The sequence below is a fragment of the Vicia villosa genome, unplaced genomic scaffold (assembly GCF_029867415.1).
Source record: "Vicia villosa cultivar HV-30 ecotype Madison, WI unplaced genomic scaffold, Vvil1.0 ctg.000327F_1_1, whole genome shotgun sequence".
NCBI classification, from domain to species: domain Eukaryota; kingdom Viridiplantae; phylum Streptophyta; class Magnoliopsida; order Fabales; family Fabaceae; genus Vicia; species Vicia villosa.
In genome coordinates, this window is record NW_026705147.1 from 511,787 (window position 1) to 583,875 (window position 72,089).

The 72,089-nt window shown below is 34.0% G+C and overlaps 7 protein-coding genes across 8 annotated transcripts; 4 read left to right on the plus strand and 3 right to left on the minus strand.

The window, feature by feature from the left end:
• The first annotated feature begins 10,913 nt into the window (after positions 1–10,913).
• LOC131626889 (heat shock 70 kDa protein 4-like) lies at positions 10,914–13,568 on the plus strand. The gene is made up of 2 exons (XM_058897725.1): positions 10,914–11,345; positions 11,614–13,568. Exons 1-2 carry the CDS (start codon positions 11,132–11,134, stop codon positions 13,341–13,343), a joined length of 1,944 nt encoding a protein of 647 aa, XP_058753708.1. The 5' UTR covers positions 10,914–11,131; the 3' UTR covers positions 13,344–13,568.
• Positions 13,569–16,588: 3,020 nt separating this feature from the next.
• LOC131626890 (pyruvate dehydrogenase (acetyl-transferring) kinase, mitochondrial-like) lies at positions 16,589–20,438 on the minus strand. Of its 2 annotated transcripts, none has more exons than XM_058897728.1 (7): positions 20,305–20,438; positions 19,935–20,216; positions 18,328–18,580; positions 17,858–18,038; positions 17,538–17,685; positions 17,196–17,412; positions 16,589–16,880 (listed from the first exon to the last, which is right to left on the minus strand). In XM_058897728.1, exons 2-7 carry the CDS (start codon positions 20,172–20,174, stop codon positions 16,822–16,824), a joined length of 1,098 nt encoding a protein of 365 aa, XP_058753711.1. In that variant the 5' UTR covers positions 20,175–20,216; positions 20,305–20,438; the 3' UTR covers positions 16,589–16,821. The 2 variants fall into 2 exon arrangements, with proteins under 2 accessions (XP_058753711.1, XP_058753709.1); XM_058897726.1 differs by having other exon boundaries at positions 19,935–20,219.
• A 7,991-nt stretch (positions 20,439–28,429) lies between these two features.
• LOC131626876 (protein FAR1-RELATED SEQUENCE 5-like) lies at positions 28,430–32,859 on the plus strand. The gene is made up of 5 exons (XM_058897712.1): positions 28,430–28,730; positions 31,279–31,298; positions 31,412–31,739; positions 31,851–32,711; positions 32,852–32,859. The coding sequence occupies exons 1-5, from the start codon at positions 28,430–28,432 to the stop codon at positions 32,857–32,859; spliced, it is 1,518 nt and encodes a 505-aa protein (XP_058753695.1).
• Positions 32,860–32,895: 36 nt separating this feature from the next.
• LOC131626864 (protein FAR1-RELATED SEQUENCE 5-like) lies at positions 32,896–34,141 on the plus strand. Its single transcript, XM_058897702.1, has 3 exons — positions 32,896–33,670; positions 33,814–33,876; positions 33,965–34,141. Exons 1-2 carry the CDS (start codon positions 32,960–32,962, stop codon positions 33,832–33,834), a joined length of 732 nt encoding a protein of 243 aa, XP_058753685.1. The 5' UTR covers positions 32,896–32,959; the 3' UTR covers positions 33,835–33,876; positions 33,965–34,141.
• Positions 34,142–43,999: 9,858 nt separating this feature from the next.
• LOC131626892 (uncharacterized) lies at positions 44,000–45,731 on the minus strand. Its single transcript, XM_058897730.1, has 2 exons — positions 44,894–45,731; positions 44,000–44,718 (listed from the first exon to the last, which is right to left on the minus strand). Exons 1-2 carry the CDS (start codon positions 45,111–45,113, stop codon positions 44,534–44,536), a joined length of 405 nt encoding a protein of 134 aa, XP_058753713.1. The 5' UTR covers positions 45,114–45,731; the 3' UTR covers positions 44,000–44,533.
• Positions 45,732–47,328: 1,597 nt separating this feature from the next.
• LOC131626891 (heat shock cognate 70 kDa protein 2-like) lies at positions 47,329–49,827 on the minus strand. Its single transcript, XM_058897729.1, has 2 exons — positions 49,401–49,827; positions 47,329–49,257 (listed from the first exon to the last, which is right to left on the minus strand). The coding sequence occupies exons 1-2, from the start codon at positions 49,612–49,614 to the stop codon at positions 47,528–47,530; spliced, it is 1,944 nt and encodes a 647-aa protein (XP_058753712.1). The 5' UTR covers positions 49,615–49,827; the 3' UTR covers positions 47,329–47,527.
• Positions 49,828–68,491: 18,664 nt separating this feature from the next.
• On the plus strand, positions 68,492–70,998 carry LOC131626865 (uncharacterized). Its single transcript, XM_058897703.1, has 2 exons — positions 68,492–69,217; positions 69,312–70,998. The coding sequence occupies exon 2, from the start codon at positions 69,507–69,509 to the stop codon at positions 70,389–70,391; it is 885 nt and encodes a 294-aa protein (XP_058753686.1). The 5' UTR covers positions 68,492–69,217; positions 69,312–69,506; the 3' UTR covers positions 70,392–70,998.
• Positions 70,999–72,089: the final 1,091 nt, after the last annotated feature.

Here is a 72,089-nt window from a genome sequence, read left to right on the forward strand (position 1 = left end):
TTAATTGGTCGATTAAATTAATAGTTGAATTAATTTTTAATAAGCCTATTTAATTATAATAAATTGAACTTAGATTAACTATTCGATTTAGCGGTAAATTACGGCATCTTGCGAATTCGACCATGAATGTGATTGTTGTGAATATCTTTGTGATTCTTTTGCTAATAGTATCGTCCGTTGATTTGATGAATTGTCAGGAATTGTTCCATTGTTGTATGAAGTTGTTGTATTATGTGTGAAGTGTATTACCTTTAATAATCGGTAATAATTGTGATATGGGCGTGTGCCTTGTAACGAATATTTTTGTGAAGTAAATGTTGATGATGGTGTTGTGTGATGTTCGGTCCATCGAGTCGCATACATTTGCCTATATATTGTGACGGCCTGGTTTGGCAAATTAGTGACGAAGGCTTATGCCTTGTGCCTCTGAATTGGGCAATTGGTGACGGGGGCTGAAGCTCCGATTGGTACCACATGCATATACATGAGTCATGTCCCTTATATTTCTATGTGATTCATAGCGTAACGTTTATGACTTTGTTGTGATTTGTACCTTTGTGACTTATTAAATGATGGGATTATGTGAAGATGTGAATTTGTGACTTAATGATAGAATGACGATATTAATATTTGTGGATGTGATTAACCGAATATGTCTAGTTTCTAATATATAATTTATCATGCGCTCGATTATATGAAGTGATATCTCACCCTTTCGTTGTTTCGTCGTTGCCTTTATATTGGTAACGTGCAGGTGATTCGCATTGAGAGGAGGTTAGCCGAGTTGGTCTTGAGTCGTTGTCGCTCTGATACGTAGCACTCGGGGGGACGAACGCGTTAATTACTTGCTTTTGATTTATTATGTTTTGGCAAATACTTGAGTTTTCTTTTGGAGATTTCCACTTTAATGGTTTACTTGTTGAATTATGATGTTATGAATCTTTGAACTAATTGATGAGTTTCCGTTGCACTTCTATGGAAGTTGTTTTATGTTAAAGACTACCATTCGATGTTGTCGGTTCTCCCATACTTTATGAATGCTATGTATCTGCTTTATGCGACGAGGTGATTCGTCTTTGAGAATTAATATGTGATACCTCAATTGCATACTTTATGAATTTTTATACTCTGATTTTATTTAAATTTTGTGGGTAGAATTGGGTTGTTACATTAGTGGGCAAAAATTGAAATTTGGGAATAATAATGATACTGTACACGGTCGGCACTATATCCATTGACGGACGATGAAGATAAGTCATTTGAAGGCTGTTTCATTTTTGTAGTGGTTGATATACATATGCAGTATATAATATATATATATATATAATGGCATGAATGACACCATTTAAGCAATGTTAAATCTTTTTTTTCTTCTATGCTATTCCAATATGGGATATGTCTTATTATTTTGTTTTCAAATCTATGTACACTGCTCTCTCTGTTTTTATTACTGTTACTAAGACATGCCATTTTGTTGCCTTGTTGTTCATATGTATGTGTTGTTCGGTTTTCTTATTTCATAATGTACTAAAGAAACATATAAAATGGTGTATCACAATATAATGGAACCATAATTATTAAATGAAAATATAATTAGAAATAGTAGTATAGGACTAGTAAATATAAAACAGACTCATTTGATCGAAATAGACGAATTAAGCGGTATATTTAGTTGTCCGGAATTTGATGAAAATTTATGTGGTAGCTAAGTTTAATTAGTACATTAACATGGTGGTGTTCTTTTGTCGAAATTGTGATATTAATTGGTCGATTAAATTAATAGTTGATTTAATTTTTAATAAGCCTATTTAATTAGAATATATTGAACTTAGATTAACTATTCGGTTTAGCGGTAAATTACGGCATCTTGCGAATTTGACCGTGAATGTGATTATTGTGAATATCTTTGTGATTCTTTTGCTAATGGCAGTGTTTTAAAAACCGGACCGGTCATCGAACTGGTGAGTGTACTGGGTCACTGGTTTATCGGTCGAACCACTGGGTCACTGGTCGAACCGCACGACCAAACCGGATTAAACCGGATAACTCGGTTGAATAGACCTGTCATTATATAGGTATAAAACCGGTCGAACCAGATGATTCAGTCTCTAAAAAAATATAACTAGCTTTTAAATTTTTTAAAAATATCATATCATAAATTCACAATTTCATAACTTAAATTCAAATTTTAAACAAAGGTATCACACATAACATAATAGTAAAAAATTACAAAGTCTAATTGCAAACAAAGTCTAATTACAACATAATCTAAACAAAGTCTAATTACAACATAATCTGATTGAATAGTTTATAACAAAATAACTACAATATGTACCAAATTTAATTCAAAATAGGATCCTCCTAAAAAGAAAATCAAATAAAATTCAATATGTTTATTCTATTTAAGAAAATTTACTAGCAAAGATAACAAAAAAGTTTAAAAAAAAATTAAAAAAAAAAGTTTAAAAAAAATTTTTAAAAAAAAGTTTTAAAAAAAAAACAAAAAAAAGCAATTAAACCGACGGTTTTCCGGTTTTCCCGGTTTTCACCGGTTCCCACCGGTTTGATGGCATACCCGATCTGACTATTGAACCAGACCGGTTACCTGGCCGGTTCCCGGTTCGACCGGTCCGACCGGCCGGTCCGGTCCGGTTTTTAAAACACTGGCTAATGGTATCGTCCGTTGAATTGATGAATTTTCGGAATTGTTCCGTTGTTGTATGAAGTTGTTGTATTATGTGTGAAGTGTATTACCTTTAATAATAGGTAATAATTGTGATATGGGCGTGTGCCTTGTGACGAATATTTTTGTGAAGTTAATGATGATGATGGTGTTGTGTGGTGTTCGGTCCATCGAGTCGCATACATTTGCATATATATTGTGACGGCCTGGATTGGCAAATTAGTGACGAAGGCTTATGCCTTGTGCCTCTGAATTGGGCAATTGGTGACGGGGGCTGAAGCTCCGATTGGTACCACATGCATATACATGAGTCATGTCCCATATATTTTTATGTGATTCATTGCGTGATGTTTGTGACTTTGTTGTGATTTGTATTTTTGTGACTTATTAGATGATGGGATTATGTGAAGATGTGAATTTGTGACTTAATGATAGAATGATGATATTAATATTTGTGGATGCAATTAACCGAATATGTCTAGTTTTTGATATATAATTTATCATGCGCTCGATTATATGAAGTGATATCTCACCCTTTCTTTGTTTCGTCGTTGCCTTTACATTGGTAACGTGCAGGTGATTCGCATTGAGAGGAGGTTAGCCGAGTTGGTCTTGAGTCGTTGTCGCTCTGATACGTAGCACTCGGGGGGGGGGGACGAACGCGTTAATTACTTGCTTTGGATTTATTATGTTTTGGCAAATACTTGAGTTGTCTTTTGGAGATTTCCACTTTAATGGTGTTAATTGTTGAATTATGATGTTATGAATCTTTGAACTAATTGTTGAGTTTCCGTTGCATTTCTATGGAAGTTGTTTTATGTTAAAGACTACCATTCGATGTTGTCGGTTCTCCCATACTTTATGAATGCTATGTATCCGCTTTATGCGACGAGGTGATTCGTCTTTGAGAATGAATATGTGATACTTCAATTGCGTATTTTGTGAATTTTTATACTCTGATTTTATTTAAATTTTGTGGGTAGAATTGGGGTGTTACATTAGTGGGCAAAAATTGAAATTTGGGAATAATAATGATGTTGTACACGGTCGGCACTATATCCATTGACGGACGGCGAAGAGAAGTCATTTGAAGGCTGTTTCATTTTTGTACTGGTTGATATACATATGCAGTATATATATATATATATATATATAATATATATATATATATATATATATATATATATATATATATATATATATATATATATATATATATATATATAATGGTATGAATGACGCCATTTAAGCAATGCTAAATCTTTTTTTTCTTCTATGCTATTTCAATATGGGATATGTCTTATTATTTTGTTTTCAAATCTATGTACACTGCTCTGTTTTTATTACTGTTACTAAGACATGCCATTTTGTTGCCTTGTAGTTCATATGTATGTGCTGTTCGATTTTCTTATTTCATAATGTACTAAAGAAACATATAAAATGGTGTATCACAATATAATGGAACCATAATTAATAAATGAAAATATAATTAGAAATAGTAGTATAGGACTAGTAAATATAAAATAGACCCATTTGATCGAAATAGCCGAATTAAGCGGTATATTTAGTTGTCCAGAATTTGATGAAAATTTACGTGGTAGCTAAGTTTAATTAGTACATTAACATGGTGGTGTTCTTTTGTCGAAATTGTTATATTAATTGGTCGATTAAATTAATAGTTGAATTAATTTTTAATAAGCCTATTTATTTAGAATAAATTGAACTTAGATTAACTATTCGGTTTAGCGGTAAATTACGGCATCTTGCGAATTTGACCGTGAATTTGATTATTGTGAATATCTTTGTGATTCTTTTGCTAATGGTATCGTCCGTTGATTTGATGAATTGTCGGAATTGTTCCGTTGTTGTATGAAGTTGTTGTATTATGTGTGAAGTGTATTACCTTTAATAATCGGTAATAATTGTGATATGGGTGTGTGTCTTGTGACGAATATTTTTGTGAAGTAAATGATGATGATGGTGTTGTGTGATGTTCGGTCTATCGAGTCGCATACATTTGCATATATATTGTGACGGCCTGGATTGGCAAATTAGTGACAAAGGCTTATGCCTTGTGCCTCTGAATTGGGCAATTGGTGACGGGGGCTGAAGCTCCGATTGGTACCACATGCATATACATGAGTCATGTCCCATATATTTCTATGTGATTCATAGCGTGACGTTTGTGACTTTGTTGTGATTTGTATCTTTGTGACTTATTAAATGATGAGATTATGTGAAGATGTGAATTTGTGACTTAATGATAGAATGACGATATTAATATTTGTGGATGCGATTAACAGAATATGTCTAGTTTCTAATATATAATTTATCATGCGCTCGATTATATGAAGTGATATCTCACCCTTTCCTTGTTTCTTCGTTGCCTTTATATTGGTAACGTGCAGGTGATTCGCATTGAGAGGAGGATAGCCGAGTTGGTCTTGAGTCGTTGTCGCTCTGATACGTAGCACTCGGGGGGACGAACGCGTTAATTACTTGCTTTTGTTTTATTATGTTTTGGCAAATACTTGAGTTGTGTTTTGGAGATTTCCACTTTAATGGTGTTAATTGTTGAATTATGATGTTATGAATCTTTGAACTAATTGTTGAGTTTCCGTTGCACTTCTATGGAAGTTGTTTTATGTTAAAGACTACCATTCGATGTTGTCGGTTCTCCCATACTTTATGAATGCTATGTATCCGCTTTATGCGACGAGGTGATTCGTCTTTGAGAATGAATATGTGATACTTCAATTGCGTATTTTGTGAATTTTTATACTCTGACTTTATTTAAATTTCGTGGGTAGAATTGGGGTGTTACATTAGTGGACAAAAATTGAAATTTGGGAATAATAATAATGCTGTGCACGGTCGGCACTATATCCATTGACGGACGGCGAAGAGAAGTCATTTGAAGGTTGTTTCATTTTTGTACTGGTTGATATACATATGCAGTATATATATATATATATATATATATATATATATATATATATATATATATATATATATATATATATATATATATATATATATATATATATATATATATATATATATATATATATATATATATATATATATATATATATATATATATATATATAATGGTATGAATGACACCATTTAAGCAATGTTAAATATATTTTTTTCTTCTATGCTATTCCAATATGGGATATATCTTATTATTTTGTTTTCAAATCTATGTCCACTGCTCTGTTTTTATTACTGTTACTAAGACATGCCATTTTGTTGCCTTGTTGTTCATATGTTTGTGCTGTTCGGTTTTCTTATTTCATAATGTACTAAAGAAACATATAAAATGGTGTATCACAATATAATGGAACCATAATTATTAAATGAAAATATAATTAGAAATAGTAGTATAGGACTAGTAAATATAAAACAGACCCATTTGATCGAAATAGCCGAATTAAGCGGTATATTTAGTTGTTCGGAATTTGATGAAAATTTACGTGGTAGCTAAGTTTAATTAGTACATTAACATGGTGGTGTTCTTTTGTCGAAATTGTGATATTAATTGATCGATTAAATTAATAGTTGAATTAATTTTTAATAAGCCTATTTAATTAGAATAAATTGAACTTAGATTAACTATTCGGTTTAGAGGTAAATTACGGCATCTTGCGAATTTGACCGTGAATGTGATTGTTGTGAATATCTTTGTGATTCTTTTACTAATGGTATCATCCGTTGATTTGATGAATTGTCGGAATTGTTCCGTTGTTGTATGAAGTTGTTGTATTATGTGTGAAGTGTATTACCTTTAATAATCAGTAATAATTGTGATATGGGCGTATGCCTTGTGACGAATATTTTTGTGAAGTAAATAATGATAATGGTGTCGTGTGATGTTCAGTCCATCGAGTCGCATACATTTGCATATATATATATATATATATATATATATATATATATATATATATATATATTGTGACGGCCTGGATTGGTAAATTAGTGACGAAGGCTTATGCCTTGTGCCTCTGAATTGGGCAATTGGTGACGGGGGCTGAAGCTCCGATTGGTACCACATGCATATACATGAGTCATGTCCCATATATTTCTATGTGATTCATAGCGTGACGTTTGTGACTTTGTTGTGATTTGTATCTTTGTGACTTATTAAATGATGGGATTATGTGAAGATGTGAATTTGTGACTTAATGATAGAATGACGATATTAATATTTGTGGATGCGATTAACCGAATATGTCTAGTTTCTAATATATAATTTATCATGCGCTCGATTATATGAAGTGATATCTCACCCTTTCTTTGTTTTCTCATTGCCTTTATATTGGTAACGTGTAGGTGATTCGCATTGAGAGGAGGTTAGCCGAGTTGGTCTTGAGTCGTTGTCGCTCTGATACGTAGCACTCGGGGGGACGAACGCGTTAATTACTTGCTTTTGATTTATTATGTTTTGGCAAATACTTGAGTTGTCTTTTGGAGATTTCCACTTTAATGGTGTTAATTGTTGAATTATGATGTTATGAATCTTTGAACTAATTGTTGAGTTTCCGTTGCACTTCTATGGAAGTTGTTTTATGTTAAAGACTACCATTCGATGTTGAGGGTTCTCCCATACTTTATGAATGCTATGTATCCGCTTTATGCGACGAGGTGATTCGTCTTTGAGAATGAATATGTGATACCTCAATTGCGTATTTTGTGAATTTTTATACTCTGATTTTATTTACAGTTGATTTCTTTTGTCTTTGATTTATATTGTTAAGAGTTTTATTGTATTCTTCTTCATTTTATGCGTGGTTGTGTGTTTTACTGTTTTTAGGCTTAGATGAATAAATTGGGACAAATCAGCGAAAAACTCGGAGTTTCGGAGGAAGGTTGAAAATCATGCTTCAGGAGGCCTGACACGGGTGGCCGTGTCACCTGACATGGGCCGTGTAAGGAGGAAGACCGGGACGAGTGCAAAAATATGGGAAGTCAGTGACACAACACGGGTGGCCGTTTCACCTAACACAGGCCGTGTTGCACACCCTGAAGCTTGCAAACATATTTAATATGGACAGAGACCCAACACGGGTACCCGTGTTGCCTGACACGACCCGTGTTTGGCTGCGACGCTGATTTCTGTAACTTTTGTAATTTTGCTCCTAATTGGTCTGCGAGGGTGTTTTTGGTAATTCCATCCGACTTAAGTGAGTTTGTACTATTTAGATGAGTTTTCACGATGGATTAAAGAACTTCTTGGCAAGAGAAGAATAGACGATTGAAGATTGGAGAAAATAAGGGTTTTGGGAGATAAGAAGATTTTCATGAACGGAAGCAATTGAAGATCAACTTTTATCCAAATTCTTGTAATGTCTCTATTCTCTATTTTGTTTTCTTTGAATACTATGAGTAGCTAAACCCCCCAATGCTAGGGGAGTGTCCCTGATTAACATTTGTAATGACTTTGATTTCCCAATTTCAGTGATATATTTGTCTTTCATGTTCAATTTAATTGTACAATATGTTTAAAGCTTTCCTCGTCGGACCAGCATGATTGATGTATGACTAGCAATTAGGTTGGACCGCCATTGTTATGGGGTTTTGTATAATTAAACTATAGTAGATATTGCATAAGAATAGGGATACCCTATAGTAACCGAAATATTCTTGATAATTCAAAGACTTGATTTCATCATACTTCGCTAAGAAATTAAGATTTAGGATGAATGTTCAAAGGTTTGTCCACTAAGGAATTAGGAGTGGACCTCATTAAGAACCGGTAATTGATAAGTTATAATTTGTTATTGATTTAAGGATTCAGAGTTGTTACATGTTAATGCACACACCTACCCTTACATGTTACTCATATTTGGCCAAATCATTCTTTTAAGTTTAATTGCAATTTAATTCATAATTCTCCAAACTAAAACCCCCAAGGCTTTTGTTTAATTGAATTGAAACATAACTCTATATCATCATGCAGTCCTTGAGATTGATACTTTTGGATTTCCCATTATTACTATATTGGCAGATTAGTACACTTGCTAATTTATCGAGCACACTTATACAAAGGAACCAAACAACCTTCAAAAGAGCCAAATATCCTCTCATCTGGACCTACTAGAAGAAACAACCAATCAGATGGATTGGCAACCATGATGTCAGCTTCGGTCACGACCTCTATAATGTTCAAAACAAAAGGAGTCCCAACTACTTCAGCGGCCACCCAGTGGTACCGATTTGCATTAGCTGGCTCAACTACCCGAAGTCCATTACGAGGTAGAATGTCAGTTATATAGTGATCACCAGGACTGGTCCAAGACACAACACTTGGCTGTCCCTGACACCCTAAATGACGTGCAATGTCAACACGCTAGGCTCCTGACCATTCTTTTGCCTATATAGTAGGACAAAGCTATTAGCACAATCCCTCATTTGACGGGAAACTTATATTCCTGTCTCGGTCAAGACAAGGGGATACATCATTTCATTAGCGAGATTTTCGCCTACCACATATTCATCTGAGAAGAAGGCCTCCGAAGAGTCCCAAGAAGGAGCTTCGTCTGGAAGAGGCCTCCAGACGACCCCTCCATTTCCAAATCATCACTTAAAAGAATGATTTCTGGTTTAGAATCCCCACTAACAGAAGGGGAGGAATGCGATTCAGACTCCATTCCCCTTTTCGATGATGAAAAAGCACAACCCTTTGAATCATTAATGGGTAACATTGCCTCCTAAATCCACTTTTCCCTTACATGCCTTGCGTGTGGGGACTGTTATAACAATTTTGGTTAAGTATACAAAAGTCACATGAGACGAGTGAGAGGTCCTAAATCAGAGTCAACAAAGTGATCACGAGCTCAACACGTAGACAAAGTGAACATGTCATGAGACTTCCTTAAAAAGACACCACTTGCCACGATCCTAATGGAACAAGGTCAAGCACACCGAATCCTTAGCACACCGAATCTAAGGAAAAATTCTGAAAGCACAAATCACCGACTAAAAACCTCTATATTAGTCGGTTGAAGACAAAAGCACGACTATTATACTTGGACAAGTTCTCGATGCACCCCATGGATCTCTTAGCCACCGCGCGAATTTTCAATTTTGCCCCTGCTTCCGTAGATGCACATCCAGAAGCACCCTTATTTTGCAAAAATTATCTCCTTCAGTAGATGCATCTACGGAAGCGTTAAAAACATAGTGAAACTTGGAATTTTCTCAATTAATTGAGAAATTAATTTGGGATTTTCCTAATTAATAGGGAAAATCCCAAGTTTCACTATGTTTTAACGCTTCCGTTGTATCTAGTTAATTAATTTGAGATTTTCCCAATTAATTTGAGATTTTTTCAATTAAATGGGGAAATCCCATGTTTTAACGCTTCCGTAGATGCATCTACGGAACAAAACAACCTTAAACAAAAAAATGGGTGCTTCTGAAGATGCATCTACGGAAGCACAAGGGCATTTTTGTCAATCCGGTGGTGCGTGAGAGACGGTCTAGTGAGAAATCTTCTTATACTTGTATTCAATGTTTTGAAAATCGGACCAGTCATTAAACCGGTGAGAGTACTAGGTCACTAGTTCATTGGTTTAACCACTGGGTCACTGGTCGAACCGCATGACTAAATCGGATTAAACCGGATAACTCGGTTGAATAAATCAGTCTCTATTGCAATACTATATATTTATTAAATCGGTCGAACCGGATGACTTAGTCTCTAAAAAATATCACAACACCCACAAAATTTTAAAATTTTAAAATTTCATAATTTTACTTGTTTATTCTTTATATTCAAATTTTAAATATAATCATCACTCACAACAAAATAATACAAAATATAAATTTTAAATCAAGCCTAATTGCAAACAGTGAAAAAGTTGTTACAAATAAGGTTTGAATAAAGTCAAATTAAATTTTAATTATATATATTTTTTAAAATCATGAAAACGATCAGACCAGATTGGGCCAATTCTCACCGGTTCAATAGCATACCTGGTTCAACAATCAAACCAGATTTGATAACTTTCTGATTCCCGGTCTAACCGGTCCGACCGACCGGTTCGGTCTGGTTTTTAAAACACTATATTAAATTAATACACAGTTAATTTAATGGGATTAATCGTAAGTAATTTTTTAATTTTTTAATTCATGCTTTCAATTAAATCTTTACTTATTTGATTTTAAAAAGCGCTTCTATAAGAAAGAAGCATCCGGAAGCAACCAGAAGCAGAAAACGTGCAAACGCACTATTCAGCTATTCGCATCCGTCCTACTATTCTATTCCAACGGAAAAATTAGAACATTCTAGAACCCCTTAATTCCTGTATAAAAATCAAAACAAACACTCCCTTATTACAAACTCATTCACAGATCGCAACTTCGAAACCCTAACAAACTCTTTTCTCTCTCGCCTCTTCTTCTACACAAAACCAAACCCTAGTGTTCAAAATTTCTTCGACAATGGCCGGAAAAGGAGAAGGTCCAGCGATCGGAATCGATCTCGGCACAACATACTCCTGCGTAGGAGTATGGCAGCACGATAGGGTCGAGATCATTGCCAATGATCAAGGAAACCGTACGACGCCGTCTTATGTTGCTTTTACCGATAGCGAAAGGTTGATCGGTGATGCCGCCAAGAATCAGGTCGCCATGAACCCAATCAACACCGTCTTCGGTAAGATCTCTAACTTCTCATTCAACACCATATCATAGATATTCTTATTTTAATTTTTGTTAGTGAAAAAACCTATAATTTTGTGGGATCTATATGATTTATGAATCTTTCAGTTTCATATAAAATAATAGTATAATGTCAAAATTTGGTTTTAGATTTCTGGATCTACTTTGTATATGTTATATGCTTGGTTTGTTAGTATTTTTTTTTTAATGATTTTTATTCGGTTTAGTGTGTTGATTGGTGATTTGAATGTGTACTTTGTCAGATGCAAAACGTTTGATTGGAAGGAGAATTTCTGATGCTTCTGTCCAGGGTGATATGAAGCATTGGCCATTCAAGGTTATTGCCGGTCCTGGTGAAAAGCCTATGATTGTGGTTAATTACAAGGGTGAGGACAAGCAGTTTGCTGCTGAGGAGATTTCTTCTATGGTGCTTATTAAGATGCGTGAGATTGCTGAGGCTTATCTTGGTTCTACCGTGAAGAATGCTGTTGTTACCGTTCCTGCTTACTTTAATGATTCTCAGCGTCAAGCTACAAAGGATGCTGGTGCCATTGCTGGTTTGAATGTGTTGAGGATTATCAATGAGCCAACTGCTGCAGCTATTGCTTATGGGCTTGACAAGAAGGCTACAAGTGTTGGTGAGAAGAATGTGTTGATCTTTGATTTGGGTGGTGGTACTTTTGATGTTTCTCTTCTTACTATTGAAGAAGGTATTTTTGAAGTTAAGGCCACTGCTGGTGATACCCATCTTGGTGGTGAAGATTTTGATAACAGGATGGTTAACCATTTTGTTCAAGAGTTTAAGAGGAAGAATAAGAAGGATATAAGTGGTAACCCTAGGGCGCTTAGGAGGTTGAGGACTGCTTGTGAGAGAGCAAAGAGAACTCTTTCATCAACTGCTCAGACAACCATTGAGATTGATTCTTTGTATGAGGGTGTTGATTTTTACACAACAATCACTCGTGCTAGGTTTGAGGAACTTAACATGGATTTATTCAGGAAGTGTATGGAGCCTGTGGAGAAGTGTTTGAGGGATGCAAAGATGGACAAGAGCTCTGTTCATGATGTTGTTCTTGTTGGTGGTTCCACTAGGATTCCTAAAGTTCAGCAGTTGTTGCAGGACTTCTTCAATGGAAAAGAGCTTTGCAAGAGTATCAACCCGGATGAGGCTGTTGCTTATGGAGCTGCTGTCCAAGCTGCTATCTTGAGTGGTGAAGGCAATGAGAAAGTACAAGATTTGTTGCTTTTGGATGTCACTCCATTGTCTCTAGGTCTAGAAACTGCTGGTGGTGTTATGACTGTTCTTATTCAAAGGAACACTACAATTCCAACCAAAAAGGAACAAGTATTCTCTACTTACTCGGATAACCAACCCGGTGTCTTGATCCAAGTATTCGAGGGTGAAAGAGCAAGAACAAAAGACAACAACTTGTTGGGTAAATTTGAGCTTTCCGGAATTCCTCCAGCTCCCCGTGGTGTTCCTCAAATCACTGTTTGCTTTGACATTGATGCTAATGGTATCTTAAACGTCTCCGCTGAGGACAAAACAACCGGGCAGAAGAACAAGATCACAATTACTAATGACAAAGGTAGACTCTCAAAGGAAGAGATCGAGAAGATGGTTGAGGAAGCAGAGAAATACAAGGCAGAAGATGAGGAGCACAAGAAGAAGGTTGATGCAAAGAATGCATTGGAAAACTATGCTTACAACATGAGGAACACAATTAAAGATGAGAAGATTGCTTCGAAGCTTTCAGCTGATGACAAGAAAAAGATTGAAGATGCAATTGATGCTTCAATTACTTGGTTGGATAATAACCAGTTGGCTGAAGCAGATGAGTTTGAAGATAAGATGAAGGAACTTGAGGGTCTTTGCAATCCAATCATTGCTAAGATGTACCAAGGTGGAGCTGCTCCTGACATGGGTGGTGATGATGATGAAGTTCCTCCAGCTGCAGGTGGTGCTGGCCCCAAGATTGAAGAGGTTGATTAAGTTTGTTCTTTTGATTGAATAGCTATTGGTATTTTGTTTAGATGTTGATTGGGTATTTTGTCCAAGACCCAATTGTTTTTATAATCTTGTTGAATATTTATTGGTCAGGGTTTTTCGGCTTTCCTTTTTAATATGCTACATTGTCATGGTTACTGGTTATTTTGTATTTGATTTTGGATGTTATGAATTATTTTTGATAATGGAAGGAAGCAATTTTAATGGCCATATCTGTTTTTAGACAGACCCTTCATTCTAATTCTCAAAGCCTCTTATCAGTCATTTGTTACTCTTTTTTTTTTTTGCATACTGTCATAGATGGTGAACTCATAAAAATGGTAGGTTGCTTCTTGGATTTTTGGAGATATTAAGGAATTATCTAGAAAAATGCAGAAACCTAATACTCATTTTATAATATCAGGACAGGTATAGTACAATCCAGTCATAGAAGGCTGGGAGATTAATATAAGATGTGGATAGAAGTAAAATGCTGATTGAATTTGCAATCTTGAGGTATCTGAGAAAGCGGATGACTTTTTTATGATGAGTGTTAGTAAGAAAACTCATGTTGGCTGATCTGCTGAAGTGTGTAATTTATATCTAACTTAATGTTGATCAAGTATATCAGTCTGGCTTTCAGTTTCCTATAAGTAGAGTCAAGGAAAAACCAAATATTTTACTGAGTTTTGGTTACTTTGATCACTGGAGTGTTGGATGATTTTTGCTTCGAGGAGTTCAGTTTTAGATAGTAGATCCAATGCATACTTTCGTTGACAGACACGGATTTCAAGTTTTGATATAGAAACTTCAAGGTGTAGGAAATATTTATTTAAATCCAAGATTTTGAAAATTGACATGAGGAAAACTTTGATGGGAATGATGGGTGTGTATTTAAATCCTTATGAAAGTGTCTACAACAAAATTCTTGAAAGATTATTCTTTGCGAGTGTTTATCCAAATTTTTGGTGAACAACCTCTAGTTTTTTATTAAAGGTTAGTTGCAGATCAATTAGGGAATATGTGATACAATGCTAAAAATGTGGGACTACCGGAAATATAGGCGTATGGCTAGGAATTCTGGGATGTTGTCCGAAATTAGCCGTTTGTCGGGCAGAGACGTACTTCTGGACGACAGAGGTGCCCAGCGAGCAAGTGGTCATTTGTCTCGAACTGAGGGGCAGGACATATGTCTTGCTGCTGGCCCAGGTAGAGGTTTAGCCGGGGACAGTGATGGTCTGCTGTCTTAAGACCAGATAAAGAAGCGTCCTCGACAGAAGGGCATGAGGAAAGCTTTCCTTTGCCCTACTGGATTTAACCATGTCTAGCTATTGGACCAGTCCAAAACACTTATTTTTCATCAGCTCGAAACCAGGGGCCGGACAAGGAAGCGTCACCTTCCCGAACTTTGTAGAAGATAGAGTGGGGCTCTGAGGTCAAAGGGGTCACACAGAAATAAGGATCCTTAAAGTTTTTCCAACTTTTAAGTTAAAAATAAAACACTTGGACCATGTGACGAAGAGAAAGAAATCCATTCCCCCCAAACCTCTGTCGTAGAGGTACGCGTCATGGTGAAAATATTAATAAATAGATTCTGATATGATTTTTTTTTTTACGATACTCGCACCAAATCAGGAACATCTTGACTTGAGATGGATACATTCTTAGATAATTCAACATCCCTTCCATAAACCCATTGAAATGCAACCTAAGCTTTAACCTAGAAAACATGCATTCATAGAATGGGATCAAACACCTGTCGAAGGAGCTGCAATTCTCTTGGAAGAAATAATATAAGAGACCCACCAATCAGAGGTCCCACGTCTGTGTAGGCACCCTTACAAAGGGAAATGCTGTTGAAAAAGGAGATTGTTTCCACTGATCCATGTTCCACCCAAAGGTACTAGGCAACATCAACAGGCAGCACCAGATCCTGGCGCTTTCACCTTCTCATTTTTATGCAAATGTTTCATATTTCAGTTTTGTTTTTATCGCACATCTTCCTCTAATCTCTCAACTCTTTTGTTTTTTCTTTTTCATCTTCACTAATCTCCCGTCTTTTCTATTTTTTTCCATTATAATAATTTTAATATTTTTTATGCTATTATTTTATGTTTATTATTCTATTTTTGTCTAATTTATTTTTAAATATTAAATAGAAAGTTGTTGTCAAAATATGACGAGTTTTGTTGTTATTTGATAATATATGAATGTCTAAATTCAAAATTTTGTTGTCATCTATATGTGTATGTATGACTCAATAAAATATTTGTAAAAAACCAAACCGCATTGATTTGGTTTGGTTTGGTTTGATTCGTTTTTTTTCTAAAAGCCAACCGAACAAAATCAAACCGCACGATTTTTTCTCTTGCAGTTTTGATGATTTTTTCATCAAAACTGCACAAACCGCACCGCGAACACCCCTACCAAAAAGGGTGTGTGTTCTTCTGAGTTGTACTACCTTACTTTTGAGCTTTTTTCGTCATTAGGAGATTCAGTGTGCATTACAAGAGGTCATTTATTGATTTAACAATTCGATTGTTTAGATTATTTGAAATTCCAAGAACGATGATATTTTTTCCAATATCCCACCAATCAATGGAGAGGGATTGAAATATAAAAAAGCATATTCATTGTTTAAAAATTGGTGGCTGGGTAGGTCACCGATATAAGAGCATATTCATTGCTTGTAAATTGGTAGTTTCGTAAATCACCGATTTACTGATGTTCTTTATCTACCTAGCTTGAGAACTCTATAGCAGTTCGAGTGCCTACCTGGCTTGAGAACTCTATAGCAGTTTGAGTGTTTGTGACATTCATTGTCTGAAAAAAAAAAAAATAGTATTTAGGTAGGTCACTTATTCACTGATGTTCTTTTTCTTGATGTTCTTTCTCTACTGGCTTGACAATTCTATAGCGGTTCGAGTGTTTGTGACCTAGATCTTTAGACCTTGTACTATGGTGTTGTGACCTAGATCTTTAGGGGTTGTACTCTTCTATGGTGTTTTTGGAGGATAGTGCTATGTTGGTGGTCATTCTCGTTTTCAAGCTCTAGTCTAGTTTAGTACTAATCATCAATGGAGTGGTTGTTTGTTTGGAGTTCTTTTTGTCCCATGTTTCCCTTCTAAGCAAATCTGATTTATTTATCTAAAACCCAACTCAACCTATTTCCTAGCTAGTAACTCAAGGAATGGAATATTCTCATCTATAACCTGGCTTCATACATTAATAAGGATAAAGGAACACATTCATTCCAAATCATAAAAATAACAAATTCCCAAAATTGGATGCAAAGTCAAAGGAGCATCAATAATCCATCATACACAATGTTATGTAGGTATGAAATATTTACAAGAAATCAGTCACGTCAATAGAATATGAAGACAAAATTAACAGCAGTCATTTTTCACTTGTTTTTCCTAATACAACATTACTTCAAATTATTCTCCACAACTCTTGTGAATGAAAACAAAACAACACAGTTTCAGGGCAAAGGTTCTTGTGAATCACCCAACCGCGACAAATGAAGATATGCATCAGTCCCTGGAAAGAAACAACGGATGATCCCATCAGAAAACTGCAGTCAAGATTTTAAGCGTTCACGCTTTTGGAGCATTGGTGACTGTTTGATCATGATCAGACGGTTTAAAGAAAACGTGTTTTGCTTTTTATTTAATACCAAATTTAAATATGAACCGTTTGATCTTGATTGACTGGTTCAAAGTATACCAAATGTGTGAATGTGTTGAACTATAAGCACGTAGAATCATCATCCGAACATAAAAGTAAGCCAAAGTAAAAAGTAATACTTATTATTCTTTGTCGAAGTTCTAAGGGTGAAATGAAAAGTAGACTCACCATATCCTTCCATAGAGATGATTTGAAGATCGCCTCCGAAATACCGAGCATATAGACGACTAATAGGTATTCCATAACCATATCCAGCCATTGTTGTCACACTATCAGCTACTCCAAGATCTGCATGCTCATCCAATGGGTTTCTGGCAGTACTGTACAGATATGTAAAGATTTTCGGCAGTCCACTTCTCGGTATTCCACCTCCCTCGTCCGATAACTATATAGACCAAATGCTTTAGCAGCGCGTCTCGATGATAGTATTTAAAAACGAGTTTAATTTATATGCACAGTCAATGTAAAGCTTTTCTTTTGTTAAACAATCATAATATTCAGATTAGTTACCTTTATGGTAACATCCTCTAATCCATCAGCAACTATTATTCTTATGGGAGGTGAAACTTTGTCAGAATCCATATAACGCTCTTGGACAGCACGCAGCGAGTTCTTAACCAACTCAAATACCATAAGATGCAAGTGAGCTGGAACATACCTGTTGTAAAAACATACATTAATTGAATATATTTTGGAAAGTTAACAGAAATAACTTGACAGTGATATTAAATCTTATGATAACCATTCTTAGCATAATAATATAGATGCTCTTGTAAAGAATAGAGGAAAATGAATTCATGGAAGTAAGATCTAAGAAGTATGTAACTTACGGAAAAGTGAATTCAGGATCGCCGTAAATATTGATATCAGGGGCGCTTCCATATTCACGCAAACATATAGAGCGTGCATCCTCGCTAGCATTCCTTGCCACCGCCACAGGAGACATTTTTGTATGTATATAACCAACGACATGAGGAGGAGGCTTGGGATTGTGCAGTTCAACATGCTGCCCTAAATCCAACAGAAATGAAAAACACGTAAAATATGGAAAAGGTGTATTGTATATTGTTCCAGCCTCAAGTCTATTTACAATGCATTTCTGAGATATTATCCGCTTTGGGTAGTGTGTTAACCCTCGTGGTTTTGTCCTTAGTTAAAAGGTGCCTCAGTGGGTTGAGAAGGGTGTGTGATTATAAATTACAATTAGTCTCGATTTCGAAACAATGCGAGACTTTTTGGTGTACTAGAACATATACCTTCACAAAAATTTGAAGAGAAGAAATAGCAGAAAACAACTAACCTATAAGCATGCGAATTCCAATTCTTGACAAGTAAAAGCGATCAAGGAACTGATGAATCTCCATCAGATTTTCACTATCCATCTTTGACTCTTTTTTCAATTGCTGAACACCCAAGGCCATTGTAGGTACCACATTGTTGTGTCTCACCTTAATGGCCTTAATAACGTCTGTGAACTCTTTTTCATCCTTCATATTCTTGATCTCAGGGCAGGATCTAATGTCACGGAATGAATCCACATACCAATCCCTAACCTAAAAGCATAAAAGTTCAACAAAAAGTTACAAAATACTAATTTTACAAAGTGTCATTCTCCCTAATGTTTGTCATAAAGCAAACATGAAAATCAACATCAACCCAAGACCACAAAACTACTACTCAATCATTTTAGTGCTGACTACCAAAATCCATTATCTTAGATACCGAAGAGAGTAATCTACATGAAATTCTTAATGCAAAGCACAAACTACATTTTTTTTTTAATTTAACAATACTAGCTTTTGAAAGTTAGCCAACTTCATAATTAAAAGACACATCCAAGACCCCCTTCCCCAAAACACCGATAAGATGAAATAATCAAAATTATACTAAGAAGCAAAGGGGATTGAATATCAAGAACACCATAGCCGGGAACAGAAAGAAAACACAGCAAAAAAAATCTTGAATTTAGAACACGTCTAGGTTAAGGTGGCACGTTTGACACGCACTAAGCACCCATGTTTATACAACATGAGTCGGACATCTCAAAGAATTGTATCAAAAAAACTTTTTTCTTCACTTCAACACATCATTGGCACTTAAACATTTACTTTGACACAACTACAGTAAAATAGACACATCTAACTTCATTTTAAAAGAAAAACTTTCATAAACGGTTGGTGGCCATTTCAATACTCAATTTAAATATTTTATAAACAATTCTCATATATAATTCTTGTTCCGAGCCAGTCAAATGCCCAATAAGAGAAAGCTAACATCTAATCCAACTCTTGAACACCTCAACCAACTCTCATAAATAAGGAATCTCAAAGAAAAAGGTATGGTTCAAATCTACTCTCACTCTCACATTACTCCTTATTCTCTCACAGACTTTGGCGTTAGAGTGCTAAACTTGCATGTCAACCCCCTCTCCACCGCACCAGACTTTGGCGTTAGAGTGCTAAACTTGCATGTCAACCCCCTCTCAACCACACCAGAGAAGCACAAATCGACCACAACAGAGTATTACCTCATCATTTCACCGATCATTTCTAGTTCTTAACTAAACTATTCTATATAATCATAACACACACAAACATATATCCATCTTAGTATCCTATGATTTTGACACTATCCATATCCACAAATCTAAATCTGTGCAATGTCAGCATCCATATCGGACTCCATGCAACAACAAATATTTACTAAATATCTATATCTCTTACTGCATTTGAATTTTGATGAATGTTTACTGAATAAATATATTAATGTAGGCATAATTTGAAAAAGTAAATAAATTAAACGTAATCACTAGTGTTGATGTCAGTGTCTGACACAGACACAGACACGTCTTTTTTCAGAGGCCTGGCGTTCGTGCTAATGTTCACTTAGAAAAATTGGAAAAGGTACCTTCAAGACAGCAGGTCTTTGGGACAAACCATAAGGAAGACTCTCAAGTTCAATAGCTCTCCTAGCAATCCTAATAGCAAGTTCCTTCTGAAGAAACTGTGCAGAAATCAGCAAATTCTTATCAGTAGGTTTCGAACCAAACTCCATCATATACCTCAAACTCACACCCGTTTGCTTCAAACAACCCCATTTATGCACTTCCTCAATCAAACTCTTCGAAAACGCCTCAATTGCAGCCATGGCTGAAACTTCCAAACAATTTTTCACAACCAAATCATCTAACTGCTGCAAATTTCACCGCGAAATCAAAAATTTGTATGAAATTATGAAGAACACAAACTAGATCTGAGAATTGGGAAAGTGTGAATACCTGAATCGTGAATCGGAATCATTGCATAAGGAACATGCAAAACGGAGAGGGATTGTGGTTTTTGGTTGTGATGGTTATGAAGAACAACTGTTGCGAAAATACGGAAATTACGGATAAGATGTGACACATGTGAAGATAAGCTTTTATTTCGAGAAAAAATTACCATGCTATAGTTCTTTTTTGTAAATTTTTTTTAAAAAAGAAAATTATGTTAAAAATTGTATTTTTAATGATTTTTATTTGACTTTAAAAATTATTATAATTATAGTCAAATGTTTTTATTGTATAAATATTATTCCCTTTATTTTTTTTATTATATAGTGTTTTGGGAAACTTTTAAATTAAATAATAAATTATTATGTAACATCAAAAAGTCATTAATATGATTTCTTTATTATATTATTAATTTTTTTTTCTTTTTTCATACAATTAATAATAAAAGACAATTTTATAAAATCTTTCATAATTTATCTTTTCTATATAATAATGATTATATTTTTTAATACGTGTGAAAAGATTAAAATGACTTATAATAAAAAATAGAAAGAGAATGATTGATTGACTGCATAAAAATATTTATATCGATAAAATATATAATTAATTTTTTAACTATATTAAAATATATTTTTGTATTTTGTAATTAGTGTATAATGTTTTTTTTTATAAGTCAAAATGTATTAATAAAGAAAAGAGGCGGGAGAAAGACCAAAACCTTCTTGAGTAAAATAAAACAAAAGTATGGAAGACCTAGACTATTATGAATCAAAGTCGTCAAAAACAGACGCAGGAGTTTTATTCCACCAAACAAAGTCTTGATTGGATAGGCCTAATGAAGCTAGTTTGTCTGCGCAATGGTTCCCTTCCCTATAAATATGAGATATAATAAAAGACATGTTATTGATTTTACATATACAATTCAGTTGAAATTCTAGCACTTACAATATATGTCACTGCTGATGTTCCAACATCAAAACATGATGTCAAGACAGGTGTTACAACATCTTTTGACAGACAAAACAAAACAAAATAAACCAAACCAGAATGTAAGTATATATAAATTACATAATGATAAACAACATAGATACATGTTAAGACAGATGTCTCAACATAAATCACAATGTCAGGACAAATGACATGACATCATCTGCTGACATAACACACTTTTACGAAACAAAAATCAAGCAGGATTAAATTGCAGAATGGTGAAAAACACAAATAATTGTTAACCCAGTTCAATGCAACTCACCTAATTTGGGGGTACCAAGCTAGGAGGGAAATACACTATAATAATATTAGTTCAAAGCATAAACAGTCTCAGTTTACAATTTTCTCCTAATCACTATCTCGTGCAACTTCTACCTAGAAATGACCATCTAGATATGAGAAATCTCATCTCACTTTCAATCATCGCAGTGATAAAAACATCCACAAACCTTGTGACCAAAAGAACCAAATAGAAAGATTACACTTTCAAATAAACAATATTTGATCTTGCTTAAAAGTTCCAAACAAGAACAATTCTCAACTCTTTTGCTAAAAAGCTTCAAGAGTGAGAACAATAACTTGGTAAACAATCAAGTAACAATTAGTTTACCACACATTAAAAGATACATGGGTGACTTAAAATACAAGAGACTCTCAAAACCTAAGACTTATAACCTTCCCCTAATTTTACAATTGTCAAAGACGTTCTTTACATTAGGTATAGGTTCCTCTATAAATACTACTGAATAGTCCATGGGCTTCAAAATCTTCACTCAAATATTACTTGATCCACAAGCTGAGACCTTCAACAAATATGTAGAAAAATTTCTTTGAATCTTGGAACAAATCTTCAAGTTTCCTAAATTGTATCAACATCCAATTTTAGAAACTTCAATTCTGTTGAAGATTTGATTCATTTGTTCCAAATTACATCTTCTTGACCTGCGAAAATTATTTAGATATATCTGAAAGAGATATCACAAAATCAAATCAAATCTATCAAGAGGTAAAACAACCTGTAATGATGATTTGGTTCAGCATGTCACAACATCTGTCAAAATATCTCTCTTCAATGCAATCTTGACATTCTGCTGTATCAACTTGATCAAGATATTATGACATCTTGCTCAACATCTTGTCATGAACCATATTGTAACAAAATTGTTGTCAATCCTAAAACCATGATATTAACAATTTTTCTCTTTGGCAATTTTGGCTAAAACAACCAAAGCACAATTAATTCTGGAGATAGGAATAATACCACAAACAAAAAAAATACAAGATTCGTGAAAACATGTAAACTCTGTAAACTCTGTAATCATATATTATATATGTGATTACATCAACATTTTCAATACATTAACACAGCTTAAAAGCTTGTACAATCCGACAGATTCTTTAACACGGTTTAATAGCTTGTATAGTCAGACAGAAACATATATAAAAGATAACATGTTGTTTCAGATCTATCTAGGAATACCCCCTGTCACACAGAAACAATTCTTGTCACAAGGAATCAATCCTCCCCCTCAAGAGGAAGAAGAAACTTTTCCTGAGGCACAAGAAAACCAACATGAACACCAACTTGAACTATCCAAGTTCAACACATTGAGCTAGGTGGCCCAGTGGTAAAGATGATGTGCAACACCCAAGGTCTCCTTGGTTCGAATATTAGGTCTAGGCAAAATTTTGGAATTTTTTTAGAACCCTTTGATTATGAATAGATGCCACGCTTACAAATAGGTGCCATGTCAGATGTCACTAGTGCAAAAGTTAACACCGTTTCAAAAAAATTGGACGGAAAGGACTAAAGTGGACCTTTTTGAACAATTAAAGGACCACTTTGAAACTTTTTAAAAGTAAGAGACCAGAATGAACTCCGAGGTTATCTATTTATAAACTTGTACTTCAGTTATCTATTTATACGATGCAAATTTGTGATTGTTTTTGGAGGTTGTATAGGATGATCGTGGTCCTCTACAAATTAATTAATGACACAAATTTTTTGATAACATCCAAAAAAAATTCTTATGTTGCAATTCATTGTAGTCTCGACATTCCTAACGTTAACAAAGATATCTATTTTGTTTATTTTTCGTATCCTTTCCTTAAAACAAACAAACCAACAAAATAATATAATTCTATTATTATTTTTATTTTTATAGTATTTCTAACCCCGAAGCTAACATATGCACTGTAAACAAATCAAAATTGTTAAACTTCACCTACAAAATTTTTTTAAATGCCATTTATGATCAAACTATCCAAGTAAAATGAGTTCTCAATTTTCATTATATATATATATATATATATATATATATATATATATATATATTCACAAATTTTATCACTAACTTGTTCTACTTGATGACCACCGGATGCCTTTATTAATTCTCATTCTTTTTCTTTCCATAATGGATTTTGTTTTTGTGAGATATTGGATCGAACTCTAGTATGGTCGAAGGGTAGCTTCTTGGTTCGACAGTTCGACAGGGTTAAGCATGACGTCGAAGGATTGTTCACATGCTGGTGTCGAAGTGTGCATGCTGTAGTCGAAGATGGGTCTAGCATGCAGATGTCGAAGATGCTAGGGTTGTTAGCATGTTAAATTAGGTTTTAGTGTTTAAACCCTAATTTGTTAAGTTAGCTTGTTTATTAAGTTGGCTTGTGTAATGGGCCTTGTTGAAAAAGCCCATTAGTTAGTATGTTAGGTTTTATTATAAATAGCATACTAGTCTCTCATCATTGCTAAGCTGCAAATCCTAATTTAGGGTGAGAGAGGTTATTTGTTATTCTTGTAAACTTGTAATCTTGTTTTAAGAGAAAGTAAAAGAATAGCAGTTATAACCAATTCTTGTGTTCTTATTCTCTTCCCTAATTCCCTATTATACTTTGTTATTGGTATCGTTTTTCACAACAGTTTTTATATTACTTTTTTGGTTATTTTACCAAATACATTTTTTTTATTTTTGTATCATTTAATACATGTGATTTAATATTAATATTTTAATATTTGGTTTTTTCCAACACAAGACCATTTAATGCAATCTGACAACTTTTTATTTCAAATTTAAAATTTAAAATTTAAAATTTAAACTTCCACTACACACTTTCTTATAGGACTATTTTTTTTTATAAAATTTTAAACTTCTCCTACACACTTCAAAATATTTTTTCTCTTGATTTATTCCAATCATTTTATTATGAATAATTTTTCTTTCTTTCTCATTTTCATATTTCATTTTACTTTCTTTAATAATTATATTTATTTGCAATAAAAAAAGTTAAAAATTATTCTTCTTTGCTTGCTGCAATATTTAGTTTCCCCTTTATATTTTGAAAGTAATTATAGATGTGTGTTGTTGTTTTGATGGTATCAATAAAAAAAGAAAAAAAAATGGAAATGATTACACCAATTTTTACTAGAAAGAGTTAATTTAAAGAGGTTAAAATGGATATAATAATAACTCAATGTGTTAAAAACAAAAGTATTGTGATTCTTTTTCATGAACTTTATTAAATATTATGCTACAGCCTTTACTTATTTGTTTTTCATATAAATATGTAGCAAAGTTACTTCAATATATTATTTAATTGATTTATATATGATAAATTCATTTCATCAACTATGAATCTGACTATGATAAATTTATTCCATCAACTATGGAACTTAATGATAGTTTAAATTGTTTGGTGTGAACCACTTTTTATTTATTTAAGTTAAAATAATGATTTTCTATGAAGACGGATGAAAAAAAGTGAATTTATATGATGTCTCTTGTCTAATATATTTTTGATCAATTTAATTTTCTTCTAATATGAAAATTATATAAAATGGAAAAATGAAATTATTAATTCAAATATTTAAATATGAAAATTAATCAACTATTAAAATATTGAATATTAATAGGAACATGAAATTACTGATCAAAATACTAAATATTAACGAGGACATAAACTTACTGATCACAATATTGAATATTAACGGAAACCCGAAGTTACTGATTAAAATATTGACTATTAACGGGAACATGGAATTACTGAACAAAATATTGAATATTAACGGGAACATGAAGTTACTGATCACAATATTGAATATTAACGAGAACCTCGAGTTACTGATTAAAATAGTGAATATTAACGGGAAAGTGAAGTTACTGATCACTATATTGAATATTAACGGGAACCTGAAGTTACTGATTAAAATATTGAATATTAACGGGAACATGAAGTTACTAATCACAATATTGAATATTAACGGGAACTTGGAGTTACTGAATAAAATATTAAATATTAACGGGAACATGAAGTTATTGATCAAAATAGTCAATATTAACGGGACATGAAGTTACTGATCACAATATTGAATATTAACGGGAACCTGAAGTTACTAATTAAAATATTGAATATTAACGGGAACATTAAGTTATTGATCACAATATTGAATATTAACGGAAACATAAAGTTACTGATCACAATATTGAATATTAACGGGAACCTGAAGTTACTGATTAAAATATTTAATATTAACATGAACATGAAGTTATTGATCAAAATATTGAATATTAACGAAAATATGAAGTTACTGATCAAAATATTTTGAAATTAAAGGGAACGAAGTTACTGAGCAAAATATTAAATATTAACGGGAATATGAAGTGACTGATCAAAATATTGATTATTAACGGGAAAATGAAGTTACAAAAGATTGTTTAGACACAATTTAATTATGGGTTCCTAATTTTTTTAGATACAATTCAATTTTAATTATTCTTATTTTTTTCCACAAAATATTAATTACTTTTAATTTTCATTTTTTTCTATAAAAAAATATGTATGAAACAAATATGCGTCCCGTACCAGAACCTGTGTGAACGCACGGGTTTTTTACTAGTTTAAAATAAATAGGCTTAAATGCACCTTTGATCCCTGTAAGTTAGCGTGTTTTTGATTTTCGTCCCTGTAATTTTTTTTTGTTGGTCTGAGTCCCTATATCTTACTTTTTGCTTGCGGTTTAGTCCCTAAAGCCAAAATCCGCAGAAAAACTGCAGGTTTTCCTGCGAATTTTGATTTTAAGGACTAAAACAAACCCGAAAGTGAAATATAAGGACTCAGAAATTTTAAAGAGACGAAAACTAAAAACTCGCTAACTTACAGGGATCAAAGGTGCATTTAAGGCAAATAAATATTTTATAAAAAACTAGTAACAAATCTGTGCATACGCACGGGTTCTGTTCGGTTACGCGCATTTGAATACATCATTTATTTTAAATAAAATATTAAAAAAGAAAGAAAAAATTTAGATAAATAATTGATTATTTCGTATGTAAAAATATTTACATCAATAATAGATTTTTTCCCGTATACCATTTTTGGATCAAAATTATTTGATCATAAATATCATTTCTCGTATATAAAAATATTTTGATCGATAATAGTTTTTTTTTTCATATACAGACTCCATTTTTGTTTAGGTATCGTTTACAAAAATATTTATATCAATAGTAAATTTCGTATATAAAAATATTTAAATCAATAATAGATTTTTTCCCGTATACCATTTTTGAATAAAAAATATTTGGATCATAAATATCATTTTTCGTAAATAATAGATTTTTTTTCATATACAAATATTATTTTTATTTAGGTATCATTTACAAAAATATATGGAACAATATTAAATTTTCGTATATAAAAATATTTAGATCAATAATAGATTTTTTTACCGTATACCATTTTTGAATCAAAAATATTTGATCATATATACCATTTCTCGTATATAAAAATATTTAGATCAATAATAGATTTTTTCTCGTATACAGACTTCATTTTTGTTTAGGTATCATTTACAAAAATATATGGATCAGTAGTAAATTTCATATATAAAAATATTTAGATCAGTAGTAGATTTTGTTCCTGTATACCATTTTTGAATAAAAGTATTTGAATCATAAATACCATTTTCTCGTAAATAATAGATTTTTTCCCGTATATAAATATTATTTTTGTTTAGCTATCATTTACAAAAATATTTGGATCTGTATTAAATTTTCGTATATAAAAAAATTAAGATCAATAATAGATTTTTTTGGCCTATGCCATTTTTGAATAAAAATATTTGGATCATAAATAACATTTTTCGTATATAAAAATATTTAGATCAATAATAGATTTTTTTCCCGTATAGAGGCTTCATTTAAAAAAAGGAAAGACACCACCGATGTGGGTGCTCTAACCTAATCTTTACATTGTCCAATGGATAGGATTTGTCTTTAAGTACTTCTCTTTTGGGTAGAATTTTCTAAAAGATTTAAAATACACTAAAGTAAAGTCACCTTAACTTTCCTATATCTAAACATTTAAAATACATATTTAAAATACACTAAACTAAAGTCACCTTAACATGTAAACAAAACAAAAAAAGTCGCCTTAACTTTCCTATATCTCTAAACATTTAAAATAAATAAACTAAACATTTAAAATAAATATTTTATAAAAAATAGTAATATTTATTTTTGAATTTTTTTAGAAAATTTCTCATCCAACCCCATGGATCTCTTACACACCACAGAAATTCCTAACTTCCATAGATGGATATCCAGAAGCACCCCATATTTTGAAAAAACTTGATTCCTTCCGTAGATGCATCTATGAAAGCGTAATAAACTAGTGTATAAGGGGAGAAAATACACATAAAATCAGTTCAAGAATTTTTTCGTAGATGCATCTACGGAAAGAGTCTTAGCGCCACATTCTTCCGCAGATGCATCTACGGAAGTGTCTTATATAGTTTGAACCAGCATGATCACTCCTTCCATTGTTTCATTTCTTCAAACACCACATACTCCACACCCTAAAAACCCTACTTCATCAATACTTTATATCACTCCAAGACTCAAACTTTTTGATGCAACAAATTAAAGGGAGCTAGAAGAGTCTGAATTTCAGGTAAATACTCACTTTCACCAACTACATTGTTCACATTATCAATCATTTTTTGTACAATAATGTAACGTAGCTTCCGTAGATGGATATACAAAACGTGTTGAGGAAGAACACTTCCGTAGATGGATCTACGGAATAGTCCCTGCAAGTTTTTTCCAGCATTTTGTAATTCTGTGTTATGTTTGGCAAAATAGGTATGGTGCACACAGATAATATTTCAAGTAAATTATCTTCTTTAGTCGATGTTAGTGCGAGTATCGATGAGGTGGTCGCAAAGGTGGTAGATGTCAGAGGTGACTTTATTAGCAAGCACGACCTTGATGATCGTGAAAGCATGCTAACATGGATTCGTCGGAAAGCAATTGACCTTGGATTTGGCGTGGTAATCGGAAGATCAAATAATGATACCGCAAGAAGAAATCCGTTTGTTACAATGTTGTGCGAGAGAAGCGGGAAATATAATCCTCCTCTAAAGAAGTTTAGAAAAGACGACACAGGTACTAGAAAATGCGAGTGTCCATTTAAAATCTGTTGTTATATGTTGGCTAGCATGAAGTGGAGAAGCTCTGTTATTTGTGGTTTGCATAACCATGAATTGTGCACAAAATTACAAAGCCACCCTATGGCATGTTGGCTCAATCCGGTTGAGATGGCATCTATTTAAGACATGTCCTTGAATTTTGTCCAACCGAAAAATATACTTGCCACATTGAAAAGGAAGGAACCCGACAACATATCAAACATAAGGCAAGTGTATAATCAACGGTACCGCAATAATAAGGCGGTTAGGGGTGATAGGAACGAGATGCAACAATTGTTGAAAATGCTGGATGATAACAAATATGTATGCGGTACACAAATTGCGATGATGAGGTTACGGTCCGAGATATTTTTTGGACTCATCCGGATTCGATAAAGTTGTTCAACACTTTCTCGACGGTACTCCTTCTTAATTCTTGACGCGTTACGGTTTTTCAGAAACCTTTTTCCCGCTCAGCACGACATCTCCTACAAATCCAATTGATCGTATTATATGTGTTGGATGACTCGCCAAATCGCGTCATTTTGTACAAGTTTACTTGAAACCGGGATGTCCCATACCACCTACTTCACCGGAATGGGCACTTTATCACACCGACGTTGCCGATACGTGGCCGGACCATTTTGTGGATAGGATGCACGATTTTAAAAGTTGAACAACACGAAGAAGGAATCAAATGCCGAAAAGTCAAGATTAGAACCTCCAATAGATTTAGCCGCAATAGCTCTTTTAATGTATTTGTGTAGTTTCAAAGTGTAATATATACACTATAACATTGCAATATAATCTTTTTTTGTCAAATCTTACTTTATGTCTTTATGTGTTTATACATTTTTTCATTTTCAATCTACTACTAGCTACTGCACTACTTCTGATGTAAAAACAAACAGGAAAGCTTCCCTAGATGCATCTACAGAAGGTGTTAATTTGAAAAATTATGAGTGTTTACCGTAGATACATCTACGAAAGGTGTTAATTTAAAAAATTATGGGTGTTTACCGTAGGTGCATCTACGGAACAAAATAAACGTAAACAAAAAAAGGTATTTCCAAAGATCCATCTACAAAAACACGAGGGCAAAACTGTCATTTCGATAATGCGCCTAAATGTTATGGGTGCACTGAGAATGTTTTTTTTAACCACACTTAGGCATAAATAATAGTAGAGAATGTGCTACTTTTTTACTATTGAGAATGTGTTTTTTATTATTTTTTTACTAATAAGTAATTAGATAAAAAAATTATTAAATAGTTAAATTAATTAAACAAATAATAAATAAATAGGTAAAATTAATTTATGGAGAACATGTGCAAATATCTTATGAAAAATGTGGTTAAGTTTAGGGTGAGGGCTCAATTAAGTCCCTCACCGGTGAAACCCCTAAAAATAACCATAAGATTAAATAAATGCTTGAGATTTAATAAAATAAATTTAAGAACATGTTAAATTAATTGTAGGGGATTTTTTTTACACACCGTAAAAAAATATTTTTACTTTTCCTACTATTCACTAGTATGTTTCGTACATTCTATGTCATTATATAGTTTAAGTCTCTCCATGTTTCTCACTTTCCAGTTTGAATTTTTCCGCCGTCGCCGTTTGGAAAGAGAAACACCACAACTCTTCTTCCACACCGCAACCATTCCTCTTCTTCCACACCACAACTAATTTTCACTTCAACACAACATATTTAACATTGCGAGAACGACCGCTGCAACACAGTTTTATCACCGCCACGAGATCCACCACCGCAACCTAACTTATTTACCGCCCGAGAGTCACCACTGCGACACAGCCTATCTACCGTTGTGAGAACCACCGTTGCAACACAACCTATTTATTACTGCGAGAGCCACGTCACTCTTAGTCAAATTCTCAATAATCCAATTTTAATCGGTGAGTTTTCACTTCTTCATATTTTCTTTGATTGATTATATGCTTGCAGCATCGATCAAGCTAATATTGTTACCGAACTCAATTTTAGGTCATTTTCTTGCTGAATTGTTTACGACAGTCGTTTGATGTCGAATTCGAGTTTGTTCTTTTGCGTGAAGCTTGTAGTCTTATGTCTGATGTTTGTGTTCTTTTTTCTGTGAATAACCAATTATATGTGATTATTTATTGAGAGTATTTAAATTTCTTTCCTAGACCAACGATATGTGTGTTTATTTGCTGAGAGTATTTAAATTTCTTTCCTAGACCGTATCCTGCTAAATAATTCTAGTAACTTTGTATTGCTTTATAGATGTTAAACATTGCTCCTCAATATAGTCTATGTTGTTTTGATTTGTCTGCTCGGATTTGCCAATAATGACCTGTTGTAAATAGGTGACTTTGGCTCCTCACTTGTTAATTTTTGATCCAAGTTTGATTGTAGAATATTTGTTGAGGTGCTTATAAAGTTTTGTTCTTCTAAAGTTATTATTTAGTTAGCCAAGACTGCTTGAGTATACTTATTAGTAATTTTTGTTATGAAAATAACATGGATGACATATTTGGTGCAGGAAATAGAGAAAGAACAACAGTACCATTTATCGAATAGTTATAGGTGGTATGGAGGTAAAAGGAGAAAATTTTAAATCTTCTTATTAGTGTACTTTAGTACTTATGTTAAAACTATGTTGTTTATTGTGATAGGGACTAAAAGATGTGTCAACGGAAGTGGTTGATGAAACAGGTGAGACTACTATTGATGATATTAGTGCTGAGGATGGAGAATCCATTGAAAATATTATAAATATTGATAGTATGGAGGATATTCTTAGTATGGACTTGAAAAGACTAAGTCCCCATGAGACAAGAAAAATTCAATTTTCAAGTCTGGACATGGCTTATGCGTTCTACAACCAGTATGCTAAAATGAACGGGTTTGCAGTTTGCAAGAGCAATATCCTTCGAAGCAAGAAAGGAGAAACATTAGAGCGGATATTTGTTTGTCACAGACAAGGGTTTAGGGAGGATAGAGGTTTAATAATAGAAAATCGCAAGCGTGAGCGTAAACCTGATACTCGGTGTGGATGTGAAGCAAAATTTTGAGTGCATATAGATATGTTCTCACAATGTTGGTGGATAACAGTTTTTAACGATTGGCACAACCATGATCTTTTACATGAAGAGTACCATGGAATGCTAGCTTCACATCGAAAAATGGAAGATTCAGATATAATGCAGATGAACGACATGTTGAAGGTTGGTATAAGACCGTCTCAATTCTATGGTTCGTGTGCCAACCAATCAGGAGGGTATGAAAAAATAGGGTTTCGTAGGAAAGATATATATAATCAGATAGGAAAGCAACGCCTTTTGCAACGATGTGATGGTAAAAATGCTTTGCACTATCTTCATGGACTGGCATCTGATGACCCGATGATGTTTTATCGCCACACTGTTGATGGAGAAGGTAGGCTTGAACACCTTTTTTGGTGCGATGGTATAAGCCAAATGAATTTCAAAGTTTTTGGCAATGTGTTGGCATTTGATGCAACATATGGGACGAACAAATACCATTGCCCTTTAGTGGTGTTTTCCGGAGTTAATAACCATAATCATAATATTATATTTGGTGGTGCCATTGTTGCAAATGAAAAAGAAGAAACATATGTGTGGGTTCTTGAACAAATTTTGGAAGCAATGTCAGGTAAGTCGCCTATATCTGTCATTACTGATGGCGATCTTGCAATGAAGAAAGCTATAAAAAGGGTGTTTCCGAATGCTTATCATAGGTTGTGTGCTTGGCATCTAATTCGCAATGCAATGTCTAACATTGGAGTTCCTGAATTTGTTGGTCAGTTTAGGAAATGCATGTTGGGTGACTATGACTTGGGTGAGTTTCGGCGCAAGTGGACTGACATGATTGACACATTTGGGTTGCATGACAACAAGTGGGTTACTGAACTGTATGCAAAGAGAAATATGTGGGCTACAGCGCATATACATGGCAAATTTTTTGCCGGGTTCAGAACTACCTCCCGGTGTGAGGGGTTACATTCAGAAATGGGAAAGTTTCTTCACTCACGATATAATTTGATTGATTTTTTATTACATTTTCATCGGTGCCTTAATTACATGCGTTATAAGGAGGTTAAAGATGACCTTGCATCAAATTACGGAGACCGTGTGCTACAAACGAGATTCCAAAGCTTGGAGCGTTGCGCTGGCAAGTTATTTACTAAGGAAATATTCTTTATGTTTCGTGATATTCTTGCAAAGTCTGCAGAGATGGTTGTGGCAACATGCAATCAAACTTATACATGCTTTATATACACAGTTCGCAAGTACCAAGCGTCAAAAAGGGAGTGGAACGTATCATTCTATCCTGATGATGACGTGTTTAAATGTTCTTGCAAGAAGATGGAATCATTTGGCCTCCCGTGTGAACATATTATTGCACTATTGATATTTTTAGATGTCGCAGAATTGCCAAAGTCTCTGGTGGCAGATCGGTGGACAAAGAACGGGAAGGAAGAGATATGTAGAACAAATAAGCATCTTCCAAAATATTGGGATTCACACAAGTCGTCGAGATATTCTACTCTTATGTTTCGATATATGCGTTTGAGCAAATTAGTAAGTGAGAATGGTGAAGATTTCGATGATCATATGAAACAGGCTGCTGCTGATATCCGAAAAATGGAAGCAAAAAGGGGCTTACATGATGATGGACCCACAAATTCAAGTGAACTTGTCCAGGAGACACTGAAGGATCCTGCTCTAGCTAGAACTAAAGGATGCGCTGGCGATTCTTCATCACGTCAGAAAAAAAGGAAGCGGACTCAGTGTTCTATTTGCGGAAAATTTGGCCATAACAAGCAAACATGTTCATTTCCTCGACATAATGCTAACATGAAAAATTCGTCACTCGGAGATTTTCACAACATTGAATTCAGTGATGACTCTGTAAGAAATTTCTTTAATGTTGCTATTTAATGGTATCGTATATATATATATATATATATATATATATATATATATATATATATATATATATATATATATATATATATATAACCCACTGTTATAAACATCTGTGGTACTTGCAGTTGCATAACGATCTTGATTGAATTGTAAAAGCGCATCTATAAGTGTGAAAACGGATGCACCTCGTAAGTTAACTTAAATATAGTAATTATTTGGATACATATGCAATTGCGATGTGAACTATTGATATTATCTTCTTTTAATTCTTGACAGGAATGTTAAAATTGGTCATGCAAGATGATTCAAGAAATTCGTAGAATTCTTTCACTGGCTATTGGATCTCAATTCATTTCTTTTCTGTTTGTTTTTATTAAAATATTTTGTTGCATGGATGATGTATTTGTTCCCCACTTGATGATAGTTACGTATTTCAGTTGTGCCTTTTCTATCTGATAGCATTTGATCTGTTAGCTTGGTTATACCTGCATTTGTAGTGTGGACTACTCATGTACTTAATAAGTTAAATTTTATTCTATTAAATTGATTGTTGATCTGATTTGGATTAACGTAAGATTGGATAAGATATATCTTGGTCCCATTACAGTTATGTATTACCGCTGTATGTCGCATAAACGAGTTCCCGAGTAAGTTCCAGGCATAGCTTTCTTAACAGGCCCTGGTTTTTGTGTCGGATTCTGGTTTTTAGCTCCATTGCAGTTCCAATTGGTCTCGCTGTGGAGTTGATCGGTGGGTGTGTCGAGGTTGATATAATTAAGCAAAATTGCAGGGGAAAGCTCCAGCATCTGTATTTTATGGTACGATCAAGGCCGGTCCTGACTTTCTAGAGGCCCGGGGCAAATATAAAAAATGGACCCTTAAAAAAATAAACAATTAATTAAAAGATTTAATTATAAATAATACTAATATTACTTCTTTTTTTAATATATTATTATAAAATAAATTTAATAATATATCTTTTTATTAAAAAAAACGCCGTTTGAATTAAGTTTGTTTACGACTTTCTTCTTTTTTCGATATTAGAAAAGTGGAAGTTGTAAGTAATAATAGAAATATTTTTTTTAGTTGTTTTGTAACACTTTGGTAAACCGTCAAAACTTATTACAATTGATGTAATATGAATAGAGTTGAATTAATTAAAAATTTATAATACTTTATAAATAAAGCGATAGGTGAGACTAACTTAAATCAAATCAAGATGTTTTAAACTTATTAATTTAATTTATATATATAAGAATTAATTAAAAATAACACTACTATCCAATTTTTTAAATATATTATTATAAATAAAATTTAACAAATGTATATTTTTATAAACAAAATCAAACCACTAATAATTATATCATAGTATTTCTTATAATTTAATTATATAATAAACTTTTGAATATTTAATTATAAAAAATATTTATTATCTAAAATTTAAATAAAAAAGTTTAATATTATATATATAATAAATAATAGCAGTTAGCCATCACGGTTAATTTGCGTTTCTCAACTCACATGGCGTAGGTTCAATACTTCAATTTGTTTCAAATTTGGCATTTTATAAAAGTAAACAATTAAAATCACAAAACGCAGAGCATTAAGGATCGAACCTGAAACTTCAACTTAGCTTCAGAGTCTCATTACCACTGCGCCGTAAACAACACACAATTCAAGGTTTCAAAATAAAATACATAACATGATTTTACAGTATAATTCCTAAAGTCCATACTAAAAAAATTTGAGGCCCTCTTTTTTTTGAGGCCCTGGGCTGTGGGCCTGCTTGCCCAGGCCCAGGGCCGGCCCTGTGGTTTAATATTGAATTAGGATGTTAATATATACCATAAAACAACATGGTAATGGCCATTTATTGCAGAAAATTAAGGGTGTTGTGGATTATGGGGGAACAGGGTGGAGGAGAAAAAGAAGAGTCGTGGAAAAGAAGGAGTCAAAACAAATGAATTAAGGGTGTTAGGTGGAGGAGAAAAAGAAGGAGTTGTGGAAAAAGAGTAGTGGTATGGGTCGAACAGTTACTAACAATAATAAAAATAAAATGAATTAAAAAACTAACCCTGGTATGGTTCGAACACATAAAATATTTATAGTTTATAGATTCATGAACATAATTGGCCAATTGCCAACTGAACCAACATTTTCTACCGTTAATATACTGGATAGAATGTTTTATATATTGTTAACAAAAATATAATATCATAATGTAGGCCATATATTACTTTCATATTATGTTTTTCATGCTAACAATAATGTCAAGTATAAATTTTGAAAAAATATTTATTTTCTAATTTCAAGTTAATAATTAAAGGTACCAGATACATTTGTTATATTTTTTATGAATTCAGTGAAAAATTGTTCATGTTTGAAACCCTTACATGCAAGCGGAAATTTTTGTAATTTTTAAGTCCTGGAAGAATAATATGGAGGTGCGTTAAATGATTGTAGACTTACTAAGCCAATACTTTTAAAATAATTATTTGCAAATTTGGTTAATTGATTACCGAGAATTCACATAAGATTATAGACCAACTTCGTAACCACCTCAAACCACCCTCTAAATAGGTAATATTGGATATAAGGTTTTGTTCGAGTAAGAGTTTATATAATATGTATTGTTTTAATTAGGGTTATTACGTCATGTGTAGTCTCATATTAGGTAAGACTGGTCATATGAAACATTAAAATCACGACTCTTTAGTCATATTTAGTCTAATTAAGTAGAATTAGGATCTGAAACGTCGATATTGTAAGTATTAAGTTGTACTTAGCCTAATTAAATAAGAATGAGCATCTTAATCATCGAAATTGAAATTGTTAAGTTGTACTTATCTTAATTAGTTAATAAATGAAAATGGATCATCTTTCGTAAATATCTTTTAAAAATAATAAAATTTATTTCAGACGTTTTATATAAAAATCATATTCATGATTCAAAAAACCTATTTAGTCTAATTAGGTAAAGAAACCTTTATTCATAAAACCTATTAATTTTACAAAAACAAAAAAAAGAAAAAACATTATAGCAGAAGGGATTGAACTTAGTCCCTCTTAATGCTCACATGACATTCTAACCATTAGGCTAATGCAATTCATTCAAATATGATGCATACCATTTATATTTCATGACAAATTTATTTTGATCTAAGCGATTCATTTAAGCTGTCCGCTGTGTGTTTACGGTGATTTCTGGTAAACAACCGCTAGTCCTCCAAATTATAAATATACTTTGGTTACTCGCAGGATCGACTAGATTGATCCTAGGACATGTGTCAAAGAGTTGTCTTTCAAGATGATTTGGTTCATATTCTCTTGGTCTTTTGATTTGCTTCAAAACTTAGTTATAGTGTGAATGTGTAAATAACTTGCGAAATAAACTAAAGAAACATGCAGCAAAAAGTAAATTTGCTATAAAATAAACATAAGTAATACTTCAACAGGAATATGAAATAAATGTAAACTGCGGGAATGGAAAAACTAGACGAAAAAGTAAAGAAAACTTAAATTAAAGAAAAGACTGGGCGAAAAGTAAAGGAAATTGAAAGGTACTTTGATTTTGTAATGAAAATACAAACATGATACTTGAGTGATTTGTTAGTGATTTGTACAAAATGAATACCCTGGATCCTGATACTAAGACCCTTATTTATACTAATTCGACCCTAACGGTCCTACGCTAACGAAAAGCCACGTTGCCCACATGCATGTGTTTTGAATCCCTGGGGTGCCATCTGTCCTCGTTGGTTTACACAGAATATTTCAAAATTCAAAACCTCCCGCCTGAATCGCATTCGATACGTGGCAACGTGTTCTTTGTGAGAATGCATCGAAATACTTCAAGTTTCAGCACTCTTGTATTTCAGAAAACCATTTAAGTCCCGAAGACAACCTATCTCGATCCAGCTTCAATTTTAGGAATCTTCATCATAAATAACATTCTCGAAAATGGCCATCGAAAGCCATTCTCTTTTCGAACCTTAATTCTTCAAAAAGCATATTCAACAATCGAAATCTCCAGCTAACATTGTGCAAACTTAAAATACTTCGACGATAATTCCATAAGTAACTTATTCCCTCGTCACTTGTTGAGTCAAAGAGTGTTGGGCGTTTTCATAGGATTAGAGCCATATTTGAGTCAAAGAGTGTTGGACAAAGGCATTGTAGTGTAGCATTACATCCCAAAAGCATAGTTCTTTTTGATCATTCAAAAATTGCGAGAATAACTAGGCGAGCTTCAACCTATTGACATAGAAGGTTTGATGACAAAAAGTAGCAATTAAGAGTTCATATAATGTTTAAAAAATCCATCAACAAAAGTTGCAGCTTTGAATCATGCTTGAGTAAAGTGCAACAATGTGGCCAACTTTCCGTTTAGCTATTCAAAATCTTTGTTGGAGGCTAAAAAAAAAGATATCCACATAGAGGAAACTTAGTATATAATAAATTGAAGCTTCAACTCTCGTCCAAGTAAATATAATTCACTAGCATTTCCAGGACAAGGATATCCACGGAGAAACTTGCTCTACTGATTTCCCAACCCCATACCAATTTGAAAACCAAAAAGATGAGTTTCCATCCCCCAAATTTAAATTCATCCATTTTTAAAAGCAGAGGGAGCTTCATAATTGCATTCCAAGTAATCTATTTAGATAAGATTGGACATATGGTTCGTCGTAATTAGGACTATTAAGTCACATGTTGTCTTGCTAGGAAAGAGTGGAAATTCGAATCATCAAAGTTAAATTTTTTTAGTCGTGCGTAATCTAATTAGATAAGATTAAACACGAGGATCATCAAAATAATTTTTTTTACCTTCATTCATCTATATTACAGGCAATTCACTTTTTAGGTTCATTAAATAATCAATGTATTTGGTCGGTTTATAGACTAGATACGTTAATTACTCAATGAACCTAAAAAGTGATTTGTCTTATATAAATGCACGAAGATAATATTAAGCTGCACTTAGTCTAATTTGGCAGACTGGACATATGTATCATCCAAATATTTAGGATATCTGAATCGTCGATATTATAAGTATAAAGTTGTACTTAGCCTAATTAAATAAGAATGAGCATCTTAATCATCAAAATTAAATAGGTAAATTGATGTATGTGTATGTCGTGAAGCGAGATTCAATCAACTTACGATAACTATCATTTAGTAACGACTTAAAATTTCATGTTAAGCAATGGAGTTACTTACAAAAATTTAGAAGCACAAGAAAAATCTTTAGTCGTGCGTAATCTAATTAGATAAGATTAAATAGACTCGTCATATGTACTATCTTAATTAGGGTTATTACGTCATATGTAGTCTCATATTAGGTAAGACTCGTCATATGAAACATTAAAATCATGATTCTTTAGTCATATTTAGTCTAATTAAGTAGGATTAGAATATCTTAATGATCGATATTGTAAGTATTAAGTTGTATGTAGTCTCATTAGGCAAGACCGACCATAATAATAGAGGGACTAAAAATGTAAATTAACCTAAAATTTATTTCACTTATTTTATATAAAAATCAAAATCATGATATATAAAACCTTTTTAGTCTAATTAGGTAAAAAAAAACGTTACACATAAAACCTATTAATTTTGAAGAAACAAAAAAGAAAAACAAAACAAAAAAGAAAACAATGATAGCAGGGATAGAACTCAGTCCCTGTCTTTCCTAACTTCTCCTATTTTTATGGGAACCATATAACTTGTTATTATCACTTCTTACCGTTTTCAAACCCTATGGACTGCTTAACTGAATTCCTCACACAACACGTACCACTTCCCTTATTTTTCTGCAAAAATAGTTGAACTTGAATACTTTCGTTTTCTTATAAAACCCTTACCTTTCAAAAACCATATGTCTCGGCTCCTTACTCTGTATTGACATACACATTATAACAAAAGTTAGAGACATGACTATTAATGGTGCTACTAAGGGAACTTTACCTCTCACAAATCAAAAACCTGCGACAGATGATGTAATCCTCATCTCTTGTTGCGTTCTCCTCATTTATTTCTGATTTTACTTTTTCAATTTTCATTTTATGACATGTTATCACTTATATGATGCAGGAGATTCAGAGTCACTCTCGTGAAATACTGAAAATTCTGCATGGTTTAAGAACCTTTGTCGATGATGCCATGAACCGCCTTGAGGTATACATCTGATGTATTTTGTTTCTTCAACCAAATTTATTTAACTCCACATTGTTCTTAATAAAAGAAAATCATGCAGGTTCAGGAGGCTAAAATTAATGAGATGCATACCATGATTAACATCATATTGTCCAAAATTGTCATCGTGGACACCAAGTTGGATAAGCCAAAGAATTTGAGCCAAAGTCCTGCACCACTGTCTAAAAGAAGCGGAACTCCAACTTTAAAACAAAAACGTGTTGCTAAGTCGCCTAAGTCGCCGTTTAAACGTTCAAAATATTCATGGGAAGATGATGTTAACAATATTATTATGTTAACATCAGATGATGACACAAACAACAAACTTGACAATAACATTAAGCATTCATCTATGCCTAAGGTAGAAAATCAACCTATAATGAGTTTCTGTTTAATTGATTGTTTTTATTCTAACATTATTAAACCTGTCATAGATGAAAAACAAGCTGTCTCCAATAAGGAATCAAGCATCGGCGTCAAAGAAATTGTCGTCCTTTGCAACTTCATCGAAAGCAACAACGTCAAGGAGATTACCTTTCACAGCTTTGCCCAATGAGAGACAATTAAAAGTTCCAAAATTAGAGATTAAAGGGAAAAAGATGATGTCTAAGGTGAGCATCAATCAACCCTTTTTTACTTTGGATGTGTAACCAATTAGTTGTTAACAGCTTGTTGAGACCAACTTCGTAACCACCCAAGAAATGAAACTTAAACCTATAGAAGAACAAGTTTCATATTATGTTTTTCATGCTAAGAATGATAACATTTAATGACACCAACTTATATATTTAATATGTTCATGGATCCAGTGAAGAATTGTTCAAGATTGAAACCATAACATGCTTAAGAAAGAACTTTCAGACTCTGTGTCCTGGAAGGATAATTGACACTGAGGTACTTTCTGATTGCAGAATTATCAAACTTTTAAAATAATCCCGACTTCATTGAAATAATTTTGTTTACTGATTGCAGATCATTCACATAATGTCTCTTAAGACAACTTGGATTGAGAGGAACGTTGCATTCCCATCTATATGGTCACTTCCCCCATCGTTTGTGGTATGTATTCGTTAATGACAATAATTTAACAATATGCTTGATTATGGTGAGCAAACTAGTTTTTAAAATAATTCTTTTCATATGTTTGGTAGAGAGACGTATATGATGGTAAAAAAATTGAAGAACTGGTTACTGAGTATGCAAAGAATTGGATGCCCCATTTTGAGACTCTAAAGCATGTATGAGTTTGGTATCATAATGCATTACTTCTATCTTAAATATACTGTGAAGCCATTTGACTTTCTTACTCGTCCTTTATTTTTGTTAGATTTATCTACCAATTTAAGATTGTGTTGGAAATTGGTTTCTGATGGTTGCCTCTGTCCAAGACCAGATTTTGTATCATTTGGATCCGGGCTTTGAAGAAAGAAATATAATCCCTAGACAAGATACCATTAAAGAAATGGTAATGTACATGTGATGATTTGTATTTGAATCTTCCACTAATCTATTAACATATTTTGTTTACCAATTGAATTTTGTAGTGGCAAGTTATCACTCAAATGGTGGAGACTATGGTGCAAATTAATTACCTTCCTCCCAACTATCTATTTCAAGCACAACACAAAGATAATTGGGATATCGCTGACCCTGTAGGACTTGTTTCAGAAGGCTTTTGGTACCAAAATATTCAATTTATTTTAACTATTGTGTATTTATTTTCTATATATAAAACACTTTTTCATCTTATGTGATAATTGTTCATTTTGAATAACCAGCCAATACTCTGCGGTGTGGGTTTTAGAATGGCTAGCAATGGGTTCATCGTTCACACCAAACATTCATGTCACGGTGGGTATATTTAAGATATAACATGGTCAATTAATTTTGGAATATTAAATATTTGTCTTGGTACTAATATTATCAATTAATTTTGACAGATGAATGAAGATGTTGTCAGAATGAAAGTGGCTATTGATTTGCTGTTAGGTGACCACAATGAATATAAAGACAGCTTGATGGTTATGGCTGAAAAAGCTTGGCAGACTGAATGATGTCTAAACATCAAAAAATTTCAATTAGTGTTAGACTTAAGTTAGTTTGGATGACCCTTTTGGTTGTGCTTTTATTCAATCATTTTCCTTAGATCTTTTATTGTCGTTTTACACCGCACTCTTTTCCTTTTATTATAAGGTTTTTAATGAGGCGGTTCCGTTTATTCTATTTTATTGTTCTTTCAAGTAATAAAGTTTTTTCTTGTGTTTCTAAATTTTTGTAAGTAACTCCATTGTTTAACATGAAATTTGAAGTCGCTACTAAACGATAGTTATCGTAAGTCAATTGAATCTCGCTTCACGACTAACACATACAGCAAATTACTGCCACCAGAAACAGCTTGCACATTTCTTATTAGTTGCTGATAGGGATTGGGAATTGTAATATGAAAAACAAAGAGAATTATTGAAAACAAGATCTGTATTATTTGATTGAAAGGGAAGGTTTACAGCTAGATTGAGTCTAACTGCCAATCTACCATAAGACCACGCCCTTATAGAGAGCAGTAGCTCTCCATTCTCTTATAATGTGAATGTACTCCAAGATAATCCAATTCAATAGTATTTGATGGACTTCAATTTGAATTATGATGCACATGCAATAATATGAAGTACGTTTTTCATTGAGTTGACCGTATGCAGTCGGTAGTAGTTTAAAATGACAAGACTTGCTCCAACACCTGAATACAGTTCATCGACATCTTAATAGCTTCCGTCACATTCTTCTTGACAGAATAAGATTCAAGAAGCTCCTCAAGTTTGACAAGAAGGGGTGTTCCAACTTGTTGCAGCTTGAAATTATCACTCTGGAGTTCACTCTTTAGCTCTTCAGCATCACCAACACGCCACGAAGCTCATCAACTGCGAGAATGAATTCCTCATAGTGAGTCTTGCACATGTCTTCGATTTCAGCTTCTTTTTTCTTAACCAGGAAATTAAGCATCTCACATCTTTGGTGTCTATGGTTTGTAGCCAACCTTATAACTAATTAATTAGAGTAACAAACATTGAATCAGAGCCACAAAAACCTCATACAAAAAAATATTAGGAGTTCACACTGTCCCAGTGCAGCTGCAAACTGATATTGTTAATATAATTGTTCCTCGGCATCCACGGAGTTCACACTGTCCCAGTGCAGCTGCAAACTGATATTGTTAATATAATTGTTCCTCGGCATCCACAGCATGGACGAGAAATTGCCAAAGTCTGTATCTTGTCAATAAAAGTTGCCACTCTGCTGAACCAGAAAAATAATTATTCACAACAGCTTTCCTATCTTTCCACTAGTAAGAAATTGGAATCCCATTTCCTTTCAAATTAAACACTTTCACCAAATCAAGTGAACTTGAGGTGTCCTCACTCATAAAGCTGAAAATCTTTTCTTTTGTGTAATATTTTGTCTACTGTCTTGGAGGCACTTAATGATTAAGATTATTTAATAAAAGGCAAAGAAGAACAGATGTCGCAAATTATTCCATGTTGTGCTTATCCGAGACATAAGTTTTTGTTGCAAATTTTATAAACACTTTGAGTACTCCTAATGGTATTTTACAATTATTCTACTTACTGTTTCCTTAACTTCTGTTCCTTCCTAGCTTAAAAGGACCAAACATAACATTTTAAATTTTTAATTGATTGAGTTCAAATTTACTTATCTAAACAAGCATTTCTGTAAGAAGCCTATAGAGATTTCTATTGGAGTTAAATATTGAGGCAGTTAATTTAACCTCATAATTATAGTATAAGATGTGGTTCTTGTTGCTCATTACTTAGTAAACTCTAAACTTATTCGTGTCTACTTTTGAAAATGAAATACATTGAAATTATGATAGTAATGATGCAAGTGTTAATCATGTCTTATTTTCTATCTATAAATCTATCACATAATATCTAAACTTTATTTACAAGAAAGATAAGTAACTTCTGAATAAGAAACAATATATAAACTGCATGGCATACTTGTTGATCGATGCTCTTGAAATTAGAAATTTCAAACATGGGCTTTGTACTTTTGCCATGTCAGTATTATAAATGTCAACATGGCTTTGGAGAGCAAGTGTTTACTACTTCATAATGTGAGTTTTTTTTTATAGGATCTTGCTTACAATTGCTGGCAAGGACATTCTCAAAGAAGAATTCTTAATGATGAAATTCGTCTTAGAAAAAACATTTTAATATTCAATGAACAAAATGAAATGATATTTTTTTGTTGAAAAAGCCAAAAGATATATTAACAAATAGCACAAGGAGTGCATACAAGGATATAGTCAATCAAATATAATAACAGAAATAATAAAATATCACCCTTGGATTATATTGATCCTTTACTGCATAGTAAAAAATTAAAAGGCTACATTATATTGAACTGATACTGAGATATCAGAGTACATGAGTAGAAAATGGAAACAAGCATAACAAAATCAGAAGCAGCAGCAGATAAATGCCAACTTCCTGCCTAACTAGGCCCAAAGCCGATTCCATTAAACCAAAATGCATCTTGCCTTCCATAAAAAACCATGTCCAAGCCCTCTTCACAACCACCTCCCGTCTTATATTCTTCCTGGCCCCACTCAATATCTAAAAAGCATAACCTTCCCTAAGTTTTTTCCGTGTTCCTATCTTCTTTTTCCTGGAATATACCTTCTCTAGCCCCAAGTCTCTTCCATGTGTTCCTATCTTCCCTTTCTTGGAATATACCTTTCCATATCTTGGCGCTATAACTCAACTGTTGTACTATAGGGCTATTAACACCAACCAGTATATTTGGCTCCTGAGTCGTCACTGTAGAGAGGATCTTGATTAAATGATAAATCACAACATGACAAGAATGTAAAGATAACAACAGATGCAATGTCATGAACACAATGTAAAAAATGTTTAAAAATTGAAGTAGTTATAAGCATGTAATAGATATTTATGAAAGCAGAGAGAGTTTAGATAGGAAAGCCTGACAGACCTACAACATTTGTTTGCTTATCCAGACATCGAGCAAAACTATCATGTATGGAGTATTGTTCAAAAGAGCTACAATTCTCGCCAATGGCTAATTCTGACAAATCATTTTGCTCAAGCTTATCTTCTTTGGAGGAGTCTTCTCTGGTATCAACCATTTCTGAAATTACTTTTGGAATTTCACTCAATAAACGTAATTGTTCTGATGGAGATTCCAGCTTCATTTTTCGATCTATGTATTGAGCAAGTGTATGAAAATATGGTTAAGGCACAAATTGTCAGCACTAAATTAGGGAACAATTCAGAACATTTTGGATTATAGATTCTAATATGACGTAATATTATCAAAAATGTCATGAAAGGATATTCTCTCCTCCATCCCTTTTCATTTTCCAGATCAATACAATTTCGCAACACTGCTATCTCTCTTGAGATCCACTGCCATATAAAGAGACAAATATCTGTAACAAAATATGATAGACCAGAGGTTCTTTTATATTCTAAAGGAATCAGAAATGTTCAATAATGTTAATAAGTCATTAGATAAATGAAGTGTTGGGGATAAAGGATTGAAGGGGGGCGTATTTTAAATTTTCAGAATGATTTATAGATTTACCGTCTCCTGGCACATGCTCAAGTAAAATTCAAAATTATGCAAATGTAAATTTTATGCTTGTATAGTAGTAAGTTTTATGAATGCTGGAAAATAGTGAGATTTTGCACTTGTTGAATTTCATGATGCATAGCTCATGTTGACATGCTAGATTCCACGTAACTTCACTTTGGATTATATTCAGCTATATCTTAACAATAGGGAAAAAAGGATTTATTACACGGCACAATATTGATATTCGACTTACATCTTCATGATATCTTTGTGCAGAGTTCTAGCTTTCTGCTCAAGCTCCAGCTGTGAAACACACAAGTGGTTATCATTTGGTCACTACAAATCCTATTAATTACTATTTAACAAATCAAATTCTTACTCATAAGACACACAAAGCTCACACAAGGGAAAGCCCATAAAACAAATGTTGGCCAAAATGACAATAATTAAAGGTGACACAGATCTAATGCAAAAAACACCTAGATTATGAGACATTAAATCAATAGGATGCTTGTGTTTCTCAAGACAATAGGCTGAAAATTCTAACTATCTGAAAATTCTGAACAGATGACCATATTATGGTCCCCGTAAGATAATAATAAATTATAACTAAAATGTTACTCAAATAAAATCTACCAAGTTTAACCCTCTATATTTTTCTGAAAACTGTTGATACCTTTGTCATTTACAAGCTTTATTTACTAATAAAATTTTCAAATCAAATTCTAAATCTATAACAAATCATAAGAATTTTAAAATATCAACTCTTAATGTCTTTACTTTAAGGAGCTCATAATTTCCCAGATTGAAATGAAAACAAAAACTAGGTTAAAAATGATAATCAATGAACAAGTAGCAAAAACAGAGTGTGTAGTACCTGGCAGCTTTTTTTTTGATAAGCATAGTACCTGGCAGCTAGCGGTGGCTGGTGAGAAACGAAAATATTCTGCGAAAAAGCTCAACAGAAAAGATTTGGTTCCTAATCTCTCTTTAAATTGTCAACGGAGAGGGTTTGTCCCCAAGAATAGAAAAGAGAAGAAGAGATTTGTGTATCTATGTTTATGTACGAACCATAAAAGAAGAAAGCGACTGAGAGAGAGAGAGAGGAGTGAGAATTTGGGATTAAGAATTTGGTACAGCTTTATAAAACACCAAGCATCAAACCATGGAAATTGGACATAGTCTGCTTTACTTCTACCGCTGCCGGAAAAAATAAAGGAAAAAAATTGAGACTTTAATGAGAAACATGGAGAGGTGGAGAGATGTTTTAGATAGGTACGAAACACAATTCGTACAAAAGTAAATATTTTTGACACAGTAAAAAATATTTTTACACTGTGGAAACAAAATTCTCTATAATTAATTTTACATGTTCTCAAATTTATTTTATTAAATCTCAAGCATTCATTTAATCTTATGGTTATTTTTAGGGGTTTCACCGGTGAGGGACTTAATTGAGCCCTCACCCTAGACTGACTTAACCGAAAAATGTGGTTGTATGTAAATTTTTTCTATGTTACAAAATACTTGAAAATAAAACAGTTGATTAATTTCTGATTAGGGAAGCCAAATGAAAAAGGAGAAAACTTACCTACAATTTTTTAGGTATGATTTATGACAAGTGTACTTAAACATCATTTAAAATATAAAAATAGAAAAAATTTGCACAGTAATAGGAAATTATACCCCTGTCATATTTTCATTAGAAAATAATACAAACCACACCTAAGAAATTATATCTAAGTATTCTCCAATAAAAATACCATCCAATATAATAAATCAAAAAGAACAAATTTAGTAAAAGTTTAACGATTAAAAATTAAAGGATCGAGTTGGCCAGTAAAATTTCTTCCTTCGGATTTAAAATAGAATTCATACAAATAACTTATCATCCCAATTATAATTGAGATAAACAATTCAAGATTTGACAAAAACACAACACCTATATTCAACATAACATCCCATTATCAGAAAGGAAATCCCTAAAACACTGACCAATTAATTAAAACAAAAGTACCTAAACAAACAAACTTAATCCACTTCTTCAATCTTAGGACCAGCACCACCGGCAGCTGGAGGAACTTCATCATCATCCCCACCCATGTCAGGAGCAGCTCCACCTTGATACATCTTAGCAATTATTGGATTGCAAAGGCTTTCAAGTTCCTTCATCTTATCTTCAAACTCATCTGCCTCTGCCAATTGGTTATTATCCAACCAAGTAATTGAAGCATCAATTGCATCTTCAATCTTTTTCTTGTCATCAGGTGTAAGCTTTGAAGCAATCTTCTCATCCTTAATTGTGTTCCTCATGTTGTAAGCATAGTTTTCCAAAGCATTCTTTGCATCAACCTTCTTCTTGTGTTCCTCGTCTTCTGCCTTGTATTTCTCTGCTTCCTCAACCATCTTCTCAATCTCCTCCTTTGAGAGCCTACCTTTGTCGTTTGTAATAGTGATTTTGTTCTTCTGTCCTGTTGTTTTGTCCTCGGCAGAGACATTCAAGATACCATTGGCATCAATGTCGAAGCAGACAGTGATTTGAGGAACACCACGAGGAGCTGGAGGAATGCCAGATAGCTCAAATTTGCCCAACAAGTTGTTGTCTTTGGTCCTAGCTCTCTCACCTTCATATACTTGGATCAAAACACCAGGTTGATTGTCGGAATAAGTAGAGAAAACTTGCTCCTTCTTGGTTGGGATTGTTGTGTTCCTTGGAATCAATACAGTCATGACACCTCCTGCAGTCTCCAAACCTTGAGACAATGGAGTAACATCCAAAAGCAACAAATCCTGAACCTTCTCATTTCCTTCACCACTCAAGATAGCAGCTTGGACAGCAGCACCATAAGCAACAGCCTCGTCTGGGTTGATACTCTTGCAAAGCTCCTTCCCATTGAAGAAGTCTTGCAAAAGCTGCTGAACTTTGGGAATCCTAGTGGAACCACCTACAAGAACAACATCATGAACTGTGCTCTTATCCATCTTAGCATCCCTCAAACACTTCTCCACAGGCTCCATACACTTCCTGAATAAATCCATGTTAAGTTCCTCAAACCTAGCACGAGTAATTGTTGTGTAAAAATCAACACCCTCATACAAAGAATCAATCTCAATGGTTGTCTGTGCAGTTGATGAGAGAGTTCTCTTCGCTCTCTCACAAGCAGTTCTCAACCTCCTCAACGCCCTAGGGTTACCACTAATATCCTTCTTATTCTTCCTCTTAAACTCTTGAACAAAATGATTAACCAATCTGTTATCAAAATCTTCACCACCAAGATGAGTATCACCAGCAGTGGCCTTAACTTCAAAAATACCCTCTTCAATAGTAAGAAGTGACACATCAAAAGTACCACCACCCAAATCAAAAATCAACACATTCTTCTCACCAACACTTGTAGCCTTCTTATCAAGCCCATAAGCAATAGCTGCTGCAGTTGGCTCATTGATAATCCTCAACACATTCAAACCAGCAATGGCACCAGCATCCTTTGTAGCTTGACGTTGAGAATCATTAAAGTAAGCAGGAACAGTAACAACAGCATTCTTCACGGTAGAACCAAGATAAGCCTCGGCAATCTCACGCATCTTAATAAGCACCATAGAGGAAATTTCCTCAGCAGCAAATTGCTTCTCCTCACCTTTATAGTTAACAACAATCATAGGCTTTTCACCGGGTCCAGCAATAACCTTGAATGGCCAGAGCTTCATATCACTCTGTACAGAAGCATCAGAAACTCTCCTTCCAATCAAACGCTTTGCATCTATTTAAGCAAACAAATCCAAAATCACCAATTAGTACACTAACTACTAAAATTCATAAAACAAAATTATATGTTTTTTCACTAAAATTTTTAAAATAAATAATTTATATAAAAATCACGCATGCAAAAGTTAGAGATCTTACCGAAGACGGTGTTAATGGGGTTCATGGCGACTTGATTCTTAGCGGCATCACCGATCAACCTTTCACTATCGGTAAAAGCGACATAAGACGGCGTCGTACGGTTTCCTTGATCATTGGCAATGATCTCGACCCTATCGTGCTGCCATACTCCAACGCAGGAGTATGTTGTACCGAGATCGATTCCAATAGCTGGACCTTCTCCTTTTCCGGCCATCGTCGAACAGATTTTTGAACAATAGAGTTTGGTTTAGTCTGTTAGGGTTTCGAAGTTATAATTTGTGAATGAGTTTTTGTAGAATGGGAGTGTTTGATTTGATTTTTATACAGGAATTTAGGGTTCTGGAATGTTCCTTATGTTACGTTGGAATGGGATATTTGAAACGGAGACCGAAACACTTTTACGCGTTTTCTGCTTCTGGTTGGTTCCGGATTCTTCTTTCTTAGTCCGAAAACTTAAGATACCCAAAATCAACGCTTGTGCTTTTCTAAATCAAATCAAGGGTTGGATTTAATGGATTTAATCAATTAATATATTTATATATTATATATTTATATATAGTTAGTTAAAATATTTAAATTAGGCATAACTTCATGATTTTTATATTCACATAGTATTATTATTTATCCAAGTAACTATTTCATTTATTTATTTGTTTTATTGTTTATCCACAAAACTTTATAATATTTTTTAACATGTTATATTTTTATTTTTATTAACAAAAAAAATTTATTGGTTTTAATTAACTATGTTAGAATTAATAATTTTTTTATTTTATTGGTTTTAATTAACTATGTTAGAAGAGAATTTTGACGGCCTAGGTTTATTGTACACTAAAATCCATTAATTATAATTGTTTGGGCCTTATATCAAATGTGGATTGGAATTTGATATAAGGTAGGCCTTATATCAAATGTGGATTGGACTTTGATATAAGGTAGGATTTTTTACATTTATGATTTATCCTAACACCCTCCCCACTTATACTTGTTTTCCCACATATTTTATAATGACAAATTATTTTCGTTAAAATTTAATTAAAAAAAGCGAATAAAAAATTTAGTAGTGCAAATGAAAATTGATAGTGTATTTCAAAATGTTGGGTATGTATTTTTATCTGTTTTTAGAAAAATAAATATAACACTCTAGATTTTTTTTCTATATCTGATTTGTTTTGTAATTTTCCAGATTTTTGAAAAAAATATAATTTATTTCTGATAGACAAAAAAAACTAAAATAATACTATCAGATTTTTTCGAAAAATCCACTAAAAATTTATAGATTTCTTTAAAAATCTGGTAAAACTTATAAATTTCTTGAAAATTCTTATAAACTCATAGATTTTAGAAATTTTTGGTTGTGTATTTGAAAATTTTAGTAGTTCAACTCCGGTAAATTTTTAATAATTAAAAAAATCCAATAAAAACTATAAGAACCCTAAAAACAATCCAATAAAAACTCATGAATATCTCCAAAAATCCGGTAAAAACTCATAATTATTTTGAAAATCCAGAAAAACACATTGTTAAAAAAACTTAAAAGATCAGAAAGGGTATAATTGTAAAAACTTCCCTCATATGGGGTGCCAAGTGTGAATGGGGGTGTTATAATAAAATCTCTTGATTTTGAGAATAAGTAGTCTATATTGCTAAGGCATGAGCCAACTCATTAGATCCATTAATGGTAAAAGTGAATCTAATACTCCTAAAGTAGTCTATGTTGTTGATTTGCTTGCAAACCTATCACGCCAATTTTTATCTTCTTCTCTAACGCTACAATTCTCGTTGTTCTTCTCCATTAGATTTCTACAATCATACCGAAAATCACTTCCTTGAAAGAGGATTCTTCGTCTAGCTTTGTCATTAAAAAGGGGGAGATTGTAAGAATAAGATTTGATTCAGCATCCGACCTTTAGTTTTGATTATAATAATACATTATTTCTTAAAGAACAATTTTGTACCCTAATGGTTTATGTCTAGTGTGTAGCTTTTGCTTACAGATTTTGACTCTGATAGAATGGCATGTGACGTCATCAGTTTCTGGAATCAACGCACTCTAACTATAAAGAGATAACAAAGTGTGGCTTACAAAGAATAGTCAAGATCTAGAATGCTTTTTTGACAATGCTTCTGATAGAATGCTCATCAAATGGCTTCTTACTCTGACTCTAATAAAGAGCTTCTAAAGATTCTCAAGCTCTGACATTTGGCACAAGTTTTGAAGACCAATTTTTGAAGATTCTGAAGACAAGGTTCTGGAGAACAAATTCGGAAGACTCTGAAGACAAGGTTTTGAAGACTTTATTCAAGGTTTTGATCCTTCTAAACATGCTCCATCAACATGCATTCTGAAGCCTCCAAAGATTAGAAGATAAGATCAAAGAGGTTTTACGTAATTGAATAGTAATGGTACAGATCAAACATTCCTTCCAATACGTTGATTTTGTAACTCAAGGATAGTACAGTGGTACAATTTTGTCTGCCACTCTCACTGACCGTTATGCAAGAATACAACTAAGAAATGTGTAATTCCATCATTACTCTTTGATGGATCTTTTCATGCCTATATATAGAAGACTTGGAAGAATGGAAACGAAGAAATTGTTTTTCACAAGACTCTTTTAACAAGAAAATTTGAATATGTTAAAACTTTGTTTGCTTGAAAAGTTGTAAAGATAGGAACTTTTGTTCATATCTTGCTCTTAAGACAGTTATGTTATTTCATTGTATTTCAGTTTGTGTAATCTGCTTATCAAGAAGCATATTTTTAAACACACCTTTGTATTTCAACTTATGAATTGATATTGTTCCTTAAGTGACTAGGGTTTAGTCATAAGTCTCAAGAAGACATTGCCAATAGGTCTTTGTGTGCAATCAGTTTGGTTATAGTGAATTAAGTTCTTGTGAGAAGGAAAAATCACTTTGGCGGGTGGACTGGAGGTAGTTTTGTTAACAGTGAACTAAGATAAAAATATTGTGTCATTATTTTTATTCCTTGTTCTTTGCTTGCTTGTCTTGGTCGAAGAAAAAGTTTTTCTTCTTAAAACCCAATTCAAACCCCCCGTTCTTGTGTTTCCTTTACCTTCACTTTAAACTTTGGTCGATCCATAAATCGACCTCTTCCTAACCCTAATCCAGATCTCAAATCCCAGATCCCTTGAACTAAGCCAAACCCTAATTCAAACCCTAACCCCACAGCAGACCATACAACACAGCCAAATAGATCAAAATTCACATGCGATCATTTAACAAGAAAATATTAGGGACTCAAGACCCTACCTCTCCTATAGTGACCAAATTTAAGTTGTATGATCCCTCTTCTTTCCTTTGATCTCTGGTTTCCCTGTTTATCTCTCTCTGATTCCTTTTTTTCTTTTCTTTTAAAGGTACACAGTAAGGATGAGCGGTTAAGCTCAGGTGGTTAGGGTTTCAATATGTAACCCTAATTTCCTTTTGTGAATGAAGAGCTTTAGTGTTAGGGTTTATGGATTGCAGCAGCAACTTTGGAGTATTTTCTCAAGGTTTTTCATCTTTGTTTCTACATTTCCTTTAGACTTTTATAAATTAGTAATTAGGGTTAAGCATTCATGTTAATTTATCTAATTGATTTAGATTAAGAAGAATTAGATCAAATAATATTTGATTTTGGTTATCTTTGTAGGATTGATTCAACTAAGTTAGAGATTTGGGCTTTTGGAATGTATTTGGACAAAATTTCATTGTAAATCAAAGTCCAATGTGAAGGATAGAAAAACACTTAGAAAGGGGGGGTTTGAATAAGTGTAGTCTAAAAACTTGAACGATAAAAACAATTTGCACAGTTATTTTTATCCTGGTTCGTTGTTAACTAAACTACTCCAGTCCACCCCCACGGAGTGATTTACCTCACCTGAGGATTTAATCCACTAATCGCAACAGATTACAATGGTTTTCCACTTAGCCCACGACTAAGTCTTCTAGAGTATCCTGATCACAACCTAATCACTCCAGGAACAAATGCTTAGACACAAGCTAAGACTTTCTAGAGTATCCTGACCACCACGCGATCACTCTAGTTACAACTGCTTAGACACAAGCTAAGACTTCCTAGAGTATCCTGATCAACACTTGATCACTCTAGTTACTTACAAATTAATGTAATCAATTCTAAGAGTATTACAATGCTTCTGAAAAGCTATAATCACAACAGTGATATTTCTCTTAAAGTTTAAGCTTAATTTCACTAATATATTACAACAGCAATGTAGTGAGCTTTGATGAAGATGAAGTTTCTGAGCTTTGAGTTGAACAGAGTTTCAGCAAGTTTTTCAGAATAAGTTCGTTCAGAATTGGTAACCTTGCTTCTCATCAGAACTTCATATTTATAGGCACTTGAGAAGATGACCGTTGGGAGCATTTAATGCTTTGCGTATTCCGTACAGCATTGCATTTAATGTTTCACTCTTTTGTCAACTACCCTGAGCCTTGTTTACGCTGTGTCTACTGACGTTGCCTTTAATAGCTTCTAACGTTCCTTTTGTCAGTCAGCGTAGCCTGCCATCTTGTACTTGCTTCTGATCTGATGTTTGTGTATACAACGTTTGAATATCATCAGAGTCAAACAGCTTGGTGCAGAGCATCTTCTTGTCTTCTGACCTTGAAGTGCTTCTGAGCGTGATACCATGAGAACTTCAGTGCTTCTGCTTCTGATCTCAAGTTCTTCTGATGCTTCCATAGACCCATGTTCTGATTCTGCTTTGACCATCTTTGATGTCTTGCCAGACCATGTTCTGATGATGCATGCTGAACCTTCTGAGTCAAAGCTTCTGAGCGCTGATTTGTGCATACTCTTTATATATTTCCTGAAAGGGAAACTGCAGTGTATTAGAGTACCACATTATCTCACACAAAATTCATATCCTTGTTATCATCAAAACTAAGAATATTGATCAGAACAAATCTTGTTCTAACAATCTCCCCCTTTTTGATGATGACAAAAACATATATAAATGATATGAATTTGCGATCAGAAAGAGCAGACGGCTAAAGACAATTACACAGCTAAATCATAAGCATGTGAATATATCCCCCCCTGAGATTTACAATCTCCCCCTGAGATGAATAATCTCCCCCTGAGATTAATACTAGAAGAATTTTATAAATAAAAGACTTCCCTGAGTATTTCAGTAGAGACGTTCACATATGCTTGATCTTCAGAACATTCATGGCTTCTGATTGTTGCTTCCATAGGACAGCTTCAAAACTTTGAATTTCTTTAGATCCTCAGAACATTCACAGCTTCTGATTCTTGCTTCCATCGGACAGCTTCAGAACTTGAATTTCTCTGATCTTCAGAACATTCACAGCTTCTGATTCTTGCTTCCATCGGACAGCTTCAGAACTTGAATTTTCTTTGATCTTCAGAACATTCGCAGCTTCTGATTCTTGCTTCCATTGGGACAGCTTCAGAGCTTGAATTTCTTCTTACATCACTTCATGCTAGATTGTATCAGAACATTGTTGAATGTACCAGAGCATCATCAGAGCATCTCTACATCCTGAAATGTTACAGAACAACGCTAAACGACAAAAGTCAGCATGAATGAGTCAGAACATAGAATATGTTTCAGAACACATAATATGTATCAGAGCCATATAAAATGTATCAGATCCATATAAAATGTATCAGAACAAATAGACATAATGTTTCAGATCATATTCTATCATCAGAATATATGAACATTCTTCCTTCTTGCTTCTTGCTTCTGATTCTGAAGCTTCATAGCACTCAGCTTGCTTCAAGAATCCAAGAGCTTGATCCATCTTGTTGCTTCTTATGTTGATCTTGAATCTTCAATTCCTGCAACAAATAGACATAATGTTTCAGATCATATTCTATCATCAGAATATCTGAACATTCTTCCTTCTTGCTTCTGATTCTGAAGCTTCATAGCACTCAGCTTGCTTCAAGAATCCAAGAGCTTGATCCATCTTGTTGCTTCTTATGTTGATCTTGAATCTTCAATTCCTGCAACAACACAACTTAAAGCATAGAACTTTGCAAGTTCTGTTAGTAAAGCAACTGATTAAATCAAATCATTTATCACATATTCTCCCCCTTTTTGTCATAGCATCAAAAACATAAAAGATTCAGATGAAAAACAGAAGGAAACAGATGGAAGAAAAGGATAATTTTCATTGAAGCTAAAAAAAAAAACAGAAGTACAGAAGTACAAGAAGATAAGGATGAGAAGATGCACAGAACAGATGCAGCAAAAAACAAAAACAAAACAACTAAGACTCAATCTAAGATGACCCTAGCCTCGACAAGATCTTGGCCAACATATCTTGAACCCCATTGTTGTGCTCATTCTGCCTCTCCATGAAAGCTCTAAACTCAGCATTGACTGAGCTTTGCTCATCCTGGTTCTTCTGAATAACTTCCAGAGTCCTTGCAAGACGGGAAGGTTCATCAGAAGAGGCTTCACAGCTTCTATCCACAGGGATGACATTGTGATCTGTAGCTTCCATTGATAGATCATTTGCAGGGATTTCCTCAACAGGAACTGATTCAGCAACATGATCTTTTACATCTGCTTCTTGCATAGAAGCATCTCCATACTCTGCAGCAGGAACCTCAGAATCTCCATTCTCAAGTGCCTGAAGAATGGCAGCTAGATTCCTAGGGGCAGAAGGACTTTCAACTTCTGGTGGGTCAACAACTTTTGGAATGACCAAGCTTGGGTCTTTCTTAGAAGGGTTTTCCCTCAAAAAGTCAAAGAGGGTCTTGAAATCCCCAAGTAGAACAGGATATTGAGGTATTCAGACCACAATCTCCCTGCAAGGATTAGCTTCCAATGCAGCAGCCAGTCTTGCTTCTTCCAATTCGTCCACAAACTGCTTCTCCTCAGCAGCAACACAATTTCTGAGAGGATGGTAGTATATACCATTATCACCCTCCAGAAGGTAACCCGGGTAACCAGGGGCAGCAGCCACTAGTCTTTTCTGTACTCCCATTGCTTCTACTTGAAAATCCTTGCGAAAGCTTTTCCAGAGATTTCTTGTAGAAACATCATCCAGACCATTTAGGAAGGCATCCTTCAGAAGGTCTAGACTGCTAATCACCTCATGTATGAATAGTTCTAGGTAGGTATAGGGTTCAGGTTCAGGCGGATTGAAGGTGAATTTGTAGTCAGGGTAGAGAAGACAGTAGGGTTTGGATTTTCTGGTAGGTAAGGGATGGGATATAGAAGGTGGAGGTGCGGTGGATGAGGAAGAAGGGATATCTGAGAGAATGATTGATGAGGATGGAATGTCAGAAAAGATAGGTTGAGAAGAGGATGGAGTATTTGTAAAGGGAATTGGTGAGAAGGATTTATCAGAAGGAGTTGGGGGAAGAATACTTAGAGGTGTTGGGTTTAGAATGGGAGAGGAAAGAGATGATGGAGAAGGATTTGGTAAAATGAAGTTTACTTTTGGTTCAGATGGAGGTGATTGGAGAGAAGGTTTAGGGACAGAAGGAGGTGGAGTAAAAACCTGCCTGGAGACGTGTTCAGAAGATCTGGTTCTGTGAAAGGAGTCTCTGATCCTTTTCTCCCTGCGTTCAGCAGAGTCCACCTTGTCAGGATCATAGGTGACCCTCAGCTTCTTGGCTTTCTTAGCCTCATCTTCTCGGTCCTTTCTTTTTAGCCTTGCCTGTTGTTCCTTCTAATCCTTCTTCAGAAGATCAGCTTTGGACAGAAGTACTCTGCCACGGATCCAAGCAGGATCAATATCTGATTGCTTCCTAACACAATCTTCCAGGTAAAGCTTGACAACCTGATGAAGTTCATTATGAAACAAAGAGACAAAACCTTCAACAACAACTCTTCTTGACAGAATGTCAGGAAAGCTTGTGCACACAGAAGATACATTCTGGATGAGCTCTAGTCTGAACAAATCCACACCATTGAAGATGGGACCCTGAACTACTCTAAGAAAATGGGACGCATCAAGTGTTCTGATGGAGTCCAGCAATTTTCTTTCAATCAGAATGTCTGAAATCATTCTTCCGAAAGGAATAGTCTTTCTAGGAATATGAGGGTACTTCGCCCTTTCATCTTCTCTTGATTCAACTATAGAAGTCTTCAGATTCTCAAATAGAATGTGAGAGATGTTGAGTTCTATCTTTCTGCCAATGCAGAAGAGAGTGTACTTGTGATCCGGACTGATGTAGGCGGAGGGAGAGAACATCTTCTTTCTGTGGTGAAGAGAACCCAGAATAATCTCAGCCCATACTTGATAAAACGGCCTCAAAGTACCTGTTTTGTGAGAATCAGCTCCGAAGACAAGAGAGATTTGATTTTCAACTTGATGCCAGTTAACCGTTCCAGGTCGAAAGCCGGACCAACCTTCTTCATCATTCAGATTATACAACTTCCTGATGAGTTTTTCAGTAATAACCACTTCATGCCCTAGTACGAAGGAAATTATAGCAGTTGGGGTAACCGTTGCATGTACCCAGAAGTCCTTCACAAGTTCAGGATAAATTGGTCCAACCAGTCTATCAAGATATTTCGACCATCCTTGCTCCAATATTCTGACGTCACACAGAAAACCATTTGCTCTAAGATTGTCGAAGTCCACAGCACATTCACAAAGAACTTCCAGTTCGTCCGTGGGAATCATGCAAGTTTTCAAAGGAGCATACCCATATTTGCGTAGAAGAATCTGTGTAGAAGTGAGACTTTCTGCTGGGTTTGATGAACTTGAAGATGAGTTCATGATGATTATGCTTTGAGATCAAATCAGAAACTAGGGTTTGAAAACAAATGCAACGAAAGAGATACACAAGAGAGAGAGAGAGAGAGAGAGAGAGAGAGAAGGAATAAATGTAGATGAAGCGGGTTATTTAAACGATTTGAAAAAAAAATAAAGAAAGAAAACTGTTTTGAAAGAAATTGATTAAAAAAACATCATTATGCATTTAATGTGAAATGACATTTGGAGAGAGAGAACATGGTAAATGAAAAGATTTAACACAGTTACCTAGGTCGGCGTCTTTTCAACTGCACGCTTGTACTAACCGTACAGACACGCATTCAATTTCAGAAACTCATAGATGACAGCTGTGTTGTTTTGAAAAGACTCTACATCTTCTGATTCTGATCACTACTTCTGATAGTCATTCTTTAGAAATGATCTTGTTCTGATAGGATCATCTTTCTTTCCAATGATCACATCTTCTGAATGAGCTGAAGCAAGTCTAGGTGATCTTCTGACTGTTGGCTCTTCAGAAATCCTGAGATTCTCTAAAGATGCAGCAACTTGATCTTCTGATCCATTGCTTCTGAGACTATCAGCTTCTGCAGCTTTACTTCTTGGTTCTACTGCTTCTGATATATCAATATCAAAATCTGCAAAATTCTCAAACTGCTTTGGTTTTTCAAGACCAAGCTTATCATCAAATTTGATATTGATTGATTCTTCTACAATCAATGTTTCAGTATTGTATACTCTGTAGCCTTTAGAGCGTTCAGAATATCCAAGAAGGAAACATTTTTGTGCTTTAGAATCAAACTTACCAAGATGATCTTTAGTATTCAGAATAAAACATACACATCCAAAAGGATGGAAATATGAAATGTTGGGCTTTCTGTTCTTCCACAATTCATAAGGAGTCTTATTTAGAATAGGTCTGATAGAGATTCTATTCTGAATGTAACACGCAGTGTTTATTGCTTCTGCCCAGAAATGCTTAGCCATATTGGTTTCATTGATCATGGTTCTGGCCATTTCTTGTAGAGTCCTATTCTTTCGCTCTACAACTCCATTTTGTTGTAGAGTTCTAGGGCAAGAGAAATCATGGGCAATACCATTTTCTTTGACGAACTCCTCAAAGAATCTGTTCTCAAATTCGCCACCATGACCACTTCTGACCTTTATGATTTTGCACTCCTTCTCAGATTGGATCTGAGTGCAGAATTCAAAGAACACTGAATGAGACTCATCCTTGTGTTTTAAGAACTTTACCCATGTCCAGCGGCTATAATCATCTACGATGACTAATCCATATTTCTTCCCTCTGACAGATGCTGTTTTGACTGGGCCATATAGATCAATGTGCAAGAGTTCTAACGGCCTTGAGGTAGACACAACATTCTTAGACTTGAATGCAGGTTTGGAGAACTTGCCCTTCTGACATGCTTCACAAAGAGCATCTGATTTGTATTTCAGATTTGGGAGTCCTCTGACCAGATTTAGTTTGTTAATCTGAGAAATCTTTCTCAAACTAGCATGTCATAATCTTCTGTGCCAGACCCATTGCTCCTCAGAAACAGACATAAGGCATGTCACCTTCTGCTTCTCAAGATCAGAAAGATCAATCTTATAAATGTTGTTCTTTCTCTTGCCTGTAAATAGGATTGAGCCATCCTTCTGACTTACAGCCTTGCAAGACTTTTGATTGAAGATTATATCATAACCATTGTCACTTAATTGACTTATGGACAATAAGTTATGCGTTAATCCTTCTACAAGAAGTACATTAGATATGGAAGGAGAGTTACCAAGACTTATGGTTCCAGAGCCAATGATTTTGCCCTTCTGATCTCCTCCAAACTTGACTTCTCCACCTGGCTTAAGCACCAGGTCTTGGAATGTAGACCTTCTTCCCGTCATGTGTCGCGAGCACCCAGAGTCCAGGTACCATGACATTTTGCTTTTTGTCCTCTTTACCGCCAAGGATATCTGCAACAGAAATTATCTTCTCCTTAGGTACCCACAATTTCTTGGGTCCTTTCTTGTTAGTTCTCCTCAAGTTCTGATTGAACTTGGGTTTAGCAAAATATTTAACAGGAGGAACAACATGATATTCTTTAGGTTTGTCAGCATGATATTTCTTAGGATGTGTCACATGCTTGTTGGTGTGAACAGTGTTAAAGCTCTGTGCATGTGGAGTGAGCCTAATATCATGTGCATGGCCATATTTGAACTGATCATACAATGGCTTGTATGTGATCTTCAGATCATCAACAAGTTCAAATTTATGTGAGGTATCACCCTCATAGCCAAAACCAAACCTTCTGTTTCCAGAAACACCATATATCATAGAAGCAAGATGACTTCTGCCAATACTGCTAGATAAGAACTTTCTGAAGCTCGAGTCATATTCTTTCAGAATATGACTCATGCTAGGAATGGATTTTTCTGTTTCAGAAGGAGATCCACTATCTTTGGATAGATTTAAAACTTTTTCCTTCAGTTCAGAATTTTCCAATTCCAGCTTCTTAGTTTCAAATTCAAACTGCTTTTTCAGCTTTTTGTATTTGATACTAAGATGAGCCTTGAGTTCCAGAAGTTCTGTTAAACTGGAAACTAACTCTTCTCTAGATATTTCAGAAAATACCTCTTCAGAATCTGATTCTGATGTAGATTCTGATCCATCATCTTCTGTAGCCATCAGCGCGAAGTTGGCTTGCTCTCCTTCAGAGTCTGATTCTGATTCTGATTCAGAATCATCCAAGTTGCCATAAGACCTTTCTTCTTATGAAACTTCTTCTTGGGATTCTCCTTCTGAAGTTTTGGACACTCGTTCTTGTAATGTCCAGGCTCATTGCACTCATAGCAGACAGCCTTCTTCTTGTCAGATCTTCTGTCACCAGAAGATTCTCCTCGTTCAAATCTCTTTGAACTTCTGAAACCTCTGAACTTCCTTTGCTTGCTCTTCCAGAGTTGGTTTACCCTTCTGGAGATCATGGACAGTTCATCATCTTCTTCAGATTCTGATTCTTCAGGATCTTCTTCTCTAGCCTGAAAAGCGTTAGTGCATTTTTTAACATTAGATTTTAATGCAATAGACTTACCTTTCTTTTGAGGCTCGTTTGCGTCCAGCTCTATTTCATGGCTTCTCAAGGCACTAATAAGCTCTTCCAACGAAACTTCATTCAGATTCTTGGCAATCTTGAATGCAGTCACCATTGGACCCCATCTTCTGGGTAAGCTTCTGATAATCTTCTTTACATGATCAGTCTTGGTGTAGCCTTTATCCAGAACTCTTAATCCAGCAGTTAGCGTTTGAAATCTTGAGAACATCTTCTCAATGTTTTCATCATCCTCCATCTTGAAGGCTTCATATCTCTGGATTAGAGCAAGAGCTTTAGTCTCCTTGACTTGAGCATTTCCCTCATGGGTCATTTTCAATGACTCATATATATCATAGGCCGTTTCCCTGTTAGATATCTTCTCATACTCAGCATGAGAGATAGCATTCAGCAAAACAGTTCTACATTTATGATGATTCTTGAAAAGCTTCTTCTGATCATCATTCATTTCTTGCCTTGTAAGCCTTACGCCACTAGCTTTCACTGGATGTTTGTAACCATCCATCAAAAGATCCCATAGTTCACCATCTAGACCAAGAAAGTAACTTTCCAGTTTATCTTTCCAGTATTCAAAATTTTCACCATCAAATACTGGTGGTCTAGTATAACCATTGTTACCATTGTATTGCTCAGCAGAGCCAGATGTAGATGCAGGTGGATCTGTTGGAATTTCACCATCCATCTTTTACTGAAGCGTTTTTCTCTTCCTGAATCTTTTCTAAACACGGTTAAGTGCTTGCACCTTAGAACCGGCGCTCTGATACCAATTGAAGGATAGAAAAACACTTAGAAAGGGGGGGTTGAATAAGTGTAGTCTAAAAACTTGAACGATAAAAACAATTTGCACAATTATTTTTATCCTGGTTCGTTGTTAACTAAACTACTCCAGTCCACCCCCACGGAGTGATTTACCTCACCTGAGGATTTAATCCACTAATCGCAACAGATTACAATGGTTTTCCACTTAGCCCACGACTAAGTCTTCTAGAGTATCCTGATCACAACCTGATCACTCCAGGAACAAATGCTTAGACACAAGCTAAGACTTTCTAGAGTATCCTGACCACCACGTGATCACTCTAGTTACAACTGCTTAGACACAAGCTAAGACTTCCTAGAGTATCCTGATCAACACTTGATCACTCTAGTTACTTACAAATTAATGTAATCAATTCTAAGAGTATTACAATGCTTTTGAAAAGCTATAATCACAACAGTGATATTTCTCTTAAAGTTTAAGCTTAATCTCACTAATATATTACAACAGCAATGTAGTGAGCTTTGATGAAGATGAAGTTTCTGAGCTTTGAGTTGAACAGAGTTTCAGCAAGTTTTTCAGAATAAGTTCGTTCAGAATTGGTAACCTTGCTTCTCATCAGAACTTCATATTTATAGGCACTTGAGAAGATGACCGTTGGGAGCATTTAATGCTCTGCGTATTCCGTACAGCATTGCATTTAATGTTTCACTCTTTTGTCAACTACCTCGAGCCTTGTTTACGCTGTGTCTACTGATGTTGCCTTTAATAGCTTCTAACGTTCCTTTTGTCAGTCAGCGTAGCCTGCCATCTTGTACTTGCTTCTGATCTGATGTTTGTGTATACAACGTTTGAATATCATCAGAGTCAAATAGCTTGGTGCAGAGCATCTTCTTGTCTTCTGACCTGGAAGTGCTTCTGAGCGTGATACCATGAGAACTTCAGTGCTTCTGCTTCTGATCTCAAGTTCTTCTGATGCTTCCATAGACCCATGTTCTGATTCTGCTTTGACCATCTTCTGATGTCTTGCCAGACCATGTTCTGATGATGCATGCTGAACCTTCTGAGTCAAAGCTTCTGAGCGCTGATTTGTGCATACTCTTTATATATTTCCTGAAAGGGAAATTGCAGTGTATTAGAGTACCACATTATCTCACACAAAATTCATATCCTTGTTATCATCAAAACTAAGAATATTGATCAGAACAAATCTTGTTCTAACACAATGTGTATGGAAATATGAATGAAGATTTGATTTGATTTTTTTTCAATATTTTGATGTTTAATTCAGATTTGATCCACTCTTAGCGCAAATTAGGGTTTGGGGGTGAACCCAGCCCTCCCTTGGAACAAATGCATTGGCCTCTGACTTGGTCAACAAAAAATACTCTTAACTTAAAAAACAAAAACACCATAGGACTCAAAAACAAAAATAAATAATAAACTTAATTTAATATTGGGTATGAAACTGAGCGTTAGAGAAATAACTCTCCAAAATTTTGTCTTCCAATTCCTTCCAAGTCAGGTAGTACCATTTGGTACGCGTTGTAGTTAATCTTGTGCTCGATCCATCAGCGAAAACCAACCAAATCTACTGTTTGTCTTCAAATTCTGGATAGTACTGTTTGGTATGCAATTCAACCAATGTCGTGCGATCTATCAAAGAAAACCAAACAAGTGTAATTTTACCCGATCTTCAATCACATCATTCGGCTTGCACATATAACAAGTCTCATAAAATTTAGCCAAATGCCCCCAAAGGTCTTTGATAGCTTGCCCATTGTTTGCTCAGATTTCTGGCAAACAATCTCTAGCCTCTTGTTAAAGTTTACTTGTTGGATCGACTATAAAATCCTAGACCTTAGTGTTAAGTTTGGAATAGTTTTCGTGTTTGGATTAGATATTGAAACTGGATAAGAGTCAGAAAATGAGAATAAACGAGCTAAAGTAAACAATTTGACAAAGTAAAATTAAAACTTAAAATAAAGATTGAAATATAAATTGCCTTGGATTGAAAGTTGGACGCATGCATACATTTCAGAAGTTGCCCATTTTTCTCTGGTTGTGGATACTTTGAGTTTTTCTTACAATGTTACAAAATGCGACCCTTAAGACTGAAAATGACATTTATTTATATAGACAAGCAAGAACTAACTGTTATTCTTATGCAAACTACTCTTGGCCACTTTCTCACGTTTTTGACAATTGCTTGCCACGCCTTTTTCCACTACCCACTCAAATCACCTGATAAAAAAATTTGACTAAGTCCCCAGGTATCTTTCGACTAGCTTAGCTAGTTTTCTGAAGTCGATTGTCATTTGACCTCCTTCCCGTCGACCTATCACTTCTATCTCTCAGCTCTTTTGCTTGCACATTCTTAAGCTTTTACTCAAGTTGTTAAGGCTTTCATGTTGTGGTCGAAAATTCATGGCCAACACCCATCGAACGGGTTGTCTCTTAAACCTGAATGCACATAGTTTTTCCTTAGCTTGTATTGTTTCTCTTTTTTGCTTTCTAAATTGCTTGTGTTATTCTTTCAATTTCTGAATCTAACAGTATCAGTGTCGAATTCGAACCTTGCATAAACAAACAAATAATACCTCAATAGCGTTGCACCACACAGAACTGAATAAGAGTAGAAAGGAAAATAAAAATAAAAATAAACAATAACTAAATAAATACAAAATTCAAATTAAAACATCACACAAAAATTTCCTTGTTAAAATTATCAACAATCCCTGTCAACGGAGCCAAAAACTTGATGACTTTCTTAACAAGTGTATTAATACAGTCAAAGTAATAAAATAAAGTTTGTCTCCACATGTATTGCAAAATTTAACATGGTTGTAATTGTGCGTTTGAAAGTATATACAAGGGGTTTTTAGATTGGTTTGCAAAAAATAATTGTGTGAGTAAAATTGGTAAAAGATATAATAATGAGAAAGTGACTAGGTCTTATTCGAATCCCCTAATTTTCTCCGGTTGATGATTGCACATTACTTGAATCAAATTGACTTTATAATCTTACGACGATTTAATAGTACCATTATATCTAATTCCTAGGTGTACAACTTACTAATTTGGACTATAATTCCTTAAATCCTTAGGCGAATTGAAAAGAAAAATTAGGCAATCTAAGTGCGTCAACTCCTGATCGCGACTTTATGAGTCTATCGGGATACTAACTGCAAGCGCACAGTCTAATCGCGCAGTTTTAAAAGATATCGAACCCATAGGGACTGATAATCAAAGGAAAACGGGAATTAAATGATGTTTAAGTTAAATAATCAAAGGCAAGACACCGGTATGTAATACGTCGGACTTTGGGGATTCAGTAAGTCATTTGGCATTGTTTTAAGTATTAAAACAATCTTTCAGTAGAAACTATCAGTTTAAAAACCTTTACCTCACACTCTCGTGTTTATTGATTCAGATTATATTATCAAATTTAAATACTTGCTCTCGCTGTCTCATTTAAAATTTGAATATACTTTTTAAAAACAAATAGAACCTAATTGATCCTAAAGCGCTCTCGCTGTATTTAGAATCAATGTTCGATTACCATTATCCGGTTAAAATCTCAAACTCTTGTTGTATTGATTTTAACCTTTGTTTATCTTTTACTCTCGTAACAAAATAGTTAAGATATTGAGTTTGGAAACCGCAACCAAAAACATATTTTATGAATGTTTATGCCAAATTATTACCGAACCCCTTCGATTCTTATGACTCTACATACCAGTATCGAGGGAATTAGCCATACATGGTTTCAAACACAAATATGAAACAACAGTAGACAGATAGAGATTCAATCATGATTATTAAATATAAAAAACAATAAATGCATATAAATCTAGAAATTAGAATCAAATAATGGAAAACTGGAATTATAATAATCTTCAAGTGCCAAAACAATCTTCAACATAGCGTAGAGGTTGGTTCTTGAAATTACAAATCGAATCGAATCGAGTCGAATCGAATAACAAAATCCTAAATCTATGATTGCTATAGCCTCCCAATTCAAGAAACTATTGTTGTTCAAAGGTAAATTGACTGCTTAAGAAAACTAAGAAAAATTAAAAGAGTTATGAACTTGGAAATTCAAAAATTGAGAATTGGACGAGAGAGCCTTCTGTTGGTAGCTTCCCTCCTTATATATTGCTCTCCTGTGACCTCTCCTCAGAAAATCTAAGAATAGTGACTCTGTGGAGCTCCAATCCTGAAGAATAGGTCTTGTAAGAAAATATAAGAAGTGATAGTTTCTGGTGAGCTCTCTTCTGACGTGGGGAAACCACATATTTTAATTACTAATATTGGCCTGTGACGAGCATAACATAGAGTGTGCCGAGGGGCACACTTTGGAGCTGTGACGGTTGGCATAAGGTTGTGCCGGACAACACAGTCTTCTGTCATGAGCTTTTGATGATGTTTCTGCTACTTCTGCCAAAGTGTGTTTTTTTAGCTCATTTTTCTTCCCATTTCTTCCTATTCTCTCATACAAGCTTAGTTGGATATAGTTACCTGAAACACACTAAAAATACCAACTTAATGCAACAATCAATGAAAACGGTAAATTGATTCATGCTTATCAAGCCGAATATGCGATGTATTTTCGTGTTATCAACTCCCTAAATCACAACTTACAATTACCTATTCCTAGTTAATTACTAAGTTGAACAATTGCTTTATTTTTGATGGGTAAACTTACGATCAGTAATCCCTACTCATCTAAACTCACTTTGCACGCTCATTAACACCCAAAAAGCCTTAAGAATAAAAGCAATTGAATAGAAATTATATAATCCAAATATTTAAATAACATCAAACAATCATATGATCCAACATATAATGAACTTATTTTCATCTACTAAAACCTAATAAAGAGAAATCTAGCTACTCGTTGTGATATGAAGAGTATGTAAAATTCAATGAGGAAATATGTCTTCAATGGATCCAAAACTCTAAAATTCCTTGCTGTAGAACTCTTTGCCGTCAAATTCTATTATGGATTTCAGAACCCTTCTAAAAGTACCCATTTTTTATATTTAAACAGCAAAAAACGTGTCTGACCCGCATACCATCGCGACCACAATAGGCAATATCATGATCGCGATACTTTTCCATTACGACTGCTACAAAGGCATTGTGATTGCAAGAAATCCAGGGGCCAAAATTTCCTTTTTGCTTGCTTTTTCTTCTTATTTTTCTAAGTCCACAATTTATTTTCTTTTGACCATTCTCTCATTTCTTCATCACTTTAGCTCATCTTTTGCTTGAAATTTCAATGGTTCTATAAAAAATACTTGCAAATATTCTGCAATGATAAAGTGCCATCATTAAGACAATCATTCTTCTCCTTTCTTCTTTCGAAGAATCCATTAGATGAAACTTATTCTTCTCCATATTATTTTCTTGATGAGGTTTCTCCATTGGATGTTGAATCCTCAGAAAATCGTTCAATCACCGAGATTATTCTTTCGAAAGAGATTACTAGAGTTGGTTTTTCTTCTTCACATGAGTTCTTTGATGAAGTTGTTCGAGATTCTTTTAGATTTGACCTCATGCTTTCATTCTTTAATAGTTGAATAAACTCATTCAATTTCTCGACGATTTCTTCCTTCTGAAAATCATAAATATTCTCTTCTCTCAATTTAAGGATTGGACTAGATTTCCGACTCCAACTCTTAGATCTTAGATATTTGTTAGTTACGAAGGGTCTAACATTATTTCCAAAATTTCTAAGGGTTGAAGAACATCTGCAAAAGAAGCATTCATCTTCTTCACTTCGAGTGTTCACTCCCTCTTATTCGATGTTCGGAGAAACTCCATAAATTATTTTAAGAGTATTTCACATTTCTTTTGCGAAATTACAATTAAAATTAAGAAGATTCTTCCAATCCAAAGCATATACGAAATAAAAAACAAAACAAATGAATCTCTTATTCTCACACACACATATATATATATATATATATATATATATATATATATATATATATATATATATATATATATATATATATATATATATATATATATATATATATATATATATATATATATATATATATATATATCACAAACCTTAATTATTATTAAATGATTAACAATAATATTATTAATTAATGACCTGAAGACAATTTCTCCCGCCATGAGTTATTTCTAGATGATGATGATCTCCTAAATCAAATGAACCAATAACAATGTTACTTCCTTTCCAAATAATTCCATTAGTCAAAACAAAACTCATGCAAGAAAATTAAAACATGACCCAATAAAAGTCATAATTAAAATTTACTAAGAAACAAGAAGCATTATATGAAACTTTCACACATGGAATCATTGTCCCTCCTAAATTGTCAGCTAGTAAAACACCAACAAGTGTCAACTTGAGTTATGGGAGAAAAATCTTCCCCACCCACATGAAAGATTTTATTCAAATATTTACCATTCTAATAAACTTGCTCTATACTATCCAATTTACTGAATAATAAGATTCTTATCGTACCAAATATAAAGAGTCTCTTCCGACTTAATCAGATATTTTGAATTAGAACCAAATTTTATTAGAGTTTTTGAGTTCGAACTCAGTTTTAAGTTCGGTTAACCAGAACTCCTGAGTTCGAACGAAGTAGTGTAGTGTGTTATATGAAATTTTATTTTTATATGATAGATGTAATGACATATATTGACATGTCATTTTCCGTTTCTTTCAGATCCCATGTGAGTCTCTCTTGAAGGACGAGACCCTCCAACCATAAGCCAGACAAGTTCATTGTTCACACACTCTCTCACTTCAATTCTATAGTTATATTCTTGCTCATGGTTTTTTAGCACTACCACAAAGTGGTTTTCACTCAGAGAATTTTTCATGCTTTCTCTTTTCAATGGTGTTTTTGAAAAATGTTGCAATTATCTTTGAATGCAATGATGAGACAAATCCACAAGGAGGTGCCTAATCTCAAGTGGGGTTAAAGGCTAAAGCTAAAGTTCCAAGCTTATGATTTGCAAGTGTTGCTTTCAAGAGAGAAAAAAGGAGCTTTTTTTGGTTGGTCCCTGGTGTTTTTGAGAAGCTTTTGCAATTTGCTCACAAGGTGTTTGTTATTATGTCTGAGAAGTGTTGGTTTACATTGAAATTGAATTTTAGTCAAAGGGAATATCCAGATTTGCTTGCTTGAGTTCAAAATCTTTGCTTAGAGGGTTTGGATTAAGTCAATTCTCAAGTAAGCTTTTTCATTCACTCTTTGAATATGTGTCATTCACTTTGTTGAGATTTGGTTGTAATTTTTCATCCATTGCTCTATTTGATATGACTAGGTTAGATGTTAATCATTTTGGCCAATGAACATCATTGGAGGTTAAGAAAGTTGTGCTTTAACTCTAATTCTCACCGAAAGGGCGATCGACCTAGTAATCTGGAGTTTGGCCGAGAAGTATGTAATGTCTGTCTGACCAAAGATTGTTTCGGTTAGATTCGAGTTTTGATTTTTTAAGTTTGATTTGAGAACAAAGATGAAATCTTTGAGTAGTGTAGGACTTGGTCTTAGTATTGTTTTTGGTTGTCTTTTATTGGCTTTAGTAGCTGAAGTTTACTACTTGTTATGGTGGAAGAAAAAGATAATCCATAGAGAGATTGAAAATGACTATGGAAATGGAAACCCTTTGAAAGAGATTTTCTACATGTTTTGTTGGAAAAGACCATCATCAAGTTCTATGAGACACACAGGTTTTACTCCACCAGAGCTTTGTTCTTCAATGAGAACTAATGGCAATTTTGTCCATGACCCTCAAGTACAAACTAGCAAAGAGTTTCTATTCAAGCCCTACGGCGAAGATTCCGTCGAAGCAGAGTACATGATGCAACATCATCTTCACGGCGACAGCGTTTTAGGTCATCCGCGAATTCTGTTCACGATAGTTGAAGAATCGAAAGAGGATTTGGAATCGGAAGATAGTAAATCTAGATGTGAAAACAAAAATGGAAAGGATTCAAGAAGCTTAGGGGATTTGTTAGATGTGGAAACACCATATTTGACACCTATTTCATCTCCACATTTTTTCACTCCTACTTTCACTCCTAACATCAATATTAGTCCCTATAATCAACACGGATTCAACCCTCTTTTCGAATCAACAACCGATGCAGAGTTCAATAGATTAAAGTCATCACCTCCTCCGAAATTCAAGTTCTTACAAGAAGCAGAAGAGAAGCTTAGAAGAAAATTGCAAGATAACAACAACGACGACGACAAGGGTTTTAACGGAAACGAAGTTGATGACTCTCTCATTACAATCGTTGTTGACAAGAGTTACGAAAGAGAGGTTAATCATAATCATCAATCTCATCTACAGCAGCACCATTCAAGTACATCACAGGTACTTCCCTTAGCCTCTTGACACATTCATCTCTCAACCGAAATTGATTCTCCTACAGCCGTTGCACAGTGCTGTAGTCGTAGAGACGGATAGATTTAGCGAGGGAAAATTCCAGCTAACCCTCGAAGTTCTGTCGATTAAAAGAGTCTGTTTAATTTTTTTTTTTCTTCCTTAGTTAATCTTCCTAATTACATTCTGAACAATTCCACTTTTTTTATAAGTTTGGAATTTGTTTCTGAATGCAGCTATAGTTAAATCTGTCAAATGATGTACTCAAATGTTTCAAAAAAAAAATGGGACAATGAATGTTTATTAAAACTTCCATGCTTACCAATATTTTTGCTTCTTATTACTAGTGTATCTGACATGACAGTGTCATAAATGATAAAAAATTTAGTGATGAGAAAGATGGTCCTACTCTTGTATGCATATGTCTGAAGGACATTGAAGGGTATTTATTGTTTCATTTTCTTCTTTTTACATGGCTGTGAATGAGACATAGTTTGAATCAACTTTGTCTAATGTCATGTTTTGTTTCAAAAATGTAATTCAATCGCATCAAAATTGAACAGTCTGGATTCACAATAATGTGAACACTAGCATGGAGAGATATCTTGAATCAACAAGTTGACATAACATTGTCTCATGTTATGTTTTTTTTGGCTTCTTTGTGTGACCTGGATTTCTTCTAGATGTAATTAACTCTCATTGTCAACATAATTTCAAACATCTAATTTTAATTTGACGGCTCATTCTGATTTGACAAAATGAGGTCTAAAGTAAACAATTAAAAGGGTGTATGTTGTGAAATCATTAGACCAAAAAAATGATAATTGCACATGTGTAGAATAAATACAAAATTAAATGAAACCAATCAATTTCCTTTTATGTTGTCATGTTTTAGCCTCTATACTTGCGGTGGAAAACAATTTTTGCACTATGATCAAAACATGTGATGGAGATCAAAGAGTTTTTTTTTGTTTGTTTGTTTTATTTCGAGGAATCTAAATGGTAAATTCATATACTAAGTGATTTGATGTTAGACTCGTTTATCTAGATAACACACAGTAAGTTCTGGCAGATGGTGGATATTTTGTGTTTGGTGATTATTTGAGACAAAAGAAAATATTTTAGGTTAAAAGAGTGTGCACATGTATTTGATGTTTACCTCCTCATTCATAAGTCGATCCTAGAATGTATGAACCTAGATCCTTTTGTAGTAAGATAGGTGTCTAGTGAGACGCATTGTTGTTTCATTTGTTCCACAATCTAACGATTTTTCTTCAATCACTCACATGATTAGGTGTTTTCTTAGGAAAAAACTTAGTCAGTTCTCGAGGCCTCGTGATCCTCTTCTCTAGTATGCTCTGGGACGCTTTATTCTTCGTGTATGTTGTTCTCTTGGTCTCAATCTAAAGTCCCATGAGGTTGTGGATCAAATCGAGTCTTCTTTCTTATTTTCACCCCATATTCTTATTGGGTCATTGTAAACATATTTGTCAGCCCGAGCAGGAATAGTAGTCCCCCAAGCCTTGTTTGATGAAGTTGAGTTGTGGCTTGTGATCTCGATCACTTCTCGTGACATGCTTTTAGGTATATTTCAGTTGACGTTTCTTCCATCATCAACTTGTATCATTGTTCTTGATCTTAAGAATTCTTTTTTCCTCTTATAAAGAAATAATAAGGTTCCTTAAGATCTTTCGTTTTTGTTGTCTATCA

Coding starts and splice junctions, on each gene's coding strand:
- LOC131626864 (XM_058897702.1), top strand. CDS start 32,960: ATGTTTCGTGATATTCTTGCAAAGTCTGCAGAGATGGTTGTGGCAACA. Junction 33,671..33,813: donor TTGAATTCAGTGATGACTCT/GTAAGAAATTTC, acceptor TGGTACTTGCAG/TTGCATAACGATCTTGATTG.
- LOC131626889 (XM_058897725.1), top strand. CDS start 11,132: ATGGCCGGAAAAGGAGAAGGTCCAGCGATCGGAATCGATCTCGGCACA. Junction 11,346..11,613: donor CCCAATCAACACCGTCTTCG/GTAAGATCTCTA, acceptor GTACTTTGTCAG/ATGCAAAACGTTTGATTGGA.
- LOC131626865 (XM_058897703.1), top strand. CDS start 69,507: ATGAAATCTTTGAGTAGTGTAGGACTTGGTCTTAGTATTGTTTTTGGT.
- LOC131626876 (XM_058897712.1), top strand. CDS start 28,430: ATGGTGCACACAGATAATATTTCAAGTAAATTATCTTCTTTAGTCGAT. Junction 28,731..31,278: donor GTTTAGAAAAGACGACACAG/GTACTAGAAAAT, acceptor TATTTGGTGCAG/GAAATAGAGAAAGAACAACA. Junction 31,299..31,411: donor GAAATAGAGAAAGAACAACA/GTACCATTTATC, acceptor TTATTGTGATAG/GGACTAAAAGATGTGTCAAC.
- LOC131626892 (XM_058897730.1), bottom strand. CDS start 45,113: ATGAAGCTGGAATCTCCATCAGAACAATTACGTTTATTGAGTGAAATT. Junction 44,719..44,893: donor TAAGCAAACAAATGTTGTAG/GTCTGTCAGGCT, acceptor TCCTCTCTACAG/TGACGACTCAGGAGCCAAAT.
- LOC131626890 (XM_058897728.1), bottom strand. CDS start 20,174: ATGGCTGCAATTGAGGCGTTTTCGAAGAGTTTGATTGAGGAAGTGCAT. Junction 17,413..17,537: donor TAGAGGATGTTACCATAAAG/GTAACTAATCTG, acceptor TGGTCTATATAG/TTATCGGACGAGGGAGGTGG. Junction 16,881..17,195: donor CATCTCTATGGAAGGATATG/GTGAGTCTACTT, acceptor GTTTCTTTCCAG/GGACTGATGCATATCTTCAT.
- LOC131626891 (XM_058897729.1), bottom strand. CDS start 49,614: ATGGCCGGAAAAGGAGAAGGTCCAGCTATTGGAATCGATCTCGGTACA. Junction 49,258..49,400: donor CCCCATTAACACCGTCTTCG/GTAAGATCTCTA, acceptor TTGCTTAAATAG/ATGCAAAGCGTTTGATTGGA.